Source organism: Petromyzon marinus, chromosome 52, assembly GCF_048934315.1.
Source record: "Petromyzon marinus isolate PM22_M1 ecotype Great Lakes invasive population chromosome 52, UKy_Petmar_22M1.pri1.0, whole genome shotgun sequence".
NCBI classification, from domain to species: domain Eukaryota; kingdom Metazoa; phylum Chordata; class Hyperoartia; order Petromyzontiformes; family Petromyzontidae; genus Petromyzon; species Petromyzon marinus.
The window spans coordinates 11,401,323-11,472,828 of NC_133718.1; the positions used below are offsets into that span (position 1 = coordinate 11,401,323).

Sequence of the window (71,506 nt, forward strand, 5' to 3'; positions counted from 1 at the left end):
TTGATACTCGGTGAGGCTCTCCTAGGTAAACAAGCGGTAATAATTTATTATTTATTTTGTTTTACCAGGTGAGGCCCACGGAGCTACAGCGAGGGAAAAAAGTATTTGATCTCCTGCTGATTTTGTACGTTTGCCCACTGACAAATAAATGATCAGTCTATAATTTTAATGGTAGGTGTATTTGAACAGTGAGAGACAGAATAACAACAACAAAATCCAGAAAAACGCATGTCAAAAATGTTATAAATTGATTTGCATTTTAATGAGGGAAATAAGTATTTGACCCCCTCTCAATCAGAAAGATTTCTGGCTCCCAGGTGTCTTTTATACAGGTAACGAGCTGAGATTAGGAGCCCACTCTTAAAGGGAGTGCTCCTAATCTCAGCTTGTTACCTGTATAAAAGACACCTGTCCACAGAAGCAATCAATCAATCAGATTCCAAACTCTCCACCATGGCCAAGACCAAAGAACTCTCCAAGGATGTCAGGGACAAGATTGTAGACCTACACAAGGTTGGAATGGGCTACAAGACCATTGCCAAGCAGCTTGGTGAGAAGGTGACAACAGTTGGTGCGATTATTCGCAAATGGAAGAAACACAAAAGAACTGTCAATCTCCCTCGGCCTGGGGCTCCATGCAAGATCTCACCTCGTGGAGTTGCAATGATCATGCGAACGGTGAGGAATCAGCCCAAAACTACACGGGAGGATCTTGTCAATGATCTCAAGGCAGCTGGGACCATAGTCACCAAGAAAACAATTGGTAACACACTACGCCGTGAAGGACTGAAATCCTGCAGCGCCCGCAAGGTCCCCCTGCTCAAGAAAGCACATATACATGCCCGTCTGAAGTTTGCCAATGAACATCTGAATGATTCAGAGGACAACTGGGTGAAAGTGTTGTGGTCAGATGAGACCAAAATGGAGCTCTTTGGCATCAACTCAACTCGCCGTGTTTGGAGGAGGATGAATGCTGCCTATGACCCCAAGAACACCATCCCCACCGTCAAACATGGAGGTGGAAACATTATGCTTTGGGGGTGTTTTTCTGCTAAGGGGACAGGACAACTTCACCGCATCAAAGGGACGATGGACAGGGCCATGTACCGTCAAATCTTAGGTGAGAACCTCCTTCCCTCAGCCAGGGCATTGAAAATGGGTCGTGGATGGGTATTCCAGCATGACAATGACCCAAAACACATGGCCAAGGCAACAAAGGAGTGGCTCAAGAAGAAGCATATTAAGGTCCTGGAGTGGCCTAGCCAGACTCCAGACCTTAATCCCATAGAAAATCTGTGGAGGGAGCTGAAGGTTCGAGTTTCCAAACGTCAGCCTCGAAACCTTAATGACTTGGAGAAGATCTGCAAAGAGGAGTGGGACAAAATCCCTCCTGAGATGTGTGCAAACCTGGTGGCCAACTACGAGAAACGTCTGATCTCTGTGATTGCCAACAAGGGTTTTGCCACCAAGTACTAAGTCATGTTTTACAGAGAGGTCAAATACTTATATCCCTCACTGTATGTATTTTTTTTTCAGAAGCGACTTGGCCGCTAATGAGAACTCAACAAAGTGGCTTGTCACGTGGACATTCCATAGCAGCCACAAACTCTAAACGCGGTGATGTTGATTCTAAATGTGGAGCGAAAACCCCGAGGACCACGGGGAGAGAAACACGCAAACTCCAAATATACAGCAGCAAGCGTCAGGGTCAGGATCGAACTCACGACCTCCTGCATACCAGGCGAGGTAGTTAACATCTCCTAGCCACAGTCATGAGAGAGACAGGCAAACTCCAAATATACAGCAGCAAGCATCAGGGTCAGGATCGAACTCACGACCTCCTGCATACCAGGCGAGGTAGTTAACATCTGGGCACCGCGGTGTACCTAAAATAATATATTCCTCGAGTTTCCTGGCTGGCTGCTGGCTGGGCTCCTCTCCATCCCAACGATAACTCTGTTGTTAGCAGGTGCTGTGGGTCGTTGGCACCGAAGCGAGCTGGGTAACTGGCTGCGCGGGACTTTCTTCAGTGATGAGAGCGAAAAAGAAGAGGTGGCAGTAACGAATACTGAAGACTGACCACGGTTCGTTTAAAATGAGCTCTAACTTTTCAATTTGGCCTCCTATATCATCAATAAAATTCTGGCGAGAGAATTATATTTCAAATCCTTGAAAAAATATATACATGTTAAAAAAAACCCTCGCAAAATACATTTTATCTTGGCGTTTGTTTGTATTACCTAACAAAAAAATCTGATTACTTGTCGTGTTCCGAGCGCAGGAGGGTTGCTAGGAGAGTCTTGTCCATAACAGCCGCCTCTCTGACTCTCCGCAGCAGAGCAACAGCGAGCGGGGGGTCATCTCCTCACGTGGTGAAACTGTGACGCTCCGGGGATTAGCCAGCACGCGGGTCACTTGGCCGTAATTAGGGGCAGGCTATTAATTAATGACTGTGGTGAGTGCTCGGGTTAGGGGTGCTAATTGGGGCGAGGCTGTGCTAGTCAGGGCTATAGTTAGAGATAGGGCGAGGACTGGTACGGTGCCTACTCATGCCGGTGCATGAGTAGGCACCAGGAGTACGATCAGTAACACGGCAGTAGTAGCACCATCAGCTACAGCAGCAACAGCACTATCAGCAGCTCCAGCACCAGCAGCAGTAGAAGCAGCAACAGCATCAGTATTAGCAGTATCACCAGCAGATATGTAGTGAGTTCAACTGAGTCGCAGACGTACTCTTTGGAGGCAACACATTTATTAACACCAACACACACGGGGGTAACTGCCCCTTAACACTATAACAACCTACGGTGGTGGACCACCAGGTTAACTGCGCTAATTACACCGTAACTAGCTAAGTGACCACCAGGTAAACTACTCTAATTAGACTGGAGTTAGCTACAACGGACGGGACCACAGCTCGGGTCCAGGTCCACGTGTTGGAGACTCTGTAGGACGTAGATTTCTTCAGGATGAACAACAGCAGCCGGTCCCTCTGGGGGACCCAGCCGATATCCTCTGCGGCGTGGCCGGCCGGCTCCGAGAATCCTCGAGCAGAATCTCGGCCCTGACACGTGACCACCCCTAGCCCCCACCTGGGGGCCCTGTGTAGACTTTACCGGTCACGTGTCCTTCGCGGTCAACCACTGCCACGGCCCTAAGTAACCCCATTCCCATGGCCGGACTCTCACACCCTAATCCTGTAGGGGTCGGCACTGCACGCAGAGCGTGGTGCCATCCAGCACTGTCAGCGCTCTACGAGCCCCTCCAGGGCCGGTAGTGCACCCACACGTGTGTGAGTGGTGCCCGCGATGTCACTACACTGCACGCCTTTCCTCTCTCGGGCCGGCATTGTACAGTGACATCCACGATGTCACTACAGGTATACAAGCAGCAGTAGTGGTATTTAGTTGTAGCAGTATATGTAGCAGCAGCAGTAATAGCGGCAGTAGCACCAGCAGCAGTAGAAGCCAAAGCAGTAGCACCAACAGTAGCAGCATCAGAGGCAGGAGGCACCAGCATCACTAGCAGCGCCAACAGTTGCAAGAGCAGCAGTAACAGGCCACATCAGCAATAGCAGCAGCAGCGGAGGCGATGGCAGCTTCCTCTGCCCCCACACACACGCGGTCGCCATGTCGCGCTGTGCTGTTGCCGAGTAAGGGGTTGGCGAATCTTCATTTCACACGGTGGACAGCGGCGGTCACCCACAATCAACCACACAGCCACACTCGACCACTCATAGCCACACAACCACACTCGACCAATCACAGCCACGCAACCACACTCGTCCAATCACAGCCACACAACCACACTCGACCAATCACAGCCACGCAACCACACTCGACCAATCACAGCCACGCAACCACACTCGTCCAATCACAGCCACGCAACCACACTCGACCACTCACAGCCATACTCGACCAGTCACAGCCACGCAACCACACTCGACCACTCACAGCCACACAACCACACTCGTCCAATCACAGCCACGCAACCACACTCGACCACTCACAGCCAGACAGCCACACTCGACCAGTCACAGCCACACAATCACACTCGACCACTCACAGCCACGCAACCACACTCGTCCAATCACAGCCACGCAACCACACTCGACCACTCACAGCCATACTCGACCAGTCACAGCCACACAACCACACTCGACCAATCACAGCCACGCAACCACGCTCGACCAATCACAGCCACGCAACCACACTCGTCCAATCACAGCCACGCAACCACACTCGACCACTTAGACAATACTGTAGATCTACACTCAACCACTGACATACAAAAGACAAAGAACCCCCCTATAGCCTGAACAGACTGTTGGGGGCAAGTGCTGTTAGCGAGCACCTACGAAGGATGAGGCTGTGACGTCCTACATCAGCTTCTGTGAGGACTGCTGTATCCCAACACGTACCAGGGTGAACTTTAACAACAATAAGCCCTGGTTCTCAGCAAAGCTCAGAAGGTTGAGGTTGGAGAAGGAGGAAGCGTTTAGGAGTGGAGATAGAGACAGATTCAAGGAGTCGAAGAACAGGTTTAGCAAAGCGGTGAGAGAGGCTAAACGACTGTACTCAGAGAGACTAAAACACCAGTTCTCTACAAACGACGCTGCTTCTGTCTGGAGAGGGCTCAGGCAGATCACCAACTACAAACCCAGAGCCCCCCACACCACTAACGACTCCCGCCTAGCCAACGACCTGAACGAGTTCTACTGTAGATTTGAAAGACAATTGGACTGTCCTGAACCACCCCTTCCAACCCAAGAGGCCCCATCCCCCACCAATACTACAGAGACGACTATCTCCTTTCAGGAGGGAGAAGTTAATAGACTTTTCAAGAGGCAGAATCCACGCAAAGCAGCCGGGCCGGACTCTGTCTCTCCAGCCACCCTCAGGCACTGTGCTGACCAGCTGTCTCCGGTGTTCACCAACATCTTTAACACCTCCCTGGAGACATGCCATGTACCAGCCTGTCTCAAGTCCTCCACCATCATCCCTGTGCCCAAAAAGCTAAGGCCAACAGGACTAAATGATTACAGACCGGTCGCCCTTACATCTGTGGTAATGAAGTCTTTTGAGCGCCTGGTCCTGGCACACCTCAAAGCCATCACAGACCCTCTCCTGGACCCCCTTCAGTTTGCCTACAGAGCCAACAGGTCTGTGGACGATGCAGTTAACATGGCCCTCCACTTCACCCTACAGCATCTGGACGCCCCAGCATCCTACGCCAGGATCCTGTTTGTGGACTTCAGCTCTGCCTTCAACACCATCATCCCTGCCCTGCTTCAGGACAAGCTCTTCCAGCTGAACGTGCCATACACCACCTGTAAATGGATCACAGACTTCCTGTCTGACAGGAAGCAGTGCGTTAAGCTGGGAACACAAGTCTCTGGCTCCAGGTCCATCAGCACCGGAACTCCTCAGGGCTGCGTCCTTTCCCCTCTGCTCTTCTCCCTGTATACCAACAGCTGCACCTCCAATCATCTGTCCGTCAAACTATTGAAGTTTGCGGATGACACCACCCTCATTGGGCTGATCTCTGGTGGGGATGAGTCTGACTATAGGTGGGAAGCTGACAATCTGGTGACCTGGTGTAGCCAGAACAACTTAGAGCTAAATGCTCTAAAGACAGTTGAGATGGTTGTGGACTTCAGGAAGAATACAGCACCACTCACTCCCATCACCCTGTTAGACTCCCCAGTAAAAATTGTAGAGTCCTTCCGCTTCCTGGGCACTATTCTCTCCCGGGACCTCAAGTGGGAATTGAACATCAGCTCCCTCACCAAGAAAGCTCAACAGAGGATGTACTTTCTACGGCAGCTGAAGAAATTCAACCTGCCAAAGACAATGATGGTGCAATTCTATACAGCGATCATTGAATCCATCCTCACCTCCTCCATAACCGTCTGGTACGCTGCTGCCACTGCCAAGGACAAGAGCAGACTGCAGCGTATCATCCACACTGCTGAGAAGGTAATTGCCTGCAATCTACCGACCCTCGAGGACCTGCACACGACAAGGTCTATGAGGCGAGCGAGGAAGATTATGGCCGATTTCTCCCACCCTGGACACTCTCTGTTTCAGCTACTCCCCTCCGGCAGAAGGCTTCGGTCCATCAGGACCAAAACCTCACGCCATAAAAACAGTTTCTTCCCATCTGCTGCTGGCCTGTTAAACAAGGCCAAGGGCTAACACTGTTTTTAACATTTGATCTACATAACGACACGTTGCTGATATTAACTATGTTTCCCTATTTGTATTTTTAAATTATATCTTAAAGCTATTTTATATTCGATATTTATTTAATTTTATATACTTCAGCCCCTTAGTGTTAGACTTTTAACCCTTATTATAGTAAGACTTGTTTAAAACTTATTTAAGATTTTAGATTCCTATATGTTGAATGTATGCACCATCCTGCCAAAGTAAATTCCGTGTCGGTGTGAACTTACATGGCGAATAAAACCCTTTCTGATTCTGATTCTGAAAACCCTTTCTGATTCTGATGCACAACCACACTCAACCGTGCACTAACAGACTCGACCATTCGGCACTCATGCAATGACATCCACCCATTCACATTCACCCGTAGAATATCCCTGTAAATTTGGTATGTGGTCGTGATGTGTGTAAACAGTGCGTGTGATGTGGTGTGTAAACATCGCCACTGGAGAGACAAAGACGGTCTGGCGTAGTGCTGGCCACCGTGTACCGTGTCGGCCTTCATAGGTGCTCGCTAACAGCACTTGCCCCAACAGTCTGTTCAGGATATACGGGGGATCATTGTCTTTGTGCGTGAGGAGTCTCTCCGACATGAGATGACGTGACGTCACCGCCACTGAGTGCTGAATGGCGGCTGTTGTATGTGTGGTGTGTGTGGGCTGGATGTGTGTGTGTGTTAGTATTGTGTGTGGTGTGCATGTGTGTGGTGTGTATGTGTTAGTATTGTGTGTGTGATGTGTGTGGATGTGTGTGGTGTGTGTGCATGTGTGTGGTGTGTCTGTATTGTGTGTGATGTGTGTGGTGTGTCTGTGGTGTGCATGTGTGTGGTACGTGTGTGGTGTGCACGTGTGTGGTGTGTGTGTGTTAGTATTGTGTGTGGTATGTGTGTGGTGTGTGTGTATTGTGTGCACGTGTGTGTATTGTGTGCACGTGTGTGGTGTGCACGTGTGTGGTGTGCACGTGTGTGGTGTGCACGTGTGTGGTGTGCACGTGTGTGGTGTGCACGTGTGTGGTGTGCACGTGTGTGGTGTGCACGTGTGTGGTGTGCACGTGTGTAATGTGTGTGATGTATGTGTGTGATGTATGTGTGTGGTGTGTGTGTATTGTGTGTGATGTGTGTGGTGTGTCTGTGTGGTGTGCATGTGTGTGGTATTGTGTGGTGTGCACGTGTGTTGTGTGCACGTGTGTGAGTGTATGCGAATTTATGGGAGCGGTAGTGAAGTGGTTAGCGCATTGCGTTACGAAGCCGGCGACCCGAGTTCGATTCCCGCTCACGGCCAACACCAGTGACGATTGTCTGAACCGGTTCACGGCCTCCCCTAGGTCGACTCAGCCTCAAAAGAGTACCCAGTGCGAGGTGTAAACATCGCCACTGGGGAGACAAAGGCGGCCGGGCGTGCTGTATCGAGGAGACAAAGGTGGTTGGTCGGGCGTGGTTCTCGCCACACGCCACGCTGGAAAGACACTTTATAAATGAAAGTTGGAGCTATGAGACGTAGTTCATAAAATGGTTTTCAATAAAAAAAATGTGAACACATTCCTGTGAGACCCCGTGATATATCTCACTGATCGACACTGTATATGTGCCGCAAAGGAGGGCCATAACCCGAAACGTCGCATGTTACATATATAATTTTCTCCTTTTACGGCAGTGTTATTGACAATTATAATGGGTGGGGGGGTTATTCCACAGTTAAATTTGGCCCAAACTGAAATATTCCGGTTAGACACACGCGATATATCGCGAGGCGACATCGCGATATATCGCGATGTCGTTCATTGGTCCGCTCGGGCGATATATCCCGATGTCGCCCGAGCGGACCAATGAACGCGCGCGCACTGCAAGCGAGGCCACGTGTCCTCGCCTCCAGACAAGCCACGTGTCACTGACGGGGCGGGGGGGCGGTTGCGCGGAGGACGAGCGGGGAAGGAGGGGAGGGGTGTGCGCGGTTCCTGCGTCTGATTGGTCCTTGCGTTCCCAAGCAGGCAGGGCTAGGGAGGTGACCCTCCCCCCGATCGCCTCTGATTGGTCATCCACTGTTAAATGGGCGTAACTATAAAACTCCCCCCTCCATCCACGCAACCCACGTGACCTTCACCACCGGCACCCCCCTCCCACCCTCGCCTGGGTATAAATACCCCGCCCCCCCCTCCGTGCACCACGTGACTCCCATCCCACGCCGCCACCCCCTTCTGCCCCGCCCCGCGCCCGCCATGCTCCGTGCAAGCGACGTGAACATGAAGCTCCTCGTGGCCGCCGGTCTCATCGTCGCCTCGGTCGTCTTCCTCCTCATGCCGCGCGGCTCGGACGCCGACGACAAGAAGAAGGGGCCCAAAGTGACGGACAAGGTTTGTGGAGAGAGAGGAGAGTGGGAAGAGAGAGGGGAGAGGGAAGGGAAGAGCGCTGAGAGAGGTGCCTTGGGGAGGCAAGGGGAGCGAGGCAGGGTCGTTTTGCATTTCCCACTGGGCATTGGCGGAGTAGCTGCGGAGGCGACGCGCGGTTGGCTGGCGGTGGCCACGTGACGCGCGGTTCCGCCGATGGCGAGCGGCGACGTGCTGCGATTCGCCTATGCGTTGTAGGGAATGTGAAGTAACGGGAGCTGAGTGATGGTGGTGTGGTTTGGTGGTGATTGTAGCAGCGGTGATGGCGGGGGGGGTTATCGTCATCCGTGGTCATGATCTACGCTTGAATGAAGCTTTCCACCACTGTTAGTGATGGTGATTGTGGGTGATGGTAACGTGGGCTGTGGTAGGTGGGTGGCGATGGTAATCAAGATATTGATGATGGTACAACGATGGCAACCGAGATGATATTAATGATGGTACGATGGTAATCAAGATATTGATGATGGTACAACGATGGTGGCGATGGTAATCGAGATGATATTGATGATGGTACAACGATGGTGGCGATGGTTGCTAATTCTGCTGGCTGAATTGCGAGTGATGGCGGTAGTGGTCGATACCGATGGTGATGCGACGTTATGCAATCGGTGGCAGTGCAGATGGTCATGGCAGTGATGTTGATGACTCCTGCTGGGACTCCCCTAGGTTTACTTCGACGTGAAGATCGGCGATGAGGTTGCCGGCCGCGTTGTCATCGGCCTCTTCGGCAAGACGGTGCCCAAGACGGTGGAGAACTTCGTGGCTCTCGCCACGGGAGAGGTGACCTGCCCTGCACCCTCGCCCTGATCTTTCCCTCGCCCTTCCCTGCCCACTCACCCTGCCCCCTGCCTTATCTCTCACCCTGCCCCACCCCCCGTTGTCCATGGAGTAATCTTGCCAGTGTTGTCAGCCCTGCAACTTTCCACTGCTGGGCAAAGGGCTCCCTCCCCCACCTCCCATTCTTCTCCATTGCCTCCTTCCCCCAGTGGCTCCTTCTGCATTGCCTCCTTCCCCCAGTGGCTCCTTCTGCATTGCCTCCTTCCCCCAGTGGCTCCTTCTCCATTGCCTCCTTCCCCCAGTGGCTCCTTCTGCATTGCCTCCTTCCCCCAGTGGCTCCTTCTCCATTGCCTCCTTCCCCCAGTGGCTCCTTCTGCATTGCCTCCTTCCCCCAGTGGCTCCTTCTCCATTGCCTCCTTCCCCCAGTGGCTCCTTCTCCATTGCCTCCTTCCCCCAGTGGCTCCTTCTCCATTGCCTCCGGTCCAGTCGCGGCCTCCGAGCGTCTCTCGTCTCTTCGCCGCCGCCGCCGCCACCCTCGCCGTCTCTTCGGCTGTCTTCCTCCGTTGCTTTTGCTTGCCGCCACCTCCTCCCCCTCCTCGCTCGGTCTCCACTCCCAGTCAAAGCCAATTCCCAATAATAACTTATGGCGATCCAGCAGCATTTGTTTCAAACCCATCTGCTGATGAGACCCAGATGGGTCGACACGGGGTCCACCATTTGCTGTCTTAAACAGATTGCCACTGTGGATAATAGTGGTCTGAAAAACCAACCGGGCTGATGGACTGTAACGTGTTGTTATCGACGTAATTCTGCGTTGTACAGTCCGTAAACTCCTATCACGCGGTAGTTAAAGTTGCTCAAAAGCACCGCTTTATGGGAAATTTGCATCATAATAACACAGGGTAATGCACAGTCCGCGATAACGCGTGAGATGCATATGCAGGCCGAACAACGAATACCGAGGCGCGTGCGAAGCAGCATCTAGAAGCATCCAGCAGCATCCCACTGCGTCATGGGATGCTACGCCGAGGCAGCCGTACAAACTGCTTATTCCCACTCGCACAACGTAGTTCCGTCCACTCGATCGCGTTATATCCAATTGGCACCCACGTTATATATATAAAAAAACTTCCCCAGTACATTAATCGCGTTTATATCCAATTCGCGTTATGAAAACGTGGCGTTATAGAAGGGACTGTACTTGTTTCTGCTCGCGTCCGGGTTGGCGGTCTACCTGCCGCCCGAGTCTCACGGCGGTGGCGGCCGTGGCTGCGTTGTCGGTGTTCACAGAAAGGGTTCGGCTACAAGGGCTCCAAGTTCCACAGAATCATCAAGGACTTCATGATCCAGGGTGGTGACTTCACACGTGGCGACGGCACCGGGGGTAGGGACAATGGCAGCCACACGACCCCCACCCTCCACCGCTAACCACAACCCAGCCCCTAACCCAATTCATAATGTGCCCAGCCACAACCCAGCCCCCTAACCACGAACCCAGCCCCCCAGCCACCAACCCAGCTGCTCGCTGCTATCCCAATCCTGAACGCCTTACCAAATATACAGTCCCCAACCCAATCCCTAATCTGCACCCTACAACCCTAGCCCCAAAGCCCCCGATCATTAACTCCCTAACACAAGTATCAAGAAGTCATCTTGGTCAAAGCTGTAGATGCCGCCTCCACCACCACCACCGCAATATCGCCTTCTCTCCATCAAATGCCACAGCTGCTGCTGTGTAATAGACACACGACGACCTAACATCTGGCCTGGCAGTCTCCCACCATCTGTGTGTCTCCTCCCTTGGGCCCGCTGGAGCCGTGTAGATGCCAAACATCCCCAACCAACGTCAAAACCCCCCCCTTACTCCCCATTCAAGCCTGGCCTTGAACTGTGCCCTGTGAATTTGGTTGTTTTTGCGCCGATTTTTTTATACGCGTCATTGTTTTACTTTGTCAAGTTGTTGCTTTTGTCATCTTGGTGATCCAGGGTCACTTATAGAAAATGACTCCATCCTGGACTTATTGTTTTCGAGTTATTGCCCATTGAGACAAAACCCACTTTAAAACTTGACCCCTGACCCTGCTGGGGAGAAATATGAATAGGTGATGATGCTGGCATTTGCCCTGCTTAACCAAACTATTTTTATTTTACCAGCTAAGGCCCACTGAGCTATGGAGCTCTTTTTAAGAAGCAACATGGCCACAAATGATAGCTCATAGTGGCTTATGTGAAAATTTATAGCAGCCAAATACTCTAAATGCGTGACGTTGATTCTAAATGTGGAGGGGAAAAACCGGAGGACCTGGTGAAAAAGCCACACTACCACGGAGAGAGACACGCAAACTACAAATATACAGTAGGCGTAAGGGTCGAACTCACGACCTCCTGTATACCAGGCGAGGTAGTTAACATCTCCTTCATTTGCCATGATGAAGGGCGATTTGTATAATTTCTCCCTTTTTAGTGACGAACGTGTTTGGGTTGTTATTCCGTGTGGCGTTGGCCGCGGAGGCTTCACACGTCGCCGCCTTTTGTTTGCACAGGGAAGAGCATCTTCGGGGAGCGCTTCCCGGACGAGAACTTCAAGCTGAAGCACTACGGGCCCGGCTGGGTGAGCATGGCCAATGCAGGCAAGGACACCAACGGCTCCCAGTTCTTCATCACCACCGTCAAGACGGGCTGGCTCGATGGCAAGCACGTCGTGTTCGGCAAGGTGCTCGAGGGCATGGTGAGTGCCGCTCTCGCACGCACACGTGCTCTTCCCATGCGCGCCTTCCCGTACTTCTCGCGTACGGGGATAAAAGCTTTTCACGCACGTAGTGCATGCTTCTCTAATGCTTCGCACGCACATGCTTCCTTTGCGCTTCTGTGCTGTCTGACACGGAACGGGAGTCTCTCTCGTGCAAAACTCGCACATGGATGGCACGCTCCGCTTGTGCTTCTCACTCGCAGGCTTCCATTGTGCTTCTCTTGCACTTGGCACGTGGACGTGCGCTTCCCTCACACGCTTCACCCACTCTCCCCTTGCATTCTGACGCTGCCCGTGGACCTCCCCTGCTGTTGCCCGGCTTCCGTGATGGTGGCCGATGACGTGACGATTCCCTGCCTAGGACCGCCCATACCTCGTGACGTGCGTGGGGGTCACGGAGGGGTGGGGGGGGGGGGGTCTTGGGGGACGACACGGTTACAGCTTCACATCGGGCTGTGATGCCTCTTGTCTCAACCCTGTTCACCCTCCCCCAATCTTACGCTCCCTCTTCTCCACCCTGCTTCACGCTCCCCTCTACTCCCACTTTGGCTTTCTCCCCCCCCCTGCTCACCCTGCTAAACCACACCCCCAGTACGTAGTGCACTCCATCGAGCTGCAGCAGACGGACGAGCACAACCGCCCGCTCGCTGAAGCTGTCATAGCCGCCTGTGGCACCATCGCCGTTGCCGAGCCGTTTACTGTGCCCGTCGAGGGCTGGTAGCGCCTGTGGGGCCCCCGGTGCGTGGCATCTAGCCTGGCACTGCAGCTAGAGGGAGACTCTCCCCCCTCCCCCTGATGATCCCTGTCGCCTCTAACCACTAATCCTGCCATCTTTCACTTCACATTAACCCTGCTACCCACCCCGGTACGCCTCTCCCCTCCTCCGCTTTGGCCGCGATTACTTTTCAATTTTGAAACAAATCGAGAGGAATTCATCCGCACCTTTGTTTCTCCTGGAGGACACCAAACTCCTTTGCCACTCCCCTACTCCTGCCTCGCCCGTCCCCAACTCTGCTAACATGCATGTGGTGTGCCCCCCCACCCCCTCTCGCTGGCCCCCATCCGCCCCCCCTGCACGCCGTCTCTCCCACTGCCCCGCCCACCTCGCCCCCCAACTTGCGCTCCCCAGGAGGTGCTCAAGAAGATGGAGGAGACGAAGACGGACGGGCGTGACCGGCCGCTCAAGGACTGCATCATCGCCGACAGCGGCACAGTCCCCGTCGAGAAGCCCTTTGCCATCGCCAAGGAGTGACCGGAGCGACGCGATGGCAGCCGGCGGCACCGTCTTGCTGATGTCACCCACAAAACTAAACCTGGCTCCACTCTGCCTCCCTCTGTGGGGGTGGAGGGGTGGAGCCAGACCCTGACTGGGGGTCAGCAGGGTCCGCTGTCAAATTTAATTTCTGGTCGAAGACCATCTCCCCCCCTCCCATCCCCATGGTAACCGTGTTGATGTGGCGCCCGCCACATTTCTTCCAGGTGGGTGCAAGGACCGTGGCCGATTTGAATTGGGTAGTATTTTTTTCGTTTTGGATCAAACGTTTCGTGTGGCTGCAGGAGAATCGGCGTTTCACACAAATAAAACAAGTTTTTACGACTACGATGTTGTGAGTGTGCTGTGTGGGTTCACCCCCTGGGGTCCCTTCTCATCTCTGTAGTCCAAAGTCTGGAGATCCAAAGATTTGGCATCTTAAACGAGATATTAACTGCCTTGCCAGGTATACAGATCATGGGGTTTGATCCTAATGTCTAAATATTTGGATTCTCCGCCAACAATTAAGTCATGCAGTTGCAGTATTCACCCACTACATTTCCACAAGCCACTTCTCGTTGAGCTATCATTTGAGGCCAGGTTGCTTTTGAGAAAGCTATATATATATAGCTTTGGGGCTTACCTGGCAAAAGGTTGGTCTAAACCTTGAGGTCCGGTGGGTCCCTCCGTATCAGCAGTCCCAACACCCCCCCCCTCCCCCAAAGCAGTCCCCTGCACGTGAGTGGTTGTCAGAATCTTTAATCAAGGGGTGCAAGAGATTAGAGTGCAAGTGAGAATAAGAGAAGGGGCAGTGGCAACGGATGTTTTTTTGGCAAAACAAAACCGACGGACGACAGGCAGAACTCACGACCACTCCACAGGACCACCACTCCCACCGTGGGGTGGTGGTCCCTCTTACCCCTCCCAGGGTCCTCTCATGGTCCCTGTCGCTGGTGACCACACCTGGGATCAATTGTAATGCTGCCACAATAAATTTCAATCGGTGTCATTATTGTAATTTCAGCTAAGGATGCTGCTGTACAGGCAAAGGTGCAGCCCGGAAGCTTCTTGCTCGGGCCACTCCGGGCGCAAGGGCCTCTGCAAGATCGAGCTTTCAAGAGCCCCTCCAGAGGGTATATTTGGTCTACTCTTCCACACTGACCTATGTTGTAAGGGGTGGGAGTATCCACACTACCCCCCATCACACACAACCTGCAGATTGATGATGGGGTGCAGCCATTTATACTGCTGAGGTGGTGGACAGGTGGGTTGGGAGGGGGGGGGGTGATTTAAGAAACTTTCCACCCATTGTTTCAGACGGGATTAAACTGGCAACGTGGATTGCAAGGCCATTAACGTGATCCACTACACCAGCTTACTGCCGCCACTACTGTAGATGAAATTATAACCGACCCTCGGTCTGGTGGTTCAAACTTCCCATCCCCTAAACTGTTCCCAAAAGCCGGGTGACACACCCTCTCCCCCCCCCCCCCACTTGGTCCCCGAATGTCCTCTAAAGCCTCCCCTTGGTCCCCCCTAAACGCCAGACTCGCCGACCTACATCATGGCCCCGTTACCCCAAGGCTAGGTTCACCACCTGTCACGGTTTCACCCAGACAGAATGGGAATTTGGTCTCTTGCGTTCGGGTGGCACCAACTGACTTGTACCAAGATCTCGTGGCAGCATTGCCTTGGAATTTTCCCACAGATGTCTACTCGATCCAGAGCAGACCGTACAACGTATGACGAAGCAATGTCCCGATCCACAAATACGAAGGAGAAATCACGGCGATACACTCCGCTGCTCCCGACGCAGTTATCTTGCCTTGACCACCTGAATCTGAAATGGTCATTGTTTGTGCTGCATCTACATCAGCAGCCGCACAAAAGAATCGGAGACCTAGGCCGAGTGAGAAATACGCCCGCAGTTTGGCCTGCGGACGAGGCGGCGACCCTAACCACCGTGACCCCTGTAACCGTGACCCCTGTAACCGTGACCCAGGGGGTCGTGACCTTTAGAATACGAGTCTATGCTGGCGGCAGCAGCGGGTATGAACGTCGCGCGGGGCGCGGTTGAATTTAATCGCGTGAAGAAGAGGCGCGGCGGGGGCCTTGAAGATCGCGGCCCCGGAACGGATCGAGGAGGATTTGAAACTTCAGCTTCTCAGATTGCGGCTGCGTCTGATTGAGACACGCCTCGCTACTGTTTGCCCCTAATTGCAATTAAGCGCTCTGGATCCCCCACTGGGTGACGGTAATTGCGGCTGGCGGGAGTGAAGGGGGGCGGTGGGCGGGCCCCCCGCCCCCCCCTACCCTATCCCCCCCCCCCGGCATTGCCCCCCCCACCCCGCCTTGGCGTTAATTAGCTGTCTGTCGTCATGGTAACGCTGGTTGTGGCACAAGCCTGCTTGGCTGATGCCGCTGCTACCACCACCAGACCCAGCCCCCTCCTCCCCCACCGCACGCCCAACACACCCAACACACACCACCGGTGGCCAAGGCAGAAGAGGGGTCGCGGCAGCGTGGCCACGTGGTGTGCGGTGGTGAGTTTTTGTGGTCGTGGTTTGACGTCGCATGGGTTCGGTGGTGATGGTGAGGTGTGTTTAGTGTAAGGTGCCGTGTAATGTGGCGGTGTGTAGTAGTGTATAGAGCGGTGTGAAGTGTGGCAGTGTGTTGTACGTAGCGCGGTGCGTAGCTTGGCGGTGTGGAGGAGGTAGTACGGTGTGTAGTGTACAGCGTGGTGTGTAGTGCGGTGTGTAGTGTACAGCGTGGTGTGTAGTGCGGTGTGTAGCATGGTGTGTAGTATGCGGTGCGGTGTGTAGTGTGCAGCGTAGTAGTGTATAGAGTAGTGTGTAGTATGGTGTGTAACATGGTGTGTAGTATGTGGTGCGGTGTGAAGTGCAGTGTACAGCGTTGTGTGTAGTGCGGTGTGTAGCATGGCGGTATGAAGTATGTAGTGGGTGTGTAGTGTGCAGCGTAGTAGAGCATAGCGTGGTGTGTAGTGTAGTGCGGTGTGTAGTGTGCGTTGTAGCGTGTTCCGTGGAGTAGATGAGGCCACCCACGTAAGCCCATGTGTCGCTGCGCTGACCCACGCCGAGCCCTGGCGTCTATGCCGAGTGCCGGGGGGGCGTGGTGGCCGCGTGCCGTGGTAGCGTGGAGGACACGGAGGTGGCACTCAGATGATGGCCTTGGCCTCGGGCAGGAAGCCCTCCCAGTACTTCACCAGCTGTGGTGACACACGCGCCCGGCACACCTCGTCACACTAGGACCTCGTCGCACACAAAGGACCTCATTTGAGGCCGAGTCGACCAAGGAGAGGCCCAAGACCAGTTCAGATAATCGTCTCTGGTGTTGGGTGCGAGCGGTAATTGAACTCGGGTAACAGGGTTCGTAGCTGAACGCGCTAATCGCTGTTCCACCGCACCGCACACACAAACACACCTATGCACATGCACCAACACATACAAAGCTCCCCCATGTAACCTTTAACAGACAAATATCCCCCGTGTAGCCTTAACGGACTGTTGAAGTGCATGCATGTTAGCGGGCACCTATGAAGGCCGGCACGGAACACGACAGGGTGGGTGGCCAGCACCTCGCCCAGGCCGCTTTTGTCTCCCAGGTGGCGATGTTTACACACCGACCCACTGCACCACAATAAACCTTGTGACACCTCACTGCCTCAAGACCAATACCCGCCATTCGCCACTAAGTGACGGTGACGTCGCCTGTGCCAGGCTAGGTGCACTTCGATATACCCCTTATTGCACACAACAAAAGCCGCCATTCACCATTAAGCGGCGGTGACTTCACCACAGCGCTCGTGCCAGGTTATGTGCACTTTGAGGCCACGTAAAGTGTTGAAAGCTCGCCGACAGGTCACGGGACAGACCGAGGTGCTATGGGTTCACCGACTGAGATGACCGGCAGATGCACCACCTGTGCTGCCCCGCTATGCAAACTTGCTGCATTTTAGCCGCCTGCTGTGGTTGGAGAGCAGGCTGCCTCCAACTGCACAGTGGCGTCTTTCACGAGCCTCCTCCATAGAGGCCAATCTTGACACCGCTGGTACAAGTCTCCGATAAGTCCAATCGGCTCCACATTCCCCTGCACTGCATCAGCCCATCTCTTCTCCATCCTGTGCCGTGCCCATTTAACACCCTCTATCTGGTCAAACAAGCTTTTTGGGCATGCGGTGGCCTGGACATGCAGGCTACATGACCCAGCCAACAAAGCCTCACTGATGAGACTGTGTCCAGATCGGCGCAGACGTTCTTTTTAGACGGGGGTCAACATTTTACGAGCATAGAAAAGGGAAGGCATTCACTGTAGCCGAAAAGATCTTCATCTTCTTACAGAGCAACAGGCCAGGTAGCTTCCACGCAGCGTTACACAGCCAATGAAAAGATAATGGAGTTCAAATTATCTGGATACCTCTCGCACCTTCAATTAGCACACGTGGTTATGTACGGTGCGAAAGAAGTTCAACACACATCGGTATATGTACTGCCAAACCAGAATTAGTCATGAGCACACTGCTCAGAAATGGGAACTCTTTCATCCACTCTCTCCACAACTGCCTCTTCACTCACGGGGAGATGAGGGGGTGGAGTGTTTGACGACATAAACCCACCCCAGTTAGGTGCTTAGTTTTGGTGGGGCTCATGTTAAGGCCCCACCCTCTTAGGTTCAGCAGCAGTGTCTCCTAACTCCCCAGATTGAACAGCATTTCTTTAAAAAGGGACCCCCCCTCACCCCTCACCAGAGCATCCTTCCAATTTTGCAGAACCAGTCCTCTGATCCAGACGTTTGTGATCATGTCACATGGGGCAGTCTGCACAAAATCGCCACTCTTCGTAAGCAGTTCGCTCGGTAAGTAATCTCTACCTGGAACTTCACCTGGCCACGGGCTCTGGACCGCTTTACGTATTTCCACAACAGATGGCACATCAGCCGGCCAGCCACTCACAAGGGGTGGCTACTTCCTCCTCTGATATCTGTAGCACCACAGCCCCAGCAGGGACAACCCCCACCTTGCCCCACGATGTTTCCTGGGCTGAGGAGGTTTCCCGTCCACCTTCACACAAATGCTCAGCAAACCCGCAAACCTGTTTGTTCCTGGCGGTCTGAGATCGGATCACCACTCTTTACATTTAGGACGGTACTCGGTGTGGCGCTGCAAGTGACTTTTTTTGATAGCGTTACGCACGCATACCTCGTCACACACCTCGTCACACTCAATGCCTCGTCACACACCTCATCACACACCTCGTCACACTCAATGCCTCGTCACACACCTCATCACACTCAATACCTCGTTACAGACCTCGTCACACTCAATGCCTCATCACACACCTCGTCACACGCAATGCCTCATCACACACCTCGTCACACTCAATGCCTCGTCACACACCTCGTCACTCAATGCCTCGTCGCACACCTCGTCACACTCAATGCCTCGTCACACACCTCGTCACACTCAATGCCTCGTCACACACCTCGTCACACTCAATGCCTCATCACACACCTCGTCACAGACCTCGTCACACACCTCGTCACACTCAATGCCTCGTCACAGACCTCGTCACACTCAATGCCTCGTCACAAACCTCGTCACACTCAATGCCTCATCACACACCTCGTCACACTCAATACCTCGTCACAGACCTCGTCACACTCAATGCCTCATCACACACCTCGTCACACTCAATGCCTCATCACAGACCTCGTCACACTCAATGCCTCATCACACACCTCGTCACACTCAATGCCTCGTCACAAACCTCGTCACACTCAATGCCTCATCACACACCTCGTCACACTCAATACCTCGTCACAGACCTCGTCACACTCAATGCCTCATCACACACCTCGTCACACTCAATGCCTCATCACAGACCTCGTCACACTCAATGCCTCGTCACACACCTCGTCACACTCAATGCCTCGTCACAAACCTCGTCACACTCAATGCCTCATCACACACCTCGTCACACTCAATACCTCGTCACAGACCTCGTCACACTCAATGCCTCATCACACACCTCGTCACACTCAATACCTCGTCACAGACCTCGTCACACTCAATGCCTCATCACACACCTCGTCACACTCAATGCCTCATCACAGACCTCGTCACACTCAATGCCTCGTCACACACCTCGTCACACTCAATGCCTCGTCACACACCTCGTCACACTCAATGCCTCATCACAGACCTCGTTACACAAAGACAAAGGCCCGGGACCGGTTCAGATAATCTTCACTGGTGATGGCCGTGAGCGGGAATCTAAGTCGAGTCCCCGGGTTTGAAATGCAGCGTAGCGCTACCCGCTACACTACCGCTCCCCACACACACAAAAGATACAAAGATCCCCCGTATAGCCATTACAGGGTGTTGGGGCAAGTGCTGTTAGCGAGTAGCACCTACGAAGGCTGGGACGGCACACGAGGAGGTGGGTGGCCGGCACCACGTCGAGTCGGCGGCCTCGTCACACGCCTCGTCACACCTCGCTGCCTCATCACACTACCTCGTTATATCGTCACACCTCGTCACACGCCTCACCTGTGCCTGCGTGTGCACCAGGGCCTCGAGGTAAGACACCACCGCGTGCTTGAAGTCTCTCACTCGCTCCCTCTGCACGCGGCACGACGAGGTGAGCAAATGTGAAGGGGAGTAACATGACGAGGTGAACGACGACACGGCGAGGTGAGCGACGACTCGACGAGGTGACGGTGAGGTGAGTGACCAAAGAGGTGAGTGACCACACGACGAGGTGAGTGACATCACGAGGTGACGACAGTGAGGTGAGTGACCACACAAAGAGGTGAGTGACCACACAAAGAGGTGAGTGACCACACAAAGAGGTGAGTGACATCACGAGGTGACGACAGTGAGGTGAGTGACCACACAAAGAGGTGAGTGATGACACGGCGAGGTGAGTGACATCACGAGGTGACGACAGTGAGGTGAGTGACCACACAAAGAGGTGAGTGATGACACGGCGAGGTGAGCGAGTGACGAGACAGGGAGTGTGATGAGGATACGGAACAAGACGAGGCCACAATGAGGTGACTGTGATGAGGTGAACGATCATCGTATGCTGCTCCGGTGAAGACGTTAGTGTGGCGAGTGAGGTGAGCATAGTGAGTGGTGAGTGTGGCGAGCGTGGTGTGGTGGGTGATAAGTAAGTTGTGTGTGGTGAGAGTTGTATGGTGAATGTGGTGAGGTGTGGTGTGTGTGGTGAGAGTGGTGAGTGATGTGAACGTGGTGTGGGGAGTGGTATGGTGAACGTGGCGACTGAGGTGTGTGGACGGTGAGTGTGGTTAAGTGTGGCGAGTGTGGCCTCACCTCGAATCTCGCCACCTCAGTGCGAATCGTTTTGGAGATCGACTCAAACTCCGCCTCTCCCTGCTCCACTTTGCCCTCCCACTGCGTCACACCACAACGTCACAACAAAACATCACACCACTTGCACCACATCACACCACTTACACCACAACATTACACCACTTACACCGCAACATCACACCACTTACACCGCAACATCACACCACTACACCACAACATCACACTACAAAATCCGTACTACAATGTCAAAAGCATTCAAAAGTCACCCCGTCACGTCACAATGTCACAATGCAGCGGTCACGACATACACACCATCACACCGCAGCGTCACAACACAGCGTCAAACACACCGCACCGTCAAACCATCAACCGCAAGGGGAACACCACCCAGTCACGCCGTCACACCACCACACACCGCACATCAAATCCCACTCATCTGCAGACCGGACCTTGGGGTTCGGAGATCAAATAACCGCTGCTCTCCCAATACACACGGCAGATGTGTCGCTGCAAGTCATTGGAAGGGACCGAAGGGCGATTTGTGGTCGCGAGCTGCTCACGCAGCCTGCATCTCCTCGGCAGTCCGTGACCACCACTCATCCTCGCAGCGCCGCGCGGCTCTCCGAACCTCCGAGCGTGGGCTGCAGCGTTCATCATTTTTTTTGTTCCGATTCCGCTCGCTTACCCAGGACAGCCTCACCGAGCCCTATGATCCTTCTCCAGGAGGGTCCCGCCGAGTTTTCGCAGTGTAGGGGGGGGGGGGGCGATGACTGCTGCCGTTTATTCCAAGCGAGTTAAAAAAGAATTTGCCAAATTTGGACCGCAACGCCGGCACGCGATGGCCTCGCTCTTGCGAACGACGTCACGGGATCTATCACGTCCGGTGCGAGCGAAGCAGACGGCGCCGAGTAGTAGTATTTGTACGGTTAATACGCACTACCGCAGTATAAACCAGGGCGGCCGCTGGATTCGAACCGCAAAGCTCTGCAACAACAAGCGGCAAACTCGGCTGCCGCTGGGCTGCCGCGTCACCGGTAAAGGCCCCTCGCTCCCCCAGCGCGGCATGTTGCGGGCCTGCCGCTTTTACTCGGCTCGCCGGAAACGCCTCCTCCATCAGCCAGGGTTGTCTGGGGAGGAGGGCTGGACTGGGGCACCCAGTGCAGCCATTTGGCATTCACCCAGTGACCCCGCGGCGACCCCGCGGTGACCCCGCGGCGACCCCGCGGTGACCCCGCGTGCGGCTCTGGTGGTTGGCCGCCTGCGTGCGGTTGCACCAACCACATGTCCGGAGCCGCAACCGTTGCCCGTCGTCGAGGCATCAGGAGGAGGGTTGGGGAGGACGCCAACTGTGGGTTTGAACAAAGTCCGAGGAGGATGCCCGTCTCCACAGCGGAAGGACGGCAGAGGCTTCTTACAGATGGCAACCAGCCTCAATGCACGCCACAAGCATTCGCCACGGAGTGGCGGTGACGTCACCACAGTGAAAGTGCCAGGTTAGATGCACTTTGAGGCTACACCACGCACAAAGGCAAAGATCCCCCGTGTAGCCTTAACAGACTGTTGAGGCAAGTTCTATTAGCGAGCACCTATGAAGGCCGGCAAGACACACGCCCGTCCACCTTTGTCTCCCAAGTGACGATGATTACACATCGCCCCAGGTACGTACTAATTTGAGGCAGAGTCGACCTAGGGGAAGCTCGGCACCAGTTCAGATAATCATCACTGGTGTTGGCTATGAACAGAAATCGAACTCGGGTCGCCAGGTTCATAGTGCCGCGTGCTAGCCACTACCGCTCCCCAACAACAACAACCGCCATTCGCCACTAAGTGGCAGTGACGTCACCACGGCGCTTGTGCCAGGCTATGTGCACGTTGAGGCCACGTGCCCCCTACTGTGCCAACTCCCCACCACAGACTGTAGGGGCAAGTGCTGTTAGCGAACACCTATGAAGGCCGGAACACCACACGAGGGAGTGAGTGGCCAACACTACGCCCAGCCATCTTTGTCTCCCCAGTGGCGATGTTTACACACCGCACCGGGTACTCATTTCAGGCTGAGTCGACCTAGGGGAGGCCGAGGACCAGTTCAGATAATCATCACTGGTGTTGGCCGTGAGCTGGAATCGAACTTGGGTCGCCAGGTTCATAGCGCAGCGCGCTAACCGCTACATCACCGCTCCCCAGACACAGACACACAGATCGTTATCACATTCCACAAGATACCACACACCGCAGCACCACGCCACACACCACCCTGGACACAGGAAGTCTGATCAGTCAGTGGTAGGGTTGGGTGCATGAGAGTTGCTGGGTGTGCCGTGTGGGGTTTGCCATGCTGGGTGTGCCATGTGTGGGCGAGAGATGTGTGCCACATAATGTGTACTGTTTGGAATGTGCCGTGCGGAATGTGCTGTGTGGGTTTGTGTGTCGTGTGCGGGTGTGTGTCGTGTGCGGGTGTGTGTCATGTGCGGGTGTGTCGTGTGTGGGAGTGTGTCATGTGTGGGGGTGTGTGGGGGTGTGTGTCGTGTGTTGGTGTGTGTCGTGTGTGGGTGTGTGTGGTGTGTGGGTGGTGTCGTGTGTGGGTGTGTCTTGTGTGTGGGTGGGGTCGTATGTGGGTGTGTGGTGTGTGGGTGGTGTCGTGTGTGTGAGTGGTGTCGTGTGTGGGAGTGTGTCGTGTGTGGGGGTGTGTGGGGGTGTGTGTATCATGTGTTGGTGTGTGTCATGTGTTGGTGTGTGTCATGTGTTGGTGTGTGTCATGTGTTGGTGTGTGTCATGTGTGGGTTGTGTCATGTGTGGGTGTGTGTTGTATGGTGCGTTCTGCGTGCGTAATGTGTGGGTGTGCTGCTTGTACCGTGTGTGGTGTGTGCCGTGTGGTGCGTGGCGTGTGGTGCATGCTGTGTGGTGTGCATGTGTGCGTGTGTGCCGTATGTTGGTGTGTGATGCATGCCATGTGGTGTGTGCGTGTTGTGCGTGTCGTGCGCCGTCGCTCCATGCGGTACACACCTCCGTGACCTCCTTGGTGAAGCATGGCGAGAGAAGGAACCAGCGATTACACCACGAGGCAAGCGCCTCGAATCAAGCGCTCACGCGAAGCAGCATGAGAGCAGCAGCATGAGGAGAAGCAGCTGGATTGTGTGCATTCATAATTCAGTTAAGGTGGCCACCCTGACTGAAACTCCAGAAGCAAGGAGTGGTGGCAAGTGTTCACATGCGAGTGTGTGGCCTGCGTGAGTGAGCGCGGCCTGTGGCCTGCATACAGGTATTGCCCGTGTGAGCGAGTGTTACCTGCTCGAGCACTACCCGTGCGAGTGTGTGGCCGACGCATGCGTGCGTGCGTGCGTTGGTGCTGTGGCAGGGCTGGGGCACCTCGTGGATGTCGTCACGCGCCTGCTGCAGTTTTTCTCCCTTGGCTGCGGCCCCCGACTGCAGCTTCGCCTCGGCCTCGCGCTTCTTCTGCAGCGTGACCTGCGCGTCCTGCCAGCGCTGCCAGCAGCGCACTCGCTGGTCGAACACGGCCTGCACGCACACGCACGCACGCACATGCACGTACACACACACACGTATATACAACAACAACCGCCATTCGCCACTAAGTGGCGGTGACGTCCACACGACGCTTGTGCTAGGCCATGTGCACCTTGAGACCACGTGAAGTGTTGAACAGCCGCTGGTAGGCCAAGGGGCAGACCCAGGTGCCACGGGTCGACTGACTGAGATGACTGGCTGATGCACCACCTGTACCCCCTACTGTGCCAACCTGCTGTGTTTTAGCCACCCGGCGCTCCGCTCTTAGTGAGCGTCGCTCCTCCGCCCTCTGTTGTTGTTAGAGGGCGACTGCCTCCAACTGCCCAGTAGCGTCCTTCACGAGCCTCCTCCACAGAGGCCGATCTTGACACCGCTGGTACCAGTCATCGGCAAGTCCACTCAGCTCCACGTCCTCCTGTACCACATCACTCCATCTCTTCTCTAGCCCGTGCCACACCCGTTTAGCCCCCTCGATCCGGCCGAATAAAAGCTGTTTCGGCATGCGGTGGCTGGGCATGCGGGCTACATGGCCCAGCCAATGCAGCCTTGCCTGCCGGAGGTGCTCACCGATGGGACTTTGTCCAGATCTTTCGAGGATTTGTGAGCTCCTCACCCAATCCAGCCTGGTTAAACCCAGGATTGATCGTAGGCAGGCTAGCCTAAATGTTTCTAAACGGCGAAGATGTTCCATTAGGGGGGTCCACGTTTCGCAAGCGTAGAGAAGGGAGAGAATGACCGTGGCCGGGAAGACCTGAAGCTTCGTGCGGAGCAACAGACCAGGTAGCTTCCACACAGCGTTACGCAACCGATGAAAAGATAATGCCGCTCGACTGGTACACATAAACACACACACACATGTGCATACACACACATGTGCATACACACGCATGTGCATATACACGCACACACACGCATGTACATATGCGCGCACACACATGCGCGCACACACAGAGACGGCGATCACCTGCTGCTGTGCGACCTGAACCGACTCTCGGGGAGCCAGTGCTGTTAGCGAGTAGCTATGAAGGCCGCAACGGCACACGAGGAGGTTGGTGGTCAGCTCCAGCGCCTCGCCGCTTTCTTACTCTACGGCTATGGGAACTGGGGGAGGTCCGGAACCGGAATTTGGCGCGCTAACCGCTGCACTACCCATCGCACACAAAGATCCCCATTATTATTGTTAGCACGGGAGGGGGTCGGTGGCCAACTCTACACCTGGCCGCCTTTGTCTCCCTAACGGTGATGTTAACACACCACACCAGGTACTCATTTGGAGGTTCAGTCGACCTAGGCGAGGCTCAGGATCGGTTCAGATAATCGTCACTTGGTGTTGGCCATGAGTGGGAATCGAACTCGGGTCACCGGGTCCGTAGTGCAGCATGCCAACCTCTACATTATCGCTGCCACACACACATACACTCTCACACAGACACACACAGATACAGACACACACACATGTACATATACAGACAGGCAACAAAGAGACGCAACCACAGAGCAGGTTTGCGAAGGTTGCTCAGGCTCACGGCCAACTGGGTAGAGGCCAGGCACGGCGGCTTTGCCGGTGAGGCCAAACCCAACCATTGGTCGTGGCGAGGGCTGGCGGAGCGACGCTCGCGGCGGGGCCGGACTCGGGGGCTCACGCGATTGAGCCGAGCGCGGGCCGGCGATTGGCGGCGGTGGCGGCCAAACGAGGGTCAGCCTTGCGGGCGGGGGCGCGCGCGAGGCCGCACCTTCACGGAGCCGATGAGCCGCACGTAGTCGGCGAGCAGCTCGGCCAGCAGGAAGGCGTCGGCCTGGGCCTGGGCGCCGTGCAGGCCCTCGACCCGCTCCTCCACCTCGGCCAGCTGGGAGAGCGCGCGCGACAGCGCCGTGTGGTCCTCCGAGGTGCCCAGCATCGCCACGCTGCGCGCAAACGCAGACGTGCACAGCGCCAGGTCTGGAGGGAGGTGGGCGGAGGGTGTCGGGTCGGGTGGGGGTGGGTGGCACAAATGGTACGGTCACGTGCGGTCACGTGCGGTCACGTGCAGTCACGTGCGGTCACGTGCGGTCACGTGCGGTCACGACGCGGGGGGGGCTGGGGGGGTCACACGGCGGGCAAGGAGACGCTCAGACAGATGCACGTACAGGGGTGCGGGCACACAGACGGGGGCAAGTGCAGTTGGACAAACGGTCACGTCCACATGGGGACATGGACACACGGACACGTGGACACGCGGGCACAGGGACACACGGACACGCGGGCACAGGGACACACGGACACGCGGGCACAGGGCTAGGGCTACACGGATACATGAGAACAGAGACGCAAAAACACACACACGCAGGCACGCGTGGGCACGGGGGGGCACGGGAATACAAACAAACGTATACACACAAGGTGGCACTGGCACACGGACACACGGAGGCACAGATGAATGGCACGCACACGGACACATGGGGAAACATGGACACGGACACGTAGACACACGGACACACGAATGGCGTGTGATGGGTTGGGTTACACTACGTGTGACGTCTGTGATGGTGCCACGCACTCTTGCGGTGGTGCGCTATGGCGAGGCGTGATGGTTGGTGATGGTGTCACATACTCTTGCGGTGGTGCGCTATGGCGAGGCGTGATGGTGGGTGATGGTGGGTGATGGTGGGTGATGGTATCCCATACTCTTGCGGTGGTGCGCTATGGCGAGGCGTGATGGTGGGTGATGGTGGGTGATGGTGCCATGCACTCTCGCGGTGGTGCGCTATGGCGAGGCGTGATGGTGGGTGATGGTGGGTGATGGTGGGTGATGGTGCCACGCACTCTCGCGGTGGTGCGCTATGATGAGCGACGGTGAGGCCTCTCACCCTTTCGGTGCACCACCAGCCCCTCCACGCTCCCGTGCAGTCTCCGTAGCTGCTGATCCAGGCTCTCAAACTGCAGCTGCTTCTCCTCGAACCACTACGCAGCAAACGCAGAGATCCCCCGCACAGGATCAACAGACTGTTGGATAAAACGCTGTGAGAAAACGCTTATAGAGGCCAACAAAGGGCCGGTGTGACTGGCACCACGCCCAGCCACCTTTGTTTCCACAGTTCTCCATTGGGCGGTGTTTACACACAGCACCAGGTGCTCATTTACGGCCGAGTTGACCTCGGGGAGGCCCGGAACCGGTTCAGATAACCGTCATCGATGTTGGCGGTGAGCGGGAATCAAACTCGGCTCGCCGAGTTGACCACCGCACAGCCGCTCCCTACCACGTACGCTCACATACACAGAAAACTATGACAACTGGCACAAAAACCACCACCATGCACACACGCAAACACCTTTACTTCCGACACTGCCACCTCCTCCACCGCCACTGCCTTCATCACCACGAACGTCGTCGTCATCATCATGATCACAACCGCTGCTGCCACCACCACCACTGCCATTACCACCACCGCCGCCGAATACCACCACCGGCAAAAGCCACCAACTGCCATCAAATCCACAACCGCCACCACCACCTCCACCACTGCCACCCTCACCACCATCATCGCCACCACCACCGCCATCTCTACCACCACCATCCACACGCACAGCTGGGGTAGTGCGTTAACGAAGACATTGGGCTTACTGGGTCCAGCTCGCTCATCTTGATGGTCATCTTGTTGACAGCCTCGGCCGCCTTGCTGACGATTCGCATGAGTCCGGCTCCACTCAGCGCCTGAGTGCTGACAGCACGGGGCAGCTGCACACACACACAAAGACAAAGATCCACCGTATACAGCCTTAACGGACGATTGGGGCACTGCGCGATGAGCCCCGGCCATCCGGGTTACATTCCCGTTCACAACCAAAGTCAGTGCCGAATATATGAACGGTCCCAGGCCTCCCCAAGTCAACTCGGCCTCAAATGAGTACCTGGTGCAGTGTGTAAACATTGCCACGAGGGAGACAAAGGTGGCCGGGTGTGCTTGAGGCCCCACACCACTCCCTTGGGCGCTAGCTAACAGCAGATGCGCCAATAGCGCAGATGGGCTACACGGAGGTCTTTGTCTGCGTGCGTGTGACAAGGCGGAGGAAGATCGGCCCTCACCTCATCGCGCTCCAGGAAGTCGCGGAAGTCTGGGTCCTGCAGGAGGGTCGGGTGCTTCGCTACTCTTTGCAGGTACCTGCGGGACAAGCGATTACCATGACAATGGCAGGGAGGGGGTGGGTCGTGGGAGAGGGCGGTGGTCAGTTGTGGAGGAGAGCGAGGGGGGAGAGGGGAGGAGAGGGGGGCGCGAGTGGGGTGGGGATGGGAGTGGGGAGGGGGCGCGAGTGGGGTGGGGGCGTGAGTGGGGTGGGGGTGCGAGTGGGGTGGGGGCGCGAGTGAGGTGGGGGCGCGAGTGAGGTGGGGGTGCGAGTGGGGTGGGGGCGCGAGTGGGGTGGGGGCGCGAGTGGGGTGGGGGTGCGAGTGGGGTGGGGGCGTGAGTGAGGTGGGGGCGTGAGTGAGGTGCGGGGGCACCTCTCGAGCGAGGAGCGCCGTTTCTCCACGAACTCCGCGGAGGAGGGGTCCTCCTTCCCCACCTTCACCTTCGTCATCCCTACAGCAGCAGCGCACCCCCCACCCACCGCCAGCGTTAACGAGCGTTAGGTCGTGTGCGGACTCAATCTCCTCGCTCCCCTCTACCCACCCACAACAGGGCCCCACCGTGCCCAACAACTCCCCCAGCTACAGATCCCCCCACTCCCACAACACAGGGGGGTCCCCCCACAACACAGGGGGGTCCCCCCACAACACAGGGGGGTCCCCCCACAACACAGGGGGGTCCCCCCACAACACAGGGGGGTCCCCCCACAACACAGGGGGGTCCCCCCACAACACAGGGGGGTCCCCCCACAACACAGGGGGGTCCCCCCACAACACAGGGGGGTCCCCCCACAACACAGGGGGGTCCCCCCACAACACAGGGGGGTCCCCCCACAACACAGGGGGGTCCCCCCACAACACAGGGGGGTCCCCCCACAACACAGGGGGGTCCCCCCACAACACAGGGGGGTCCCCCCACAACACAGGGGGGTCCCCCCACAACACAGGGGGGTCCCCCCACAACACAGGGGGGTCCCCCCACAACACAGGGGGGTCCCCCCACAACACAGGGGGGTCCCCCCACAACACATGGGGGTCCCCCCACAACACATGGGGGTCCCCCCACAACACATGGGGGTCCCCCCACAACACATGGGGGTCCCCCCACAACACATGGGGGTCCCCCCACAACACATGGGGGTCCCCCCACAACACATGGGGGTCCCCCCACAACACATGGGGGTCCCCCCACAACACATGGGGGTCCCCCCACAACACATGGGGGTCCCCCCACAACACATGGGGGTCCCCCCACAACACATGGGGGTCCCCCCACAACACATGGGGGTCCCCCCACAACACATGGGGGTCCCATCGTCCCAGCTTCCCCCACCTCATAGGGTCCCCAGACCCCCCCGGCCCCGCAAGATCCCCCAGCCCAACGCCACCACAGGGAGGGCCCTGAGAAGTCCCCCAGGATGGAGGGAGGGGGGGTTGGGGCCACAGGGCTTGAGGTCGTCGACTGGGGTGAGGGGCTTAGAGGAGCAGCGTGGGAAGCTCGGATTGGGGGGTGGCTCGGAGTGAGGGGCTCGGAGTGGGGGGGCGTACCGATGACGCTCTTCTCAGGCGCAGGGGGCACGATGACCCCCACAGCGCCGTGCCGGGTGGACAGCTTCGAGTGAAGCCCCAGGAAGTCGCTGAATCGGCGCTTTACCCCAAACTCCGATCCGCGGAACCCGCTCAGTGAGGTCTGCAGAGTGGGGGGGGGGGCACTCTTAATCACTCACACACTCACTCTCACACACTCACACACACTCACTCACACACACTCACTCTCTCACACTCACACACTCACTCACTCTCACACTCACTCGCACACTTCTGCTTCCGGTCGGGGCGAATGGCGGCGATGGCGGGAAAAATCTGAACCCTGTCTGGGCCTCCTCGAGGTCGACTCAGCCTGAAAATGCCGACACGCGGCTCTGTGTGAGGGATATGTGAGCATGAGGAAGACGACGTTTTTGCCACCCAATGGTGTGCAAGGTGCTGCTTGTCCATGCAAAGATGCCGCCTTCCTTGGTCGTAATACGCATCTCATGATGCTATGGCTGCAAAGTTTGCTCGTACATGTTACGTACCGTATTTTCCCGCATATAGCCCGCATACGCATATACCCCGCAAAAAGAGTGTTTTGTGTAAAACAAATTTCAGATAGCCCGCACCTCCATATACCCCGCATGCATTCATATATTTAACGTCGTTACCGCAGCTTTATTCCATCATAGTAATACGAAGTTTACATTTGTAATCCATTCCACTATCAATTGTTAACATTAAAAACATAACCTGCACAAAGAAAACAACTAATCGGAAACGAGTGAACTTAAAACAGTAAATAAGTAACCAAAATAAATATCCAATAAGTAACACATAACTGGTAGATAAGTACAGTTTTAGCACTGGTAGAGTGCGCACTGCGCAGGCAATAGCGGCACTACGGTTACGCCGTTGCCCCCCTTCCACCTCTCCCTCCCCCCAGCTGCCCCACCCCCAACCCCCCAACTATCCCTCCCCTCAGCTCTCCCGTCGCCGGTAAACAGTGCGCGCACTTCAAACATTGTCGTTTAATTGTACAATCAATTCATTTAAAACGTGATAACTTGCAATTTTAGTGTGAGTGGTTTATTCAGCAGTGCTTTAGTCAAAGGTAAGTGTTGCATAGTGGATAGTCCTACCATGAAAACATTTAAACGAGTCATGACATGTCACACGTGTAAAATATTTTTGGGATAGCCCGCACCTCCATATACCCCTCAGGGTCTTGTTTTGTTTGTAAAAAGTGGTATACCCCGCGGGTTATATGCGGGAAAATACGGTATATCGTTTATTGTTAAATTGGAATCACAGTTCCTATGATCACTGGTACATTGTTTTATAGCTTTATTTTGGTGATTTCGAAAAGGTTCTTGTTTAGCCATATTTGTTGGTTGCAGTACACAGAGTTAGACTGGTAACTGTAATATAAATTGTCTTATTGTTGTTATTGTTTGACTTGCATCCCACTGGGATTTTTGCACACAGCGTTAATACGCGGTGCTTTTTATGGAAGACTTTGCTGGTTTTTTTCTGAATTTTTCTGTTGTGCGTAGTCACTTTAAGATGTTTTTCTTGTTCATGTTTGTGTTTGTTGCGGTTGCACCCGATTCAAGAGCCGAATGGCTCACAGGGCTACACCAAAATAAACGAACTGAACTGAACACTCTCACACACTCACTCTCACACTTGCACACTCACAATTCCTCACACTCACTCACACTCACTCACAATTACTCTCACTCACAATCACTCACACTCACTCATAATTACTCACACTCACTATTACTCAAATCACACTCACTCTCACACACTCACAATCTCTCACACACACTCACAATTACTCGCATGTACAGACCCCTCCATGTTGCCTTAACAGACTGTTGGGACAAGTGCTGTTAGCGAGCGCTTATGAAGGCCGGCACGGTACGAGGGTGTGGGTGGCCAGCACCACGCCCGGTCGCCTTGGTCTCTCTCGTGGCGATGTTAACACACAGCACCAGGTACCCATTTGAGGCTAAGTCGACCTAGGGGAGGCCCAGGATAAATTCAGATATTCGTCGCTGGTGTTGGCAATGAGCAGGAATCGAACTCGGGTTGCTGGGTTCATAGGGCAGCGCGATAACCGCTCACTCACTCACATACACTCACGAGCATACACCGACGCATCTACACTCACTGTCATACTCACGGTGATATACACACTCGCTCATATACACACTCCCAATGAACTCTCTCTCATATACCCCAAGCACACACTCACAGCACTCTCACCTCGTCGCTCACCGGCTCGCGAGTAACGCTCACCTTGGTGTTGACGTGATACACCATGTAGGCGTTCATGCCATCACCTGAAACAAAGTCAAAGTTCCCCCCCCCCCGGTATAGCCTTAACAGACGGTTGGGGAAAGTGCTGTTCATAGCAAGCACCTAACACCTGGGGGACACGCGGTTACAAGTACGCATGTACACTCACGCACATGCACGTATACACAAAGGTCACTTACACAGCCTTTAACCGTTGGGGCAAGTGCTGTTAGGGAGTATCTATGAAGGCTGGCACGGTACACTTGGGGGTGGGTAGTCAGCACTACGCCCGACCGCCATTGTCTCCCCAATTGCAATTTTTACACATCGTACCAGGTACTCATTTGATGCCGAGTCAACCTAGGGGAGGCCCAGGACCAATTCAGATAATCGTCATCGACGTTGGCCGTGAGCAGCAATCGAACTTGGTTCGTCGGATTCGTAGCGCAGCACGCTAACCGCTACACCACAGGTCACACACACACAAACGTGTACGTGTGCATGCACACACACGCAAATCACCCCTCTGACTCCAGTCCCGCATCCCCACCTCACTACCCAGCCACCCTCCTCCTCAGCCCCACTCTCAGCACTCACCGACTTTCTCAGGCTCAGTGACATTGACGACCAGGTCACAGACATTGTCCCCCGCCTCCTCCTCCTCCACCTAGGGAGGAACACAGCCTTTAACACACGCACAGTAAAAAATAAATGTAAAGAGAAAGGTCCCCGTATAGCTTTAACAGACTGTTGGGGCAAGTGCTGTTAGCAAGCACCTATGAAGACTGGAATGGCACACGAGAGGTGGGTGGCCAGCACGACGCCCAGCCGCCTTTATCTCCCGAGTGGCGACGATTACACAGCTCTCCAGGTGCTCATTTGAGGCTGTGTAGGCTACAAGGGGGACCTTTGTGTTTGCGTGCAGGTGTCTCACCTCGTCAGTGCTGCTGTGTGAGTGCTGTGCATCCTGTGCTGGGGGTCTCTGGTGTAGCTCCGCTGGGGCTGGCGGTACGAGGGGGGGCGACTCCAGCAGAGCCGATCCTGGAGGGGGCCCCCCCGGGCGGACCTCCTCATCATCCTCATCAGGGCCATCTTCCAACACACACACACGTGTACAAAGATAAAGATTCCCTGTATAGGCTTAAACAGACTGTAGGAGCAAGTGCTGATAGTGAGTAGTGCCTATTAAGGCCGGCACGGCACACGAGGGCGTGGGTGGCCAGCACCACGCCCGACCGTCTTCCTCGTCTCCCTGTTTACACACCACGCCAAGTACTCATTTGAGGCCGAGTCGACTGAGGGGAGGCCCAGGACCGGTTCAGATAATCGTCACCGGTGTTGGCCGTGAGCAGAAATTGGGTCGCTGGGTTCGTAGTGCAGCACGTTAACCACTACACTCCCGCTCCCCGTACAACAGCTACCATTCGCCATGAAGTGGAGGTGACATCACCACGGTGATTGTGCCAGGCCAGGTGCACTCCCAAGGCTAACAGGTCACGGGACAGAGCCAAGTGCAATGGGTTGACCAAAATGACTGTCAGATGCACCAGCTGTGCCTCCCACTGGTCCCCATACAAAGATCCCCCGTGCAGCCTTAACAGACTGTTGGGGTAGGTTCTGTTAGCGAGCACCTATGAAGGCTGGCACGGTACACGAGGGGGTGAGCGGCCAGCACCACGCGCGACCGCCTTTGTCTTCCCAGTGGCGATGTTTTTACACACCGCACCAGGTACTCATTTGAGGCCGAGTCGACCCATACACACACTCATATACACTCACTCCGATGGTGCTGGTCTGGTGGGTCTGGTGGGTCTGGGTGGTGGGGAGGGTGGGGAGCCCAGAGTCGGCCGTGTCCGATTCTAACAACTTCGCTTCCACCCCACGCCGCTGGGTGGCGCGGGCGGAGACGGCGCAGGGATGAGAGCCGCTGTTTTGGTTTACCGCCTCTATGACGGTTTACCACCCCTTAGCCACTGCAGGGGTCACAGCCAACCGCAACAAATTTCGGCCTCGGCTGACCCAGCCAGCCACGAGAGGCAAGCCCCAACAGCAGCAGCTAGGCAGCCAGCCCGGCGGAGGGCTTTCCCAACCCCCGCCACCAGCACCACCACCACCAGCAGCAGCAGCACCACCAGCGCCACCACCACCACCAGCAGCACCACCAGCACCACCAGCACCACCAGCAGCAGCAGCAGTCCAGCCACACTCCGGCACAGGCCCTCCAGGCGGGGCGTGGTGGTGGAGTCACATGAGTGGCACCGGGGCCACGGGGAGACGCGTGACTCGAGTCACATGAGTGGAGCAGCTTCCCCTCTAGCGGATCCGGCCTCCATTGCAATTCCTGTTTATAGCAGCAGCAGCGTCGGCAGCTGGCAATTACCGAACAGCCCCCACAACAGCGATCGCAGCGCGTTGTTACAGCGTTCACCACGTGATTGCTAACAGTAACACTGAGCGCAGCGGCTCGAAAACAGATTGACCAAACTACGAGTCACGGCGTGAGGTCACGGGTGGAGGAGTCACGGGTGGAGGGGTGACGGGTGGAGGAGTCACGGGTGGAGGAGTCACGGGCGAACTCGTCATGTTCCACAAATCGGCTTGTCAGTCACGATCAACCCAGTGCTGGATGAAGGCCTCACGATGAGAACATCAATAATGAATCTACCCAGGGCTCCAGCCACGGTCACCACTCCACCACTCAACTAGACTCAAGGACCCCCCCCCCCCCCCCACCAAGAGCCACGGCTCCCGGGGGCTTGACGAGGTCTCGAGACCCCGGTCCACGGCACGCACCGCCGAACAAGTCGTCGCCGTCGCTGTCATCCAGCAGTGGCTGCTGCTCCAGCCGCGGGGTCGCGGCGGCGGCGGCGGCACCGCTCTCTCCGCTGTCGGGGGCCCGGGTCCCCTGGGCCTCCCCGAGTCGCCCCTGTGGCCCAGCCGCCGTCGCCGCCACCGCCTCGTCGTCGTCTTCGTCGTCTTCCTCCTCGCTGGGGCTACCCGCGTCCGGGCTGGACGGGCTGGGCTGGGGGAGGGAGGCATCGAGGTTGGGGGACGCGGCTCAGAACCCCAACCCCCACCCCCCGCGGCTCCTCACCCCCCGAATCTTTAAGACCCCCAGAGGATGGGGATAAGCGAACCCCTGCGTCCGTCTGGCACGCGACTCCCGCAACTACTGATTGGGGTCCGTTGCACGAAACGTCTAGAGTGAATTCACGCGGCCTCTCTGCATCCCAAGTAAAATAAGGGACCATTTAGTCTTAGTTGGTGTCAGCTACCGAACCCTGAATGTCTGCACCACTTCATGGGGTCGCAGGCCCCTTCCGGGACCCTGGGACCAACCGCATCTTGCAACCAATAAAGAATGTTCCCGCAGGGCCCCTGGAAACACTCCAGCGCCACGAGACCCCCTTAGCGGGGACTCCGGAACTTGGGGAGCCCTTCATCTCTACAAAGGGAGCCCTAGAGCCGAGAACTCCTGGACCACTGAACCCTAGACATATGCATGCCGGGACCCCGGGACCCCTTGCACCGCTCGACCCCGAAACGGAGACCCGGGGGGGGAGGGGGATCAGGGGACCCCTATTAGGGGGCTCTATCCGCGTTCATCCTCGGCCCTCACCTCCAAGGTGCTCTCCGTGCTGGCGAACAGTTCCTCCGCGTCGTCGCCGTCTGCTGCCCCCGCTCCCGTCTCATCCCCCAGGTCCACCAGGTCCCCCAGGTCCCCCTGAGCGCCCAGGTCCCCCAGGACCCCCAGAGCGCCCAGGACCCCCTCGTCTCTCAACTCGGGAGAGCTGCGCGGCTCCTCCGCCGTCGTAGCCGCCATCTTGGTCAGGGGCCGGAGTCCGCGGAGTCACGTGGGGGGAGACGCCGGGCAGGTCACGTGGAGGGCGCCGCGGGGGGGGGGTGTTATGAGGGGTGGGGGGGCTGGAGCTACGGGTCGCCGCGCGCACGTGACAAACGCGATTCGCTAACGGTGCGAGTTCACGTTCGGGTTGAACGATTTGGGGAAAATATCAAATTGTGATTTTTCTGACAGATATTGCGATTAAACGTTTTAAAGTGAAGCTTCAGTTCAATATTTACTGTGTAATAGATTTCAAACATGTGATGGAGCATTACCACAAGATACCATTAAAATATTAACTGCTCTGTAATATATTCTAATGCAAGGATGAGAACTTAAAATATATGAATTGCTTCCAACATGTATTTATTAAAATGTTTTAATTAAAATAGAACAATCAAACATAGAACAATTGTTAAATAAATAAAGGTATAATAATAAATAATAAAAACAATTCCAATAAAAAAGTAATAGGAAAGAATAAAATAAGAAAAATAAAACAATAAAATTATTACGACGTTTAGGTTGCAACAAACCACAGCAATAATTTTTTCTTGCTGTGGTTTTCACACCTGATGATGATTGCTTGTGTTGCAATTGAAACGTCGTGAGAATTGTATTGTTTTATTTTTTATTATTTTATTACTTCCCTTCTACGTGACTTTACTGAAAGAACCAAGAATATTCATCCCTGCAGTCACGAAAGCTTTAAATCGAAAAGTAATAGGACTTTTAAAATCGCAGTCTTTGCGATTTACTAATCGCATTTTTCAAATTGCGATTTCGATTTTAAATCGATTAATCGTTCAGCCCTAGTTCACATTCACAGGCTTCTTCACAATTCGGGCAAAGCGCCTGACGATGCTGATTGCTGCTGCTGCTGTTGTAATCGGCAGCGAAACGTCGTAGTGGGTTTTACTCTCCAGCACATCGGTGTGCTGTACCAGTAACGAATTGGCACGTTCTGTTTACGTGACAAACCTTACCAATTGGCTGTGTCGGATGGTGGCGGGTTCAACGACACATTTATTTATTTACCCGATCTAACCCAAACACACACTTGTCTTCTGGATGATATTGGTCGCGAAGGCCTACTGCGTGTTAACAACCATCGTCTCCTATTCGCCACTTGCATGGACACATTGAGCGTTTTTTTATTGTTACTGAATGCGATTAAAAAAAGGCTCTTGAAAAAATATAACTTTTACATTTTGTTTGTTAAGGGACGGATTATATGTGAAGGAGACATCATCTGCTTATATTCTATTTCAGTTATATTTTTCAAGAACAAAGCTTATTTTTCGTTTGGTTTTGTGTTGTTCAACATTTCGTGGTGTCGAACTTAGGTCCAATCAAGCCTGGCTGCTGCTGATGAGACCCTGAATGTCGAAACCAGTCCTCGCCTACAAACATCTGGCGAGTTCATCAGAATTGATTCAATAGAGCCTGACTATTGCTGATGAGACACTGCATGTCGAACCTACACAGAGCTTTTCTCGTGTTGAACAAATGCTGGCTGAATAATTCTGCACTCCCAGACGGCCGCGTGGGGCTGATGGGATGTGTACAAAAACCGTATTCTAGACACTGCAGAAAAGTCCGTTTTTTATCTTCGATTTACATACGCGGCGCATTTCTGCCACAAATCTACCAATCAAAGCGCCATCATCACACGAATAGTCAAAGTAAAATTAGACAATGAACAACAATCCCCATTTCGATTTAAAGCTTTCGTGACTGCAAGGATTCATCTTCTTTGGTTCTTTCGGTAAAGTCACCACGTAGAATGAGAATAAAATAAGACAATAAAACTCTCACATCCCCATTATGAACGGTGGTAGCATGCTGTGCCCATTGCGGACAGCAGAGGGCAGAGCAGCGAACTCCACCCACAGAGAGGGCCCCCAAGACCGGAGCTCTCTCCAGCGGGAGCCCCGTCCACCAGCAGTAGCGTGGCCGAGCAATTGCAGGGCTGCGCATTTACCTCGTGCAGTAACTTATATGCCCCCATGCCTTACCTACTTAATCTGCCCGCCTGTCGACCCGTGCCTACATCTACGCACCGCGCTGTGAGATCCATTGTTTAAGGTCGCCTTATAATCGTAGATCATTATCACAGCCCCCCCTTTGTCAATCCACTGCTGGTTGACACTCTGTGGATGTGGCCTCAAACAGGAACAAAAACATAATAGGCGACGTTTCGGGCAATGACCCTTCTCCACCAGCACATAGAGAACCACGATTGGTTGGCCTTTATTGACCGAGACATCTTCTATTATATACTTTGTTCATTTGAAGCCACACGCGTTGTTGTTGTTTGTTTGTGTAGATGTGTTTACTGTGCTTGTGCATCGCTGCCAACGCAGAAGCTGCGTCGCCGACATCATTTGCTCGCTGTTGGATGAGGGTCTCCCATGCGGGGGGAGGTTTGGTTGTTTGACCATACTTCACCACTCTGGTCAGTGCAGGCGGGTAAGGAGCGTGGACGTGGGGGCATAGAAGTACTGTATAGCATAATCGTGTTTTTTCGCTAAACTCTGCCCTCTGCTGCCCACAACATAGCCACCCCCTCTCTCTACCGACGTGTAAATGGGTACACGTTGGAACTGATCACCCGTGTACGTGTGTAAGTGCGTGCCCGATGAGGAGCGGTGGCGCAGCGGTTAGCACGCTGCGCTACAAAACCCGGCTACCTGAGTTCGATACCCGCCGCTCACTCTAATATCACTTGTCCTAAAAGCCTATGAAGGATATACGGGGGAACATTGTCTTCTGTGTAAATGCTTTCCAGTGTAAACGTGCATGTGTGTGTGAATACATGCCAGTGTGTGTGTGTGTCCGAGTGTGTGCGGAAACGCGTGCTGGTGTACTACATGAGTAACATTGCATGCCTGTGCGTGCACGTGTGTTCGTGCACGTGTGTGAGACGTGGGGAGCGGTGGCACAGTAATCAGCGGCACTGCGCTGCGAACCCGGCATTCAAAGTTCGATTCCCACCCACGGTCAACATCGGAGACGAATATCTGAACTGGTCCTGGCCTCCCCTATGTCGACTCAACTTTAACGAGTAGCTGGTACGGTGACCGGGCGTGGCGTTGGCTATCCGCCCTCTCGTGCACTGTGCCGGCCTTCATGAGGTGCTCGCAAGCAGCACTTGCCCTAACAGGGGGGGGGGAGGGTGTTTGTATGTTGTGTGTAATACGTGGGGAGCGGTGGCAGAGTGGTAAGCGCACTGCGCTACGAACCCGCCCACGCGAGAACATCAGTGGCGAAGATCTGAACCAGTTCGTGGGTATCTCCCATAGGTCGACTCAGCCTCATATTTACACACCGGGGTGCCATGTGTAAAGTAAATAAACAAAACCCCATCCATCGGCCACGGAGAGACAAAGGCGGCCGGGCGTGACTTGGGCACATCACCTCCTCGTGTGACCTTCGCATAGAAAGTTAGGTGGTATCCGCCAACAGCACTTGTACCAACAGTCCTGGAATGGGCTACACGGGGGACCTTTGTCTTTGTAAACCCGTGCCCGCATGCGCGTGTGTGCGCGTGGGTAACTGTGCCCGCCTGTGGCCCAACCCGGAGTGAGCGAGCGATTCAAAGAGCTGAATGTGCCGGGCGCTGAGCGGCTATTTGCATAGCAAATACAGTTTATAAAAATAATCATGAGAGGAGTAGCAATAATAATAATTGCTGCATAAACACGGCCCCGTGGGGCCACGCACAGAGGGCCCTTGTGGTGCGCGGGGCCGCTCTGAGCCAGGGCCCAATGCGGACGAGACACGTTGCACGGAGCACACAGACGGGCACGCACACACACGTGCACGCACACACACACACACGTTCACGCGAACACACACGTGCACGCACACAGACACACGTGCACACGCACACACACGTTCACGCGGACACACACGTGCACGCGCACACACGTGCACGCGCACACACGGAGTGCACAGACACACGCACACACATGTACACACACACACGCACACACAGAGTACACAGACACACGCACACACGTACACAGACAAGAAGAAAAACAACCGCCATTCGCCACTAAGTGGCGGTAACGTCACCACGACGCTTGTGCCAGGCCAGGTGCACTTTGAGACCACGTGAAGTGTCGAAGGCTCGCTGACAGGTCACGGGACAGACCCAGCAGATGCCATGGGTTCACGGACTGGAGTGACAGGCAGATGCATCAGATGTGCCCCCTACTGTGCCAACTTGCTGCGTTTTATCCGCCTGGCCGTCCACTCGTTGTTGTGAGCGTCGCTCCTCTGCCCCTCGTTATTGCTGGAGGGCGACTGCCTCCAACTGAGCAGTCGCGTCCTTCGCCAGCCTCCTCCATAGACACACACACGCTGAGCACACAGACACACGGGAGCACAGACACAAAGACACTGCACTCACACCATCACACACAGAGACAAGGATCCTCCGTATAGCTTTAACTGTTGGGGCAAGTGCTGTTCGCGAGCAGCACCTATGAAGGCCGGAACGACACACGAGGGCGTGGGTGGCCAGCACCATGCCCGGCCGCCTTTGTCTCCCCAGTGCTGATGTTTACACACCGGCACCACACACACGCGCGCGCGCTACGCGCCAGGCGGCAGAACAAACACGTGCATTCCGACTTCCACTCTGCGGTCCCCCTCACCTCCCACGCGCGTCTACATCCAACTCACCTGTGCATGTTTACGTGCGTGTGTGTGCATGTTTACGTGCGTGTGTGTGTGCATGTTTACCTGCGTGTGTGTGTGCATGTTTACGTGCGTGTGTGTGTGTTTATGTGTGCGTGTGTGTGTTTACGTGTGTGTACATGTTTACGTGCGCATGTGTGTGTGTGTTTACGTGTGCGTGTGTGTGTGCATGTTTACGTGCGTGTGTGTGTGTGTTTACGTGCGTGTGCATGTTTACGTGCGCGTGTGTGTGTGTGTTTACGTGTGCGTGTGTGTGTGCATGTTTACGTGCGTGTGTGTGTGTGTTTACGTGCGTGTGTGTGTGCGTGTTTACGTGCGTGTGTGTGTGCATGTTTACGTGCGCGTGTGTGTGTATTAACGTGCGTGTGTGTGTTTACGTGTGTGTGTGAGTGCATTTTACATGCGTGTGTGTGTTTACGTGCGTGTGTGTGTGTTTTTGTGGGGAGCGGTAGTGTAGCGGTTAGCGCGCTGCCCCTTGAACCCGACCAAACGAGTTCGATTCCGACTCACGGCTACCAACACGAGTGATGAATATCTGAACCGTTCTTGGGCCTCCCCCTAGGTAGACTCGGCCATAAATGAGCACCTGGTGCTGTGTGTAAATATTCACCCTGGGGACCGTGGAAACAAAGGTGGTCGGGCATGGTGCTTGCCACATCACTCCTTTACTGGCCTATATACTGTAGGTGATTGTGGTGTATAAACATCGCCACTGGGGAGACAAAGGCGGTCGAGCGTGATTCTCTGCCGCAAACAGCACTTTCCCCAAAAGTCTGTCAAGGCTACGCGGGGGATCTTTGCCTTGTGTTTGTCCATGGCGTGTCGTGTGGTCAGCGCGCTGCGCTGCGAACCTGGCGAGCCAAGTTCACTTTCCGCTCACGACGAAGTCGCCTTGCCGTGCAATAGCAGCATTTTGTTCGGGAGCTCGATGCCAATGTCGAGATCTGCTGCAGCTGCTGCTGGCTACGACGAGAGAGGCCATCAGCAGCATCAGCAGAGAGAGTTCGTCTCGCTGTCCTGCTTCATCCGTTCAAGGAGCGCAGTGGAGATGACCGCACGAGTCCATAGTTTGGGTTGCTTGGCCACACTCGCAGCACCGTGGCAGTGTCTCCTAATTTACCTATCATACCTCGGGATGTTAATGTATCTCTCTATGGGTCTCCACGCTTCCCTATGGGTGTCGGGATCGACGTTGTCTCTATGGGTTTGCTATGTGGTTCGTAATGATGGTTGCATAGCTGCAGTCATTAACATTCACTATGTAGTTGTGCGCGTCAGACTTTCGATTCGTAACAGTGGCAAATACTTGAACGGGCTTTTCGGTATGTTGGGTCTCCCCGAGGTCGACTCAGCCTGAAATGAGTACCTGGTGCGGTGTATAGTTCATCGGCACTGGGGAGACTAAGGCGGGCGGGTGTGGTGTTGCCTGCTCACCCATTGCTGTGCTGTGTGAACAGCAGCCGTCTGTTAAAGGCTATCCGGGGGTTATTGTCTTGCACGTCCCCATGTCTGTGTGTCTGTGCGCGCGTGCCCATGTCTCTTGTGCTGCGTACATGGACACGCTGTGCCTGCGCGCTCGGTGTCTCTTCGCTGTACGCATCTGCAAGGCACGCGTCCCTCTGCCCTATGTGTTAGCTGTGCGATGTCTGCACACGTACACGCACACACGTGTACATACACAATCCGCGCCACGTAAGCGCCCAGGAATTTGGTGAACAGGGGCCGCTGTGTCCCGGGGGGAGGGGCCCCCCCTCACCTCCCCCCACCTCATCCCCCCCCCCCCCCGTGTGTAATGGCATCCGGCGCCACCCCGTGCTCGTGCCTTTGCCAAGCGCGCATTTTTGTGTGGGGATGGAGGGTGGGGATGGGGGGTGGGAATGGGGGGCCAAGCCAGCCGCGTGTGGAAACGAGAACAGCCCCTGCCTGTCATGACGCCGCTCCTGTACCTACCACCCAGAGCCCCCCGCCCTTAATAGGTGCTCGCTAACAGCACGCGCGCTCAAGAATTGACGGCGGGTGGTCACGGAGCAGTGGTTTCATAACCTTTAAACTGCAGCCTGCACCCCTTTGGTTCTCAATCGTAAAACAACAACAACCACACGTGTGTATGTATTATGTTAATAAACACATCGAGTTTAATTAAACAAAGTTGTCACTTAGTGCCCGTGCTTCATTTGTGTTTTTCGATTATTTACCTAAAAACAACTGTCCATGTCCCCCAAAAAGGGCATCTCGCACCCCCGGGGAGTGCTGCGTTGCTCCCCAGGCTAAGAAGAACCACTGTCGTAGAGCAGCGCGCGTGGGTGTACGCACGTTTGTGCTCTATAACTTGTCCCCACAAGTCCTGTTCAGCGTGTACGGGGGATCTGTGTCTCAGTGCACATGACGGCGCTCCAAACCCGGCCGCCCGAGTTCGATCCCCCGCTCACGGAGCAATAACAGTGGCGAATATTTCAACCGGACCTGGGCCTCTAATAGATCGACTCAGCTTCAAATGAATAACCTGGTGCGGTGCGTCAACATCGCCACGAGGGAGACAAAGGCGACCGGGCGTGGTGCTGGCCACCCACCTCCGTGCCGGCCTTCATAGGTGTTACTCGCTTGCAGAACTTACCCCGAAAGTCTGTTCAGGATATACGGAGGATCTTTGTATTTTTAATCGAGATGACTGGGAAGAGGAAGCGTCCCATTAGCACGCTGCGCCACGAACCCAGACATGGACACGCAGCGAGCGGAGAATATCTGAACGGCGTCCTGGCTTCTCCCGTAGGGCGACTCAGCAGCGTGTGTGAAACATCAGAATTGGAGAGACAAAGGCGGCCGGGCGTGGTGCTGGCCATCCACCTCCGTGTCGGCCTTCATCGGTGCTACTCGCCCACAGCGCTCGCTGCAACAGGCTGGGAGGGACTACACGGGACATGCCCTGCAGTGATGCCCAAACACCAACAGTGCGCGATAACGTGGACTTGTCGTGGAACTCCCCTAGATCGACTCAGCTTTAAATGAGTACCTGGCGCGGTGTGTAAACACGAGCACGTGGGAGACACCCGGCCACTCCACCTCGGCAACACCGCCCCCCACCCCCCGCCCGCCTACCCCTGTCCTGGCTCTCTGCCCCGTGGCCCCCCACCGATCCCCCTTCCTCCTCGCTCCCATTGCCTACCTGCCCCGTGTCACGCGCGCCCCTACAGATCCCTTCCCTTGCTGCACCCACGCCCCCCTGCTCACCGTCACTTGCCCCCTACTTTTCTCACTCCCCCTTGCTGCCCTCCCCCTCTCTTTGTTAGCCCCCCATTGCTGCCCCCTTTATCCTTGCTGCCCTCACCCTCCCCCCTCTCTCCCCGCCGCCCCCATTTGCTGCCCCCCACCCTCCCCGCTGCCCTACCGCACGACACAGCAGCGTGATTTATACGCGGCGAGACGCGGCGGGGAAACCGAAGAATCCGCGTGTAAGGAAACAAAATAATGAGTTTAAGTTTTCGTGACTGCAGGAATCCATACTCTTTGGGTCTTTCGGTAAAGTCACGTGGATAGAAAATTTTTAGATCACGACGTTTCGATCGCAACACAGGCAATCGTCTTCAGGTGAGAGACGGTTGCCTGTGTCGTGATCTATTATTTTTCTATCGACGTGACTTTCACGAAAGACCCTAAGAGTATAAAATAAATAAATAACTCTGCCTCGTGGGGGTTGGGGGCGCGATGGAGGAGGAGAGTGGGGGGGGGGGCTTGAGGATGAAAGAGTCTAAAATGGGCCGCGCCGGCTCCCGCTCATCCGGGGCGCGTGCAGCGACAGCGCCGCGCTCTGTGCCCCGCGAGTTGCGTAAGCAGAGGGGGGGGGGGCAGAGAGTGGGGGGTGGGGCTGTGGGGGGGGGCAAAGAGTGGGGGTGGGGCTGTGGGGGGTGGCAGGGAGTGGGGGGTGGGGCTGTGGGGGGGGGGGCAGAGGGAGTGGGGGTGGGGCTGTGGGGGGGGCATTGCGGTGACGCGCCTGGGGGGGGGGGGGTCTGGATGTGTCGGGGAACACCTGAAGGGGAGTGGAGGAGGTTGAGACTGTGCAGGGAGGGGGTGGGGGCTGTGAGTTTGGGGGGGGGGGTGAGAGCGGGGTCGTGGGGAGTGGGGGGTGTCTGGCGGGCCGCGGCCCCGTGAGGCATGTCGAGTCGAGGTGTCACCTCGACCCCATAAACCCAAACCCCCCCCCCACACTCTCCCCCCGCCTCGCGTCCCTCTCGCGACCATCCCATCAGCAGCGCTTCCTGTGACGGGGTCGGTTCCACTTTGACATCCAACGTCTCCCCCCCCCCCACAGCACCCGCCCACTGAGCCCCCCCCCTAGTAGAACTTAACGCCCCCCCAGCACTCACCCGTCCCCCCAACACTCACCCGTCCCCCCAACACTCACCCATCCCCCTAACACTCACCCATTCCCCCAACACTCACCCACCCCCTCAACACTCACCCATCCCCCTAACACTCACCCATCCCCCCAACACTCACCCATCCCCCTAACACTCACCCATCCCCTCAGCACTCACCCATCCCCCTAACACTCACCCATCCCCCTAACACTCACCCACCCCCCCAACACTCACCCATCCCCCTAACACTCACCCATTCCCCCAACACTCACCCATCCCCTCAGCACTCACCCATCCCCCTAACACTCACCCGTCCCCCCAACACTCACCTACCCCCTCAACACTCACCCATCCCCCCAACACTCACCCATCCCCCTAACACTCACCCATTCCCCCAACACTCACCCATCCCCTCAGCACTCACCCATCCCCCTAACACTCACCCGTCCCCCCAACACTCACCTACCCCCTCAACACTCACCCATCCCCCTAACACTCACCCACCCCCCAACACTCACCCATCCCCCTAACACTCACCCATTCCCCCAACACTCACCCATCCCCTCAGCACTCACCCATCCCCCCAACACTCACCCACCCCCCCAACACTCACCCATCCCCCTAACACTCACCCATCCCCTCAGCACTCACCCATCCCCCTAACACTCACCCATCCCCCTAACACTCACTCACCCCCCCAACACTCACCCATCCCCCTAACACTCACCCATTCCCCCAACACTCACCCACCCCCCAACACTCACCCACCCCCAACACTCACCCATCCCCCCAACACTCATCCACACCCTCAGCACTCACCCATCCCCTCAACACTCACCCATCCCCTCAACACTCACCCATCCCCTCAACAATCACCCATCCCGCCAACACTCACCCATCCCCTCAACACTCACCCATCCCCTCAACACTCACCCATCCCCTCAACACTCACCCATCCCCTCAACACTCACCCATCCCCTCAACACTCACCCATCCCCTCAACACTCACCCATCCCCTCAACAATCACCCATCCCGCCAACACTCACCCACCCCCTCAGCACTCACCCACCCCCCCAACACTCACCCATCCCCCTAACACTCACCCATCCCCTCAGCACTCACCCACCCCCTCAGCACTCACCCATCATCCGCCCATCATTCCAGCACTCACCCACCGCCCGGCAGTTCCTCACCCACAGCACTTACACCCCCTCACCACCATCCCCGCCCCCTCCAGCCCCCCAACACGGGACACAGCCCCCCCCTCGCCCAGACCTCACCCACCAGACCCCCATTCGTCTCTCACCCGCAAACTCCGAGGGATGGAACGTCCGCCGGGAAGACGGAGCGATGGCATCGCCTCGTGTGTCGGTGCGAGGCTGATTTCTTCACAGGATTACGAGGTGCACTTATTATAGAGCACACATTAGGGGGTGGAGGAGCGTCCTATAATCCGGGATGTGCGTGGGGGTTGGCGGCGGCGGCTCGCAGAGGCCTTCATCCAGCAGTGGATAGATCACGGCCTGAGTGGCGGCGTTGATGTTGTGGGGGGGGGGGGGGCTGCTTGAGGACCCCCCTCTCCACCCCCGCCCTGGGCTCGCCACGTGCCCGTGGTGTGACGTCACGCAACTCATCCGTCAGTGTAAGGGGGGATTTGGATCGAGGGGATTCCAGGGGGTAGTGAAAGGGGATTAAAGTAAAACAAAGTCAAAGCGATTTCCGGCTCAAATGAGCACTGGAAGGGTGCTCATCTCTCGTTTACCGCCTTAACCCAGTGACGGAAATTCCACATTCAGGTGGCGGGGGTGAGTCCATCCATATAACAACCGCTGTTGACTTCGCCACGAAGTGCTACTCGGTGTATCGACCCCCCGACAGAGTGTATGGATGATAGGCTGAGTCAACCGCAAGCGTGGATTTGAACTCTGGGGGTGGTAGGGGGGGGGGCATTCCCACGCCACACGACAGACGCATGAAAACCGCGAGCGACAGAATCTGAGACGCAAATGAGATGCCGATTGCTCCAGTTAGATCCTGCGGACACGTTGGAGAGCCCCGTGCACGTTTGCCTCTTACGGTATTCGGGAAGCATTGAATTAGCCGCCCGGACACCGACAAGTATCTGCCGCTGCAAAAACCGCGTTTGCAAATGTGTGTGTTTTGTAGTCGTCTACTTTGATGGATGTGGTCGGTTTTCAACAGGCGATGTTTCGGACAATGGCCCTCATTCATAACATGTCATGTGCCATGAAGAAGGGCCATTGCCCGAAACGTCTCCCGCTAGTTTGCTTTTTAAGGACACGCACAGTGTTGTCAGTCACAAACACGTGGGAGACACGCGGTCACTCCGCCTCAAATGAGTTCCTGGTGTGATGTACAAACATCACCACTGGGGAGACAAAGGCGGCCGTGCGTGGTGCTGGCCACCCACCCCTTCGTGTGCCGTGCCGGCCTTCATAGGTGCTGCTCGCTAACAGCACTTGCCTCAACAGTCTGTTAAGGCTACACGGGGATCTTTGTCTTTTTGTGCGCATCCGTTTATTGCGTGAAGTTTGGTCAAACAATCGACACGACGTTACCCGGGGGGGGGGGGGCGGTTGGCGACGTGGAGGGAGACTTTCATCCAGCAGTGGATGGAAAAGGGAATTGCATTTATTGCATTACCGCATTCACAGGATTGTAGTGCGCTCCTTATTGTCGGAGCAAACGTTAGGGGGTGGTGCGTCTTATAATCCCGTAGGTGGGTGGGGGGGTTGGCCACGTTTTGTTTTTATTCTCCAATCGTCGTAGCCGGCGGCGTCATGGGCACGACGCGAGCGGAGTTGCAGTTCTAAATCTCTCAGAGCGAGCAGTGCACCACCCCGTGCGGTGGCAGCTGGCACGGAGCCCGCGGCAGCCAATAACCCCCGCTGTGTTCTGCATTGATGGTCGCCCAACGCAAGCGACTGCTCCAGGCTCTACCCCGCTTAGCTTGTCAAGATGTGGCACACTTTTCCAGCGGTTGGCAACCGGAATAATAAGAGCCACAATTTGTCTAGAATTCGGTACAAAACTAAATGCACGTGCTGCTGCGGTGGCTAGGAGATGTTAACTACCTCGCCTGGTATACAGGAGGTCGTGAGTTCGATCCTGACCCTGACGCCTGCTGCTGTATATGTCTCTCTCCCCGTGGCCGCGTGGATTTTTCTCTGGGTCCTCCAGGTTTATTCCTCCACATCACGCGTTCGGAGTATTTGGCTGTGACACATGTCCACGTGATAAGCCACTTCGTTGAGATATCAACTGTGGCCAGGTCGCTTCTGAGAAAGAGCCACATAGCTCAGATCGCCTTAACCTGGTAAAATAAAAAAAATAGTAAATAGTTAATGAACACACGCAGACATTACGTCACTCAGCAGCCCGTCCGGAGCCGCAGGTTGCCGACCCCCTGGGCTGTACCTCCCCCACCCCCTTCTCCACCACCAACCCACTCCCCAAACCTTGCCTCGGCACACACCTCGTCAGTCCACACACACACCTCGTCAGTCCACACACGCGCACCCTCGTCACACGCGCTCACGTACACACGTGGGCTGAGTCACGCAATTCATTGGACCTTTAATTACCGGATACATTAATTAGCGTCGCGCCAGTGACGTCATGGGCGGTGTTCAGGTGAAGTGGGGGATCACGGGGAGGGGGGGGCTCTTGGTTACACAGAGTGGGACTGTGTGGCGTGTGGGGGCCCATTGCCTAAACCCCCACACCTTGTGAGCCCCCCAACTCAGCTCCCACACTCCGAGCCCCCTCTTCCCCACCCCTCCACCTCAACACCGCTCGTAGCACCTTTAAAGAGAGTGTATAACGCACACCGCACCATCATTGCAGCAGAGGGGTGCGCCTAGCACCACAAAGACACACACACCACGAACACACACACACCACGAACACGCACACACCAGGAACACACACACCACGAATATACACACACACAACACGAACACACACACACACCACGAACACACACACCACGAATACACACGCGCCACGAACGCGCACACACACCACGAACACACACACACACCACGAACACGCACACACCACGAACACACACACCACGAACACACACACCACGAACACACCACGAACACGCACACACCACGAACACACACACCACGAACACACACACACACCACGAACACACACACCACGAACACGCACACACCACGAACACGCACACACCACGAACACGCACACACCACGAACACACACACACCACGAACACACACACCACGAACGCGCACACGCACCATGAACACGTACACACTGCGAACGCATACACACACCACAAACACACACACCACAAATACACGCACACACATCACAACCACACGTACACCACGAACACGCACACACATCACAACCACACGTACACCACGAACACGTACACACCACGAACGCACACATCACAAACGCGCACACGCACATACAAGTGTGCCCATACACACAGACACACACACAATGAACACACACACATGCGCACAGGCACATACAGATGCAGACTCGCAGGCATACACACACGCGCTCACAAAGACACAGATCCCCTGTGTAGCCTCCACAGGCTGTTGGGGAAAGTGCCATCAGCGAGCACCTATGAAGGCCGGCACGGCACATGAGGGGGTGAGTGGCCAACACCATGCCCGGCCGCCTTTGTCTCTCCAGTGCTGATGTTTGCACACCACACCAGGTCCTCATTTAAGGCTGAGTCGACCAAGTGGAGGCCCAGAATCGATTCAGATATATTCCGTCACTGATGTTGGCTGTGAGCGGGAATCCAACTCAGGTTGCTGTGTTTGTAGCGCAGTGCGCTAACCACTGCGCCACCACTCCATGCACGCTCACACACGAGCAGACAAACGCACACGGGAGAACACACAGACACAGTCAGACACACACAGAACAACAGAGACACGCTCACACACAAGAGAACACAGATACGCTCACACACACGAGAACACAGACACGCTCACACACAAGAGAGCACGCTCACACACAAGAGAACACGCTCACACACAAGAGAACACGCTCACACACAAGAGAACACAGACACGCTCACACACAAGATAACACAGACACGCTCACACACACGAGAACACAGACACGCTCACACACAAGAGAACACGCTCACACACAAGAGAACACGCTCACACACAAGAGAACACGCTCACACACAAGAGAACACAGACACGCTCACACACAAGAGAACACGCTCACACACAAGAGAACACGCTCACACACAAGAGAACACGCTCACACACAAGAGAACACGCTCACACACAAGAGAACACGCTCACGCACAAGAAAACACAGACAGAAGTGAACACACACACGCACAGGCGAACACACCACACACACTGTCCTGCTCAGTCAGCAGAACAACACTTAAACAACATCTGCAAGAACAACAATAGTAACACTGTAACCTTGACAACAATAATAATTACAATATCAATAATAATTAATAATAATGCCGAGGTTTAGGGTTTACATCTCGAGATAAATAGAGGTTAGGAAGAGAGAAGCTCAAGGCAAAAATCAAGGGGCTGGGGCAGCAGAGAGGGCAGTGCAGGGTTTAGAAAGATAGCAGGGTGGTTGCAGAAAGGGCAAGGTTTAGACAGAGGGCACGGTTTGGCGAGAGAGAGAGAGGGCAGGCAAGGTGGAGGTGGGGCTCAGAGGTCGGCACTGCTGAGATCCTGGGTTCGAATCCAGGGTTCAGCCGCCTGTGGTTACACCGAAGTTCTCACAGCGTCGTGAGTTGATGGCCTCAGCCCGGTCACCAGTTACTTACACGGAGACCCATAGCCTCACATGGAGACCCATAGACTCACATAGAAACCCATAGTCTCACACAGAGACCCATAGCCTCACATAGAGACCCATAGACTCACATAGAAACCCATAGTCTCACACGGAGACCCATAGCCTCACATGGAGACCCATAGACTCACATAGAGACTAATAGACTCATATAGAGACCCATATACTCACACGGATACCCAAAGCCTCACACCGAGACCCATAGACTCACATAGAGACCAATATCCTCACATAGAAACCCATAGTCTCGCACAGAGACCCATAGCCTCACATAGAGACCCATAAACTCACATAGAAACCCATAGTCTCACACGGAGACCCATAGCCTCACATGGAGACCCATAGACTCACATAGAGACTCATAGACTCACACGGAGACCCATAGCCTCACACGGAGACCCATAGACTCACATAGAGACCCATAGCCTCACAGAGTCCCACAGACTAACACAGAGACCCATAGACTCACATGGAGACCCAGAGACTCACACAGAGACCCATAGCCTCACATAGAGACCCATAGCCTCACACGGAGACCCATTGCCTCACATAGAGACCCATAGACTCACACGGAGACCCATATCCTCACACGGAGACCCATAGACTCACATAGAGACCAATATCCTCACATAGAGACCCATAGACTCACACAGAGACCCATAGACCCACATTGAGACCAATAGCCTCACACAGAGACCCATAGACTCACACAGAGGTCCATAGCCTCACACAGAGACCCCTAGACTCACTAGGACACCTACAGAGACTCGAACAGAGACCAATAACCTAGCATAGAGACCCATATACTCAAATAGATACCCACAGTCTCACACAGAGACCCCTAGACTCACTAAGAGATCCACAAAGACTCGAATCGAGGCCCATAGACTCACACAGAGACTCATAGACTCACAGAGAAACCTACAGCCTCATATAGAGACCCATAGACTGTCAGAGAGACCCCTACACTCACTAAGAGACTCGAACAGAGACCCATAGACTCAGATAGAGACCCATAAACTCAAATAGAGACCCATATAATTAGACATGTGAAGTTCTGATTAAACTGGATGGTCTCAACTCGGTCACCAATGATTGCACAAACAAACAAAAAACACCTATGACGTAAAAATGTTGTTTTCAACTAAACTGGGCTAAACTCTGGGAATTTAAAATAAAGTAATGAATCCATCGTGTGGAAAAATCTCACAGCAGGACGCGTGGGAAGGTGCGCCCCTGCCCAGGCCACTCGCAGTATTTTCTTTCAGGAGCCAAAAAGTCCCAAGAGATCTCCTGCTCCTCAGACGGGGTCCAGTCTGCGGTGCTCATCTCCCGTTTTACAGCCCTGAGCCAGCCGTGGAAATTGCCAATGTGTATGACGAGGGCGAGTCTACCCACAGAACAACCACTGCTGACCGATGCGCAAAACGGTACTCTTCTTATAGACCCCCCAAAGGGATGGTGGGCCGAGCGAATCAACCCCCACCCCCCATACCCACCCCGACCATGGATTTGAACTCGCGACCTTCCGACTCCGAGGCCGACCTGGGTCTGCTGCCGCGGGGCCACCTGGCCGGAGATTTTCTGGAAGCCCCGGCTACAACATCTCTCCCAACTCCCCGGGGCGCATGGCCCCCTGCGAGATTTCCGAATGGATTCTCCGTTCCCTCCCGACGACGGTGCGACGGCGACAATCGCGCCGTCGTCGGGATACGCGCTGGGAACAAATTGCCAACAAAAGAGGGCGCGCTGCTTTGGGGAGAGGGCAGTTGTTTAGAGAGGGGGCAGTGTTTAGGGAGAGAGGGCAGTTGTTTAGAGAGAAAGGGCAGTTGTTTAGAGAGAGAGGGCAGTGTTTAGAGAGAGGGCAGTGTTTAGGGAGAGGGCAGTGTTTAGAGAGAGAGGGGGCAGTGTTTAGGGAGAGGGCAGTTGTTTAGAGAGAAAGGGCAGTGTTTAGGGAGAGGGCAGTGTTTAGGGAGAGGGGGCAGTGTTTAGGGAGAGGGCAGTGTTTAGAGAGGGCAGTGTTTAGAGAGAGAGGGCAGTGTTTAGAGAGAGAGGGGGCAGTGTTTAGGGAGAGGGCAGTGTTTAGAGAGGGCAGTGTTTAGGGAGAGGGCAGTGTTTAGGGACAGGGCAGTGTTTAGGGAGAGGGCAGTGTTTAGAGAGGGCAGTGTTTAGAGAGAGGGCAGTGTTTAGGGACAGGGCAGTGTGGTGAGAGAGGGCAGTGTTTAGGGACAGGGCAGTGTTTAGGGAGAGGGCAGTGTTTAGGGACAGGGCAGTGTTTAGGGAGAGGGCAGTGTTTAGGGACAGGGCAGTGTTTAGGGAGAGGGTAGTGTTTAGGGAGAGGGCAGTGTTTAGGGACAGGGCAGTGTTTAGGGACAGGGCAGTGTTTAGGGACAGGGCAGGACGTGGAACAGCAGGAGGCGAGGCAGGGTGTGTGGGGTTGGTGGGGCGGTGAGGGGAGGTGCGGATGCGTTGGGTGGTGGGGATGTCCGCGGTGTTGCTGCCTCAGCTGTGTTGACTCGCATCGTCGCACCCCAACTTCCAGCCCCTCCCCCACCTTCTCCCCATGTGGATCCCGGACAACAGAACCCGGAGTGGATGTGGGCATGCGAGGAGGGGGGCAGGCGAGGAGGGGAGCAGGCGGGGTCTTCAAGTATCAGTCCCAGGTCCTCGCCTCTCAGTATCTGTGGGCAGGGAGGAGGGGGGTGAGTGTGAGTACGTGTGTGTGTGTGTCAGTGTGAGTGTGTGTCTGTGTGTGTAAACATCGCCACTCGTGATACAAAGGCGGCCGGGCATGGTGCTGGCCACCCACCCCCTTGTGTGCCATGCCAGCCTTCATAGGTGCTCCCTAACAGCACCTGCCCCATAAGTCTGTGAAGGCTGTACAGGGGATCTTTGTCTTTGTGTGTGCATACGTGTGTACGTGCGTACGTGCGTGTGTGCGTGCGTGTGTGCGGCAAAAACAACCCTCTACCTCCTGTGGTGGGCAGTGCCGTGGGGGGAGGGCCAATTTAGATTGGCCTTTCCCTTACTGGCGACTGTAACCACCACAGCGGCCAAATGGGGGCTCTGGACGGGTGCGAGGGGCTGGTAACCCTCCACCTTCAATGAACTACCACTAAACTACGAGGTAAAACATTTATTAAGCTTGTGCCGGAGGCCCCAGGGGGACAGGTGTCTATGATGTCTACTGGCCAAACCCCATTTGGCGGAGCCAGGAGACTGAATCCTTACCCTCGGGGCTCCTCAAGAAACAACAAAAAGCCACTACGGATGGCCACGTGGAATGTTCGAACGCTCACTGCGGAGGAGAGGCTTCCACTCCTCTGTCGGGAGCTGGACCAGTACCGTCGGAACAGCGGATGCGGGCCCATGTCCTTGACACCAGGACCTAGCGTGGAGCTGATCTGCCCACTGACCATCGACTTGTCATCTGTAAGATGGGATCCTGGGTGTACACCCAGGATCCCATTAAAACCCATAGTGGCATGGTCTCAGCTAGCTGATGAAAGATGGGAGCGAGGATTTCATCATCGCTTGCGGCGCGGTTGGCATCGTCCCCCACTCCTCCTGATCTCGAGGGTAAATGGGCGAGGTTTAGGACTGTGGCTCATGCAGCTGCAATGGCTGCTTTGGGTACACGGTCCAGACCTCCTCAAAGACCCTGGCAGACAGAGGAGGTGTTCAGGCTGGCTGAGAAAAAGCGACAGGCCCACTCTCATCGTCTACAGCATCCCACGTCAGAGAATGAGGAGGCTTACCACAGCTTTCGCTCGGAGGTTCGAAGAGCCGTGAGGCGCTGCAAGGATGGTTGGTGGTCGTGGATTGCTGAGGAGATGGAGTCTGCCTCATTGGCCCGCAATCAGAAATCGCTCTTTAATTCCATAAAAAAGTAACCTGCAGCGCCACACCCATTACCATCATTAGGGGAAAGAACGGTGATCAAATTCTCTGACCCCCAGGAACAGGTTTGCAGATTTTCTGAGCATTTCTGTAAGGTCCTGGGGGAGGGGAAATCCCTCAGCCTGGAAAACATCGTGGGACAAAGTGGGGATGACCCTGCTGAGGCTGCAGTGCCTCAAATATTGGAAAAGGAAGTCACCTCCTGTGAGTGGCTGGCTGAGGTGCCATCTGTTGAGGAAGTACCAAAGGCGATCCAGAGCCTGAGCCCCAATGTGGTTTCAGGAAAGCGTGGTCCTGCACAGATGCCATATTTTCTGTCTGTCTGCTGCGGCAGAGGTGTAGGGAATTCCAACAAGACCTACATCTTTGCTTTATTGACCTGGTCAAGACCTATGATACCATCAGTAGGCGTGGGCTCTGAATTGTTCTTCATGCTTTCGGAGCCCTGACCCACTGCTCACGATTATTAAGGACCTTCATGATGGTGAGCGGGCCTGGGTAAAACTACATGGCCGAGAGTCGGAGCCATTTCCTGTTGATTTTGAGGTGCGACAGGGATGTCCTCTGGCTCCCACATTATTTAACATCTATTTCGACCACGTAGTTCGTGAAGCCGTCAATAGCCGTACCGGAGGAATTTCCATCTGGTACAGATACAATGGGAGGCTGATCGATGCCCGAGTGCGGTCAAGAGATGGCTCACAAATGCTCAACCATGTTATGTATGGCGATGGTCTGGTAATAGCTGCTCATTCAGAGGAGGAGTTGGAGGCGCTGCTGCTGAAACTGGAGTGTGCCACTAAGAGGTGGGCCCTTACCATCAGCCCCACCAAAACTAAGCACCTCCCTGGGTATTTTGTACCATCGGAAATTCTACCCCCACAACTCCCAATTGGTAATAGGGCAGTTGTGGAGAGAGTGGAGAGTTTCCCAAACCTGGGCAGTGTGCTCATGACCGGCTCCGGTTTGACAGCAGAGGTCTCACTCCGAATCAGTCGAGCAACATTATCTTTTCATCGGTTGCGTAACGCTGTGTGGAAGCTACCTAGTCTGTCACTCCGCACGAAGCTTCAGGTCTTCTTGGCGACAGTCATTCCCTTCCTTCTCTACACTGGCGAAACGTGGACCCCCCTAATGGAACATCTTCGCCGGTTAGAAAAATTTAGGCTGGCCTGTCTATGATCCATCCTGGGTTTAACCAGGCTGGATTGTGTGAGGAGCTCACATATCCTTGAAAGATCTGGACAAGGTCCCATCGGTGAGCTCCTCCGGCAGGCAAAGCTGCGTTGGCTGGGTCATGTAGCCCGCATGCCCAGCCACCACATGCTTAAACAGCTTTTGTTCGGCCGGGTCGAGGGGGCTAAATGGGCGCGGCACGGGCTAGAGAAGAGATGGAGTGATGTGGTACAGGAGGACGTGGAGCTGAGTGGACTTGCCGATGACTGGTACCAGCGGTGTCAAGATCGGCCTCTGTGGAGGAGGCTCGTGAAGGACGCTACTGGGCAGTTGGAGGCAGTCACCCTCCAACAACAACGGAGGGCGGAGGAGCGACGCTCACAACAACGAGCGGAGCGCCGGGTGGCTAAAGCACAGCAGGTTGGCACAGTAGGGGGCAAAGGTGGTGCATCAGCCAGTCATCTCAGTCATCTCAGTCAGTCGACCTCTGGCGCTTGGGTCTGCCCCGTGATCTCCTGCCAGCGGGCGTTCGACACTTCACGTGGCCTCAAGGTGCACATGGCCTGGCACAAGCATCGTGGTGACGTCACCGCCACTTAGTGGCAAATGGCGGTTGTTGTTGTTGTGTGTGCGCGTGTGTGCGTGTGTGCGTGTGTGTGCAGACTCTTACGGGGAGATGCGACAGTTGGTGGCCGAAGCGAACCTCCCCGTGTAGCGCACGTCGCAGCGCACGATGTTGTTGGAGTAGTCCGACTCGCGCACCTTGTAGTTGGGGTTCACGTGCAGCTGTGGGGCGCACACACATAGATAAAGACCCCCCCGTGTTATCGCCTTAACAGACTTTTGAGGCGAATACAAACCACGAAACTAAACTATTTCTTATTTTACCAGGTGAGGCCCACTGAGCTATAAAGTTGTTTTTTCCCTGGAACGACCTGGCCACAAATGATAGCTAAACAAAGTCGATTTCTTATCGTGTGGAAATGTACAACACCCAAATACTCTAAAATGTTTCTAAATGTGGAGGGAAAAACCAGAGCACCCGGAGAAAGATCCACGTGACCATGGGGAGAACGTGCAAACTCGAAATATACAGCAGGTGTCAGGGTTGGGATCGAACCCACGACCTCCTGTATACCAAGGCGAGGCAGTTAGTGCAGTTGGCGAGCGCATACAAAGGCCGGCACAACACACGAGATAGGTGGCCAGTTCTACACCCGGCCGCTTTTGTCTCCCCAGAGAGTATGTTTACACATAGCACGAGGTATATTTATTTGAGGCTGAGTCGACCTAGGGGAGGCCCAGGACCGGTTCAGATAATCGTCACCGGTGTTGGCTGTGAGCGGTAATAGAATTTTGGTCGTCGGGTGCCTTGCGCAGCGCGCTAACCGCTGCACCACCACTCACACACAATGTTCACCCCCTGTAGCCTACACAGGCTGTTGGGGCGAGCGCTATTGGCTGCCACGGGCGCGGCTATAAGTGGCACGGTTGTGGTCAGAACCCCGCCGTGGCCGTCACGCTCCCCTCGCATTGCACGGCCTGGCGAGCAATGGCCGTGTGGCTTGTTCGGCATCAACTCAAGGAATCAAATAATCCCACTCCACCCCCGAAAGTAAATTTCAACCCCCCGCCCCTCGCCGCCCCTCGCCACCCCTCGCCGCCCCTCCCCTATGGGCCCCTGGCGCAATGACACTGCCGCCACAGCAAATATCACGCGGCTCAATGCGGTGGAAAGGTTCGCAAACCTCAGCGGTGCCCTCTGCAGATCAGCTGTAAGATAGAAGCACAGCCCCTGCAATTGCCCGCTCACACCTCTGCTGGCGGAAGAGGCCTCTGCTTAGAGCAGGGCTGGGGAACGTCCGGGCCCGCGGGCCGTATAAGGCCCGCAAAATCATTTGGTCTGGCCCTGCCAAGGCAACCGCAGGCGGGACTCGAAATTCAATAAATCTAGGAGCAAACCTGGAAAAGCAGTTGCGAGTAGCAACATCGTCAATACCAGCTAACATCACCACATGCCTCGCCAAAGAGAAGCAGTTCCAGCCATCACATTAGGGGTGAGTTAATTAAATGTTTGACCAAATATAACAGGTTAATTTTTAAGTTGATAATTTTGTATGGCCCGCGAATGATGTTAGAAATATCCAAATGGCCCTTGGCAGAAAAAGGTTCCCCCTGACTTAGGGGAAACTCCTGAGAACCCCTCTCGAGGAGGGCATTTGGCCAATTATTCGTACGCATCCTTGCTGGCAAGATGCCTTAGAGGAGGTGGGAGTACCCACACTTTTCCCCACAGCACGTGACCTGCTGATTGACTTAACTGTGGATGACCTGTTGATACTGCTCAGTGGATAGAGGTGTGGGGGGGGGGGATTTAATAAACTTTCTTTTATTATGACTCATGACTCTTTTTCAGGAGGATCCTGCTAGGTTTGTCACAGTAGGGGTGCGACGTTGTATGTGTCCATGTTGAACTTCTTTCGCACCGTACGTAGCTAACCGCGCTACTGCTGCTGTCTGTTATCCCGTTCGAGTAATTTGCAGATGAATGTTTTCAGCGTTGCGGCTGTTTTGGCCAATACCAGTTACCTTGTGTGGGTTTTGTTCAAGCTCTGGGAGGAAACTGGAGAACCCGGAGGAGCCTCGCGCAGAACAGAGCTACTGGACATCTGTGAAACTACTGGACATCTGTGAAACTACTGGACATCTGTGAAACTACTGGACATCTGTGAAAAATAGTTTTATAGCTCATCGGATTCCTCCAGTATGAATAAAAAATATTCTAAACAGAGGGAGAGAAGATACAAACTCTAGGCAGAAAAGCGCCCGAGGTGCCAGCAACGGAACGTCGTCCTATGACGGAATCCCCCGCTGCACGTTTACAAAGCCCGCCGAAGTCATCCGCTCGCTCGGCCAGGAATTCCGTGTGCAGAGCTGCAGTTTCATTACGGTTTGTTATGTTTAAGTTTATTTTGTTGAACCAAGAGAGGGGGGGGGGATAATTGCATTTACTTAGCGAGAGTGAGCTCACACGGCTTTGCTCTACGGGTCTCCACGAGTCGGTGGCCGAACCGTCGAGTTTGCGTAGGCGGTGCAACTGCGCCTAGACACATGGGCCAGGGTGGCTCGGATGCCCAGGCTACAGAACAAGGGGGCGGGGAGGCGGAATTCTACAGGGAGAGGCAGGAGGCCCACGCCAACCACGCTACACATACACACGCCCCATACACTCACACCTCTCAAACATATAGACATAGACACAGACACTCAACAAAGTCAAACTCCTCCGCACCCCCCCCCCCCCCCCCGTATAGCCTTTAACAGACTCTTGGGGCAAGTGCCGTTAGCGAGCAACTATGAATTGGGAGGGTGGGTGGTGCCACGATTCCCCGCTACCATTGTATGTCCAGTGCTAACGTTTACACACCGCACCTGGAACTCATTTATGGCTGAATCGACCTCGGGGAGGGGCCCAGGACCAGTTCAGATATTTGTCACCGATGGTTGGCCGTGAGAGGGAATCGGCTAGATTTGCAGCGAAGCGCGCTAACCACTGCACCACCGCTTCCCCATATGCCATAGACACACACAAAGATCCCCGTATAGCCTTAACAGACTGTAGGGGCAAGTCCTGTTAGCAAGTAGCACCTATGAAGACCGGAACAGTACACGAAGGGGTGCGTGGCCAGCACCACGCCCAACCGCCTTTGTCTCCCCAGTGGTGATGTTTATACACCGCACCAGATACTCATTTGAGGTTGAGTCAACCTAGAGGAGGCCCAGGACCGGTTCAGATAATCGTCACTGGTGTTGGCCGTGAGCAGGAATCGAACCCAGATCGCTGGGTTCATAGCGCAGCGCGCTACCGCTCCCCACACTAACACACACGCAGGCCTACACACACATGCACGCACGCGTGCACACACACGCATGCACGCGTGCACACACACGTACTCAAGCCTACACACAGACGCACGCGTGCACACTGCCATGAACCAACCGAGCGCCCCACATCGCCAACCGTGCTTTCCTACGCCACCGCTCCTGAACTCTGTACAGACACCGCACATCCCACAGCTTCCAGCATCATTCCTCCCACACCGGCCGCATCCGCCGCAATGCGGGCGTTCTCACCGAGAACCATCCCCTGCTGCTCTTACACTGGGTTGGACAAGTTGTGAATCCTGGGACGACTCGATTGCCCGAGCAGGTTAATCGCACGCAAGTTCTAATCGGCCACGTCTGTGGTGGTTCGTCAACTCCCTTCGCTAGCGGCGGCCGGCCCTGACGATCGCGCCTCGCGAAGGCTGGAAAGCCCCCCCCCCCCCCACCACGCGGCTGCTGATGTAACGGTGCTGCTGCAGTCGCCCGACGTTGCCTCCCGACCAGCGGCACGCGTGGACAAGTTAAAGCGGAGCGGGGATGGGGGGGGCGTGTGGGGGAGACATCGGAAGCCGGAGGGAGCGGGAGGCAGATTGACGAGTAGCAGAGGGGAGCAAGGAGGATCAGGGGGATAGCAGAGGGGAGAAGGGGTAGTATGTGGAAGCAAGGGGGATCGGGTGGTGGTTAAGGGGGAGCAGGGAGAGGCAATGGGAGCAGGCGGGGATCCAGGGGAGCAGGGGCGGCCACTAACCCTCAGCACGTAGTTCCCGGGCCGCACGTCGGTGATGTCGATCCACTGGCAGTCGATGTCGGCGTTGTAGGTGTCATAGCAGCCGGGGCTCAGACCCTGGGGCATGGAGACACGGGGGAGAGGAAACAACACACGGAGATATAAAGAGAGAGATACAGAGAGATAAATAACGAGCACCATTTACCATTGAGTGGTGACATGACCACAGCGTCTGTGTCAGGCTAGGTGCACGGGACATACCCAGGTGCCATGGGTTAACTGACTGGCATGTCTGGCAGTGGCACCATCTATGCTTCACACTTTGCCAACTCGCTGCGTTGTAGCCGTCCGGCGCTCCACTCGTTGTTGTGAGCATCTCTCCTCTGCTCTCCGTTGTAGTTGGACGGTGACTGCCTCCAAATGCCCAGCAGTGTCCTTTCAGATCCTCCTCCATAGAGTCCAATCTTGACACCGCTGGTACCGGTGATCAATACCATCAATTCTGTAGCCCATGCCATGCCCGTTTAGCCTCCTCTATCTGGTCAAACAGAAGCGTATTGGGCATGCAGAGGCTGTGCATGCGGGCTACATAACCTAGCCAATGTAGCCTCGCCTGCGGGAGGAGCTCATTGATGGGACTGTGTCCAGTTTTTTCGTGGATTTGGGAGCTCCTCACACAATCCAGTCTGGTTAAACCCAGGGAGGATCAGAGGCAGGCGAGCCTGACTCTTTCAAGTCATTGCAGATGTTACTGTAAAGGGGTCCAGGTATTCCAAAGCATAGAGAAGGGAGGCCTTAACTGTGTCAGAGAGGACATGGAGCTTAGTGTGAAGAGATCGGCCAGGTAGCTTCGACGCAGCGTTATGCAACTGATGAAAATGTTATTCCGCTTAACTTGATTCAAAATGAAACCTATGTTGCTAAACCAGAGCTGGTTATAAGCACACTGCCGAGGTAAGGTAACTCCTCCACTCTGCCCACGTCTGCACCATTGCCCCGTTTCAACAAAGACCCCGTATAGCCTGAAGGACAACACGGCACACCAGGGGGTGGGTGGGCAGCATCACACCCGGCCACCTTTGTTGCCCGAGTGCTCATGTTTACAGCCCACACCAGGTGCTAATTTAAGGCTGAGTGGACCTAGGGGAGGTTCAGGTATTTGTCAACAATCTTGGCCATGAGCGTCAGTCGAACTCGTGATGCTAGGTTTGTAGCGCAGTTTGCTAACCATTGCGCCACCCCTCTCCACAGCAACTGCAGTTCACAACTAAGTGGCGATGACGCCACCACGGCACTTGTGCCAGGCTAGGTGCACTTTGAGGCCACATGAAGTGTCGCAGACTCGCTGGCAGGCGGTCACGGGGCACACCCAGGTGCCGTGGGTTCACTCAGTGAGATGACCGGCAGATGCACTACTTGTGTGATCCCCACTGCACCAACTCGCTGCATTCTAACCGCTCTTTACTGCGACCGTCGCTCCTCCGCCCTCTGATGTTGTTGGGAGGGTGACTGAACAACACAAAGATCCCCCGTATAGCCTGAAGATACCTTTGGGGCAAGTGCTGTTCGTGAGCAGCACCTATGAGGACCACGAGGGGGTGGGTGGCCAACGCCACCACACCTTTGTCTCCACAGTGGCACTATTTACACACACCGCACCAGGTACGCATTTCAGGCTGAGTCGATTTAAGGGAGGCCCAGAACCGGTTCATATAAACGTCACCGGTGTTGGCCGTGAGCGGGAATCGAACTCGGGTCGCCGGGTTCGTAGCGCTAACCACTAGGCCACCGCTCACCCGTGACCACACGTGTGCATGTGCGCACACGCGCGTGTGCGAGAGGACACAGCGGCCGACAGATGACCGGCGGGTCACCTGCGTGTGCGCTGTGCAGGCGTAGCGCTTGCGGTAGCCGTAGTCGCAGGTCGTGTCCTCCAGGCAGAAGCTCGCCTTGTGGCCCTCCGCCACCTTGCGGCCCGAGCCCGCCTCCAGCAGGTTGTAGTGGCTGAACTCGTCCATGCTGTGGAAGTGTCTGTGGGGAGAGACACGCATGTGGTGAGGTGTGTGGTGAGGTGTTTGGCGAGGTGTGTGGTGAGGTGTGTGGTGAGGTGTGTGGTGAGGCGTGGTCAGGGCATGGTGAGGGGTGTGGTGGGAATTTGGGGTTGGTGTTATTGGGTGAGATGGGGCGTTCGCAAGAAAATGGTGAGGCGTAGTGAGTTGTGGTGAAGTAGTTAGGGTTGCCACCTCTGAGATACAAAAACACCGGTGCCTGTCATAAGAAAATGAAGTATATCTCACACTAGCGGAGGAGAGGAGAGCTTCGTGTGAATGCACCAATGTCCGGAGTGACGAACCACCGCCACTGCCACCGTCATCGTTATCGTTAAGAAATCGACAAAAACTGGGAGTTATGACGTCCTCAGAAGAGTTATAGATTTCCTAGGATGGCAGCGGCAGCAGCAGCAGCAGCGACCTCTCTCAACAAGAGGGCGATCCTGGGAAAATCAGGACAGGTGGTAACCCTATGAGGAAGAAGGCGTGGTGAGGTATTGGTGAGGTGTGGTATGTTATTGGTTAAATTTGGTGAGTTACTGCCCTCACTGGTAGTATGCGTGTATGTGGGTTGAGTGAGGAGGTACTTGTGAGGTACTGGTGAGGTCCTGGCGACATGGTGAGGCAAGCGTGATATTTGTTGGCGTCCTGATGAACTGGTGAGGTAACGGCAGTGCTGAAATTCAGTCGGAACAGTCCCGAATGTTGTTTGGGAAATTACTCAAACGCGGCACATCAACCTCACCTTATTTTGTCATAAACCTGTTCATAGGATTATAGATTAATGTAGGGTACAATAATATAGGGATACTATGGAAAGCTGCACCCAATATTCTAGCGGCAGTGTCTTTCGCTAATAATCCCAACTTCAAGCCTGCCTAGTAGCGTTCCGGAAACTACTGGGTGAGAAACTAAGGACCAAAATATTTGGTGAAGTAAGGTGAGGTGAGGAGTGGTGGCGCTTGGAGAGGTTACGTTTATGGTGAAGTATGGGGAATGAGGCTCTGCCCTCGCTGGTAGCACGCATGAGGTGTTTTGATGAATTGGCGAGGCGTGGCGTGGTGAGGTCTGATATTGGTTAAGTATGGTGAGTAGGCTGCTACGATTCCTGTCGGCACGTGCGAGTTGTGTGTGTGTGGTGTGTACTGTGGTGTAGTGGCATGTGTGGTGAGTTATCGCTGTAGCAGGGTATTGGCGAGGCATGGTGAGGTATTGGTGGGGCACGATACATGATCTGTGAAGTATGGCTGTGCGCCGCACTCACAGGCGGCACGCGTGAAGGAGAGTATGTTTGTGAGTGTGGTGTGTGAGTGTGTGTGTGCGTGTGTGTGAGTGTGGTGTGCTACTGTGGGGAGCGATAGTGGAGGGGTTAGCGCGCTGGACTATGAACCCGGCAATCCGGGTTCGATTCCCGCTCATGGCCAACACCAGTGACAATTATCTGACCCGGTCCTGGGCCTCTCCTTGATCGACTCAACCTCAAATGAGTACCTTGTGCGGTGTGTAGTAAACATCGCCACTGGAGAGACAAAGGCGGTCGGGCGTGGTGCTGGCCACCCCCCCCCTTGTGTACCGTTCTGGCCCTTAAAGGTGCTCGCTAACAGCACTTGCCCCTACAGTCTGTTAAGGCTATACGGGGGATCTTTGGTTTTGCTGTGGGGAGCGGTTGTGTAGCGGTTAGCGCACTGCGCTACGAACCTGGCCACCCAAGTTCGATTCCCGCTCACGGCCACCACCAGTGACGATTATCTGAATCGGTCCTGGGGCGCCCCTAGGACGACTCAGCCTCAAATGAGTACCTGGTGCTGTGTGTAAAATCATCGCCACTGGGGAGACAAAGGCGGCCGGGCGATGTGCAGGCCACCCACCCCCTCGTGTGCGGTTCCGGCCTTCATAGGTGCTCGCTAACAGCACTTGCCCCAACAGTCTAAGGCTACACAGGGGATCTTTATTTGCTGTGCCCTCGTGTAGTGGCGTGCGTGGCGAGCTATCGCCGTGGTGGGGCTTCTGGCGCGGCGCGGCACACGATTGTCGAAGTGCGGCTCACTGGTGGCACGCGTGCCACTCCCACGCCTCGCGGGGGCGGCTGGGCAGGAAGTCGGCGGTGCCCTGGTTCTTCACTTTCTGCGGGAAGCGCAGGAGGACACGCACGTCGTAGTCAGCCGCCTCGGGGCGGTACGCCGTGCTGGGGGGGGGGGGGGACAGGGAGAGAGGATATACGGTAGGAGGAAGGAATGGGGAGAGATGGTGGGAGCAGGGAAGAGGGTGAGAGTTGAGAAGCAGGTGGCAGCAGGGAAAGACGGAGCGGGAAGAAAGGGGAGAGGGAAGGAGGCGGGAGAGGGTCAACAGAGAGAGCGGGGGAGCAGGTGGGAGACGCGCTGTCAGTGACTGTCCCTTGTCGAGTTTCCCCCCCCGCCCCCCAACCATTTCCTCCCCCCCCACCCTCCCTCCCCCCCCCACCCTCCCTCCCCCCTCACCTGGCCAGGCATTTTTCCTCGGCGGCGCAGCGCAGGGAGTAGAGGTGAGCCCGCTGGATGTAGGTGGACACCTGGATGTAGTAGGGGTCCGGTACCAGGTCAGGGAGAGCTAGGGGGCACGGGGTCATTGGGTCACAAAGGGCACGGGGTCACAAAGGGCACGAGTCACGTAGGGCACGGACACAGTCTCCGTGACAGGCAGATTCAGGCGAGCACAAGGATGCCCAATCCCCCTGTATGAACCCTTTGCCCAGACCCCGCAATGTGACCCCTCTAAGTATCCCCATCAAGGGGGTACGTACCTATGCGGATCCTTACGAGGAAACCGCCTGCCTGTACTTCCTGTACAGAATCCACAAACCGAAACGGACCCCTTTCCAGACCTTTTATAACTAAAACTGCCTCCTATCTCTACCACTGCCTCCTCTCCTATCTCAACCATTGACTCCCTATCCCGACCACCGACTCTTATCCGTAACTCTAACTCCTGTCTCTAACACTGCCTCCTATCTCTACCACCGACGCCCATCCCTAACGCTGTCTCTTAACCTTCACACTGTCTCCTCTATCTCTAACATTTACCCCCATCCCGAACACGGTTTCCTAACGCTGACTCACATGCCTACACAAATTTCCCTTACACGGACACGTGAATACCCTGCAGCAGGACCCCCTTGCGCGTGCCCCCACACGAGCATCGTGAGTTCGTGTTTTGGGGTGGGGGTGGAGGATGGGGGGGACATCGAAGACGTCATTAGGGGGCACAAGAGTGGACGTCAAACTCTAAACAGATGTTAATGGCATAAACAATGAGGCAACTCCGACTCCCTTCCCATAACTGTGTTTTCCACATAACGAATATATATACTGGACATCTGTGAAAAAGAGCTTTGTTGCTCATCGGATTCCTCCAGTATAAATATAAATTCTGAAATATACACAAGTATTTATTTTACACATCCCATAAGCCGCCACGGCCTTCTGTACTGGCAGTGAATTTCTTTTTCGTTTGAGCACCATTTGGTTCAACACAAACACCAAAAAAAACCCTACTCTGAACCAGTCTCGACATTCGGTCGGTGTCTCTCATCAGCAGAAGAAGCCAAGCTCTCACTTGAACCGCAATGCTGGTGTACTGCCGCCACAGATGACTGCGTTTGGACACAGAGAGAGGCCTCTCTCGAACGAACTACCCCGTGCTATCCAAACCTCTAAAGCCAGGATGAGTCACGGTACGAGCTGTGATGTTGTCCGTCTTGCGTTCTGTTCGAGCGCACACCCCCCGTAACACGCTCCAGGTGGGAGTACCCACCACGTTTTACCTCACTGAGCCCATTCACACTGCTGGGGCCGGACAGAGGCGATGGGGCCGGAGGGACAACAAAAACAAAATAAAAACTGCCACCACCATTGTTTCAAATGCCGCGCCCGGAGATTGAGTTGAACCGGTGACCTCTGGACGTGAAAGTCCAGTTTGTTGCTGACCATTACACTATTCGATCTTGATTTGAAGCTTTCGTGACTGCAGGAATCCATACTTTTTGGTTCTTTCGGTAAAGTCACGTAGGTAGAAAATTAATAGATCACGACGTTTCGATCGCAACACAAGCAATCGTCATCAGGTGGGACTATCACAGCAAGAAAGCTACCGACGTCGTAACATTACACTATTACACCACCACTGTGGCAGCAACCTTCGTTTCACAGCCATGGTATACTTAACTGTATGTCTCCAGACATATCTGTTATATAGCGCAACAAACCGGTAACCGGCATTTACCGGTTTTCATGCCGTCGCCGGTCGTGCAAAAACACGATTTTAGGGTTATAGAAATTTTGCGAATTCGAAACCCCCCCCCAGCAATACTTCAAGAGCCGCAATTCACTGTAGTCAATGCGAGACGGTGGGGTCCTTAATTAACAACGTCGTGAAGTCGTCCAGAGAAGTAGGTTGTTGACCCCTACCCTAGACTATAAGAACAACAGACTATGAGAACAATAGACTATAAGAACAACCCGAGACTATAACAACACTAGACTATACCAACACTAGACTATGACAACACCAGACTATAACAACTCTAGACTATAAGAACAATAGACTATAAGAACAATAGACTATAAGAACAATAGACTATAAGAACAATAGACTATAAGAACCCTAGACTATAACAACTCTAGACTATAACAACTCTAGACTATAACAACTCTAGACTAAAACAACTCTAGACTATAACAACACTAGACTATAACAACTCTAGACTATAACAACACTAGACTATAACAACACTGAGACTATAACAACTCTAGACTATGAGAACACTAGACTATGATAACCCTAGACTATGAGAACTCTAGACTATAACAACTCTAGACAATAAGAACTCTAAACTATAACAACTCTAGACTATAAGAACTCTAGACTATAACAACACTAGACTATGACAACTCTAGACTATGAGAACACTAGACTATAACAACTCTAGACTATGACAACTCTAGACTATGATAACTCTAGACTATGATAACTCTAGACTATAACTCTAGACTATAACAACTATACACTATGACAACTCTAGACTATAACAACTCTAGACTATAACAACTCTACACTATGAGAACTCTAGACTATAACAACTCTAGACTATAAGAACTCTAAACTATAACAACTCTAAACTATGACAACTCTAGACTATGAGAACACTAGAGTATAACAACTCTAGACTATGAGAACCCTAGACTATGAGAACTCTAGACTATAACTCTAGACTATAACAACTCTAGACTATAAGAACCCTAGACTATAACAACTCTTGACTATAACAACACTAGACTATAACAACCCTAGACTATAACAACCCTAGACTATAACAACCCTAGACTATAACAACTCTAGACTATAACAACTCTAGACTATAACAACTCTAGACTATAACAACTCTAGACTATAACAACTCTTGACTATACCAACTCTAGACTATAACAACACTAGACTATAACAACTCTAGACTATGAGAACTCTAGACTATGAGAACACGACAATAACAACTCTAGACTATGAGAACCCGAGACTATAACAACTCTAGACTATAACAACTCTAGACTATGAGAACACTAGACTATAACAACTCTAGACTATAACAACTCTAGACTATGAGAACACTAGACTATAACAACACTAGACTATAACAACTCTAGACTATAACAACTCTAGACTATAAGAACTCTAGACTATAAGAACTCTAGACTATGACAACTCTAGACTATAACTCTAGACTATGAGAACTCTAGACTATAACAACTCTAGACTATAACAACACTAGACTATAACAACACCAGACTATAACAACTCTAGACTATAAGAACTCTAGACTATAACAACTCTAGACTATGAGAACACTAGACTATAACAACTCTAGACTATAACAACTCTAGACTATAACAACACTAGACTATAACAACACTAGACTATAACAACCCTAGACTATAACAACTCTAGACTATAACAACTCTAGACTATAACAACCCTAGACTATAACAACTCTAGACTATAACAACTCTAGACTATAACAACCCTAGACTATAACAACTCTAGACTATGACAACTCTAGACTATAACAACACTAGACTATAACAACTCTAGACTATAACAACTCTAGACTATAACAACACTAGACTATAACAACTCTAGACTATAACAACTCTAGACTATAACAACACTAGACTATAACAACCCTAGACTATAACAACTCTAGACTATAACAACTCTAGACTATGAGAACTCTAGACTATGAGAACACTAGACTATAACAACTCTAGACTATAACAACTCTAGACTATAGCAACTCTATACTATGAGAACTCTAGACTATAACTCTAAACTATAACAACTCTAGACTATAACAACTCTAGACTATAACAACTCTAGACTATAACAACACTAGACTATAACAACACTAGACTATAACAACCCTAGACTATAACAACTCTAGACTATAACAACCCTAGACTATAACAACTCTAGACTATAACAACTCTAGACTATAACAACTCTAGACTATGACAACTCTAGACTATAACAACACGAGACTATGAGAACTCTAGACTATAACAACTCTAGACAATAACAACCCTAAACTATAACAACTCTAGACTATAACAACCCTAGACTATAACAACTCTAGACTATAACAACCCTAGACTATAACAACCCTAGACTATAACAACTCTAGACTATAACAACTCTAGACTATAACAACTCTAGACTATAACAACTCTTGACTATACCAACTCTAGACTATAACAACACTAGACTATAACAACTCTAGACTATGAGAACTCTAGACTATGAGAACACTAGACAATAACAACTCTAGACTATGAGAACCCGAGACTATAACAACTCTAGACTATAACAACTCTAGACTATGAGAACACTAGACTATAACAACTCTAGACTATAACAACTCTAGACTATGAGAACACTAGACTATAACAACACTAGACTATAACAACTCTAGACTATAACAACTCTAGACTATAAGAACTCTAGACTATAAGAACTCTAGACTATGACAACTCTAGACTATAACTCTAGACTATAACAACACGAGACTATAACAACTCTAGACTATAACAACACTAGACTATAACAACTCTAGACTATGAGAACTCTAGACTATGAGAACTCTAGACTATAACAACTCTAGACTATAACAACACTAGACTATAACAACACCAGACTATAACAACTCTAGACTATAAGAACTCTAGACTATAACAACTCTAGACTATGAGAACACTAGACTATAACAACTCTAGACTATAACAACTCTAGACTATAACAACACTAGACTATAACAACCCTAGACTATAACAACTCTAGACTATAACAACTCTAGACTACAACAACCCTAGACTATAACAACTCTAGACTATAACAACTCTAGACTATAACAACCCTAGACTATAACAACTCTAGACTATGACAACTCAAGACTATAACAACACTAGACTATAACAACTCTAGACTATAACAACTCTAGACTATAACAACTCTAGACTATAACAACACTAGACTATAACAACCCTAGACTATAACAACTCTAGACTATAACAACTCTAGACTATGAGAACTCTAGACTATGAGAACACTAGACTATAACAACTCTAGACTATAACAACTCTAGACTATAGCAACTCTATACTATGAGAACTCTAGACTATAACTCTAGACTATAACAACTCTAGACTATAACAACTCTAGACTATAACAACTCTAGACTATAACAACACTAGACTATAACAACACTAGACTATAACAACCCTAGACTATAACAACTCTAGACTATAACAACCCTAGACTATAACAACTCTAGACTATAACAACTCTAGACTATAACAACTCTAGACTATGACAACTCTAGACTATAACAACACGAGACTATGAGAACTCTAGACTATAACAACTCTAGACTATAACAACACTAAACTATAACAACTCTAGACTATAACAACCCTAGACTATAACAACTCTAGACTATAACAACTCTAGACTATAACAACTCTAGACTATAACAACTCTAGACTATAACAACTCTAGACTATAACCCTAGACTATAACAACACTAGACTATAACAACTCTAGACTATAACAACTCTAGACTATGAGAACACTAGACTATAACAACTCTAGACTATGAGAACTCTAGACTATGAGAACTCTAGACTATGAGAACTCTAGACTATAACAACTCTAGAATATGAGAACACTAGACTATAACAACTCTAGACTATAACAACTCTAGACTATAACAACTCTAGACTATAACAACTCTAGACTATGAGAACACTAGACTATAACAACTCTAGACTATGGGAACTCTAGACTATAACAACTCTAGACTATGAGAACTCTAGACTATAACAACTCTCGACTATGAGAACTCTAGACTATGAGAACAATAGACTATAACAACTCTAGACTATAACAACACTAGACTATAACAACTCTAGACTATGAGAACTCTAGACTATAACAACTCTAGACTATAACAACACTAGACTATAACAACTCTAGACTATAACAACTCTAGACTATGAGAACACTAGACTATAACAACTCTAGACTATAACAACTCTAGACTATGAGAACTCTAGACTATGAGAACAATACCAAAAGATCCAATGGATATGGGAACAATCAATGGCGGAGCCAGGATTTTCAGGTAGGGGGGGGGGGCAACCCGTCAGCAATGAAAAATGATAGAGTTGTTAGTAAGTAAGGAGTTGTTAGTAAGGAGTTGTTAGTAAGCAAGGTGT

The 71,506-nt window shown here is 53.9% G+C and overlaps 4 protein-coding genes across 6 annotated transcripts in view; 2 read left to right on the plus strand and 2 right to left on the minus strand.

The window, feature by feature from the left end:
• The window catches only part of LOC142931295 (uncharacterized), a 2,690-nt gene extending 2,527 nt beyond the window's left edge, over positions 1–163 (plus strand). Inside the window, exon 3 of the mRNA XM_076075035.1 lies at positions 69–163. Coding sequence (XP_075931150.1) covers positions 69–109 — 41 coding nt within the window. The 3' untranslated portion in view covers positions 110–163. The remainder of the gene's footprint in view (positions 1–68) is intronic.
• Positions 164–8,381: 8,218 nt separating this feature from the next.
• PPIB (peptidylprolyl isomerase B) lies at positions 8,382–13,738 on the plus strand. 2 transcript variants are annotated; one of them, XM_076051842.1, is made up of 6 exons: positions 8,382–8,576; positions 9,279–9,392; positions 10,680–10,773; positions 11,933–12,117; positions 12,731–12,876; positions 13,268–13,738. In XM_076051842.1, the coding sequence occupies exons 1-5, from the start codon at positions 8,442–8,444 to the stop codon at positions 12,857–12,859; spliced, it is 657 nt and encodes a 218-aa protein (XP_075907957.1). In that variant the 5' UTR covers positions 8,382–8,441; the 3' UTR covers positions 12,860–12,876; positions 13,268–13,738. The 2 variants fall into 2 exon arrangements, with proteins under 2 accessions (XP_075907957.1, XP_075907958.1); XM_076051843.1 differs by lacking the exon at positions 12,731–12,876 and having other exon boundaries at positions 8,385–8,576.
• A 395-nt stretch (positions 13,739–14,133) lies between these two features.
• LOC116953466 (sorting nexin-2-like) lies at positions 14,134–36,077 on the minus strand. Its single transcript, XM_032973689.2, has 15 exons — positions 35,826–36,077; positions 35,000–35,228; positions 33,141–33,298; positions 32,804–32,873; positions 32,207–32,250; positions 29,915–30,056; positions 28,742–28,820; positions 28,331–28,406; positions 27,869–27,982; positions 27,114–27,207; positions 26,000–26,205; positions 24,108–24,257; positions 20,742–20,822; positions 19,956–20,027; positions 14,134–16,616 (listed from the first exon to the last, which is right to left on the minus strand). The coding sequence occupies exons 1-15, from the start codon at positions 36,027–36,029 to the stop codon at positions 16,566–16,568; spliced, it is 1,770 nt and encodes a 589-aa protein (XP_032829580.2). The 5' UTR covers positions 36,030–36,077; the 3' UTR covers positions 14,134–16,565.
• Positions 36,078–48,690: 12,613 nt separating this feature from the next.
• LOC116953490 (lysyl oxidase homolog 1-like) overlaps positions 48,691–71,506 on the minus strand; it is a 25,170-nt gene continuing 2,354 nt past the window's right edge. The window contains exons 2-7 of one of the 2 annotated variants that reach the window (XM_076051845.1): positions 65,186–65,294; positions 64,756–64,893; positions 62,532–62,688; positions 60,679–60,774; positions 56,716–56,831; positions 48,691–53,650 (exon numbers count right to left, since the gene is read on the minus strand). In XM_076051845.1, the coding sequence (XP_075907960.1) occupies positions 53,644–53,650; positions 56,716–56,831; positions 60,679–60,774; positions 62,532–62,688; positions 64,756–64,893; positions 65,186–65,294 (623 nt within the window). In that variant the 3' untranslated portion in view covers positions 48,691–53,643. Of the gene's footprint in view, positions 53,651–56,711; positions 56,832–60,678; positions 60,775–62,531; positions 62,689–64,755; positions 64,894–65,185; positions 65,295–71,506 lie in introns of those variants that run through there. The other variant, XM_032973741.2, reaches the window with a different exon arrangement.

Excerpts from the sequence above, each read along its gene's own strand:
- PPIB (XM_076051842.1), top strand. The coding sequence starts at position 8,442 with ATGCTCCGTGCAAGCGACGTGAACATGAAGCTCCTCGTGGCCGCCGGT. Across the intron at positions 10,774-11,932 it reads ACGTGGCGACGGCACCGGGG|GGAAGAGCATCTTCGGGGAG; the intron begins GTAGGGACAATG and ends TTGTTTGCACAG. Across the intron at positions 12,118-12,730 it reads GCAAGGTGCTCGAGGGCATG|TACGTAGTGCACTCCATCGA; the intron begins GTGAGTGCCGCT and ends CCACACCCCCAG.
- LOC116953466 (XM_032973689.2), bottom strand. The coding sequence starts at position 36,029 with ATGGCGGCTACGACGGCGGAGGAGCCGCGCAGCTCTCCCGAGTTGAGA. Across the intron at positions 32,251-32,803 it reads CACTGAGCCTGAGAAAGTCG|GTGATGGCATGAACGCCTAC; the intron begins GTGAGTGCTGAG and ends ACTTTGTTTCAG. Across the intron at positions 30,057-32,206 it reads TGTATCACGTCAACACCAAG|ACCTCACTGAGCGGGTTCCG; the intron begins GTGAGCGTTACT and ends CCCACTCTGCAG.